This window comes from Dendronephthya gigantea, unplaced genomic scaffold, assembly GCF_004324835.1.
Source record: "Dendronephthya gigantea isolate DGI-Jeju-01 unplaced genomic scaffold, DenGig_1.0 000123F, whole genome shotgun sequence".
Classification (NCBI taxonomy): domain Eukaryota; kingdom Metazoa; phylum Cnidaria; class Anthozoa; order Malacalcyonacea; family Nephtheidae; genus Dendronephthya; species Dendronephthya gigantea.
The window spans coordinates 535,267-607,355 of NW_021163133.1; the positions used below are offsets into that span (position 1 = coordinate 535,267).

At 36.5% G+C, this 72,089-nt stretch overlaps 3 protein-coding genes and 1 pseudogene across 5 annotated transcripts; 3 read left to right on the forward strand and 1 right to left on the reverse strand.

Annotated features, from left to right (window-relative positions):
- The first annotated feature begins 1,031 nt into the window (after positions 1-1,031).
- Positions 1,032-31,730, forward strand: LOC114535724 (myoferlin-like). Of its 2 annotated transcripts, none has more exons than XM_028557028.1 (58): positions 1,032-1,192; positions 9,396-9,451; positions 10,597-10,688; positions 11,141-11,246; positions 11,684-11,814; positions 12,232-12,295; positions 12,484-12,615; positions 12,796-12,858; positions 12,942-12,992; positions 13,610-13,640; positions 13,865-13,929; positions 14,019-14,069; positions 14,339-14,388; positions 14,641-14,723; positions 14,954-15,003; positions 15,231-15,284; positions 15,459-15,527; positions 15,916-15,959; positions 16,189-16,265; positions 16,347-16,447; positions 16,738-16,851; positions 17,121-17,220; positions 17,680-17,882; positions 18,147-18,253; positions 18,471-18,555; positions 18,988-19,098; positions 19,269-19,421; positions 19,918-20,067; positions 20,318-20,398; positions 20,841-20,920; positions 21,180-21,294; positions 21,520-21,622; positions 21,705-21,832; positions 21,973-22,143; positions 22,260-22,314; positions 22,446-22,523; positions 22,833-23,014; positions 23,374-23,523; positions 23,675-23,773; positions 23,849-24,010; positions 24,466-24,625; positions 24,991-25,055; positions 25,194-25,301; positions 25,768-25,899; positions 26,402-26,521; positions 26,740-26,775; positions 26,882-26,973; positions 27,428-27,598; positions 27,884-28,029; positions 28,238-28,380; positions 28,673-28,857; positions 29,438-29,485; positions 29,596-29,686; positions 29,788-29,887; positions 30,189-30,385; positions 30,793-30,902; positions 31,094-31,241; positions 31,451-31,730. In XM_028557028.1, the coding sequence occupies exons 1-58, from the start codon at positions 1,042-1,044 to the stop codon at positions 31,481-31,483; spliced, it is 6,033 nt and encodes a 2,010-aa protein (XP_028412829.1). In that variant the 5' UTR covers positions 1,032-1,041; the 3' UTR covers positions 31,484-31,730. The 2 variants fall into 2 exon arrangements, with proteins under 2 accessions (XP_028412829.1, XP_028412830.1); XM_028557029.1 differs by lacking the exon at positions 1,032-1,192 and adding an exon at positions 6,987-7,298.
- A 1,076-nt stretch (positions 31,731-32,806) lies between these two features.
- On the forward strand, positions 32,807-38,339 carry LOC114535725 (annotated as a pseudogene).
- Positions 38,340-40,409: 2,070 nt separating this feature from the next.
- Positions 40,410-41,790, reverse strand: LOC114535774. The gene is made up of 3 exons (XM_028557093.1): positions 41,730-41,790; positions 41,174-41,480; positions 40,410-40,672 (listed from the first exon to the last, which is right to left on the reverse strand). The coding sequence occupies exons 2-3, from the start codon at positions 41,474-41,476 to the stop codon at positions 40,469-40,471; spliced, it is 507 nt and encodes a 168-aa protein (XP_028412894.1). The 5' UTR covers positions 41,477-41,480; positions 41,730-41,790; the 3' UTR covers positions 40,410-40,468.
- A 10,786-nt stretch (positions 41,791-52,576) lies between these two features.
- Positions 52,577-69,712, forward strand: LOC114535728 (interferon-induced very large GTPase 1-like). 2 transcript variants are annotated; one of them, XM_028557037.1, is made up of 4 exons: positions 52,577-52,605; positions 52,700-52,774; positions 62,206-62,403; positions 62,665-69,712. In XM_028557037.1, the coding sequence occupies exons 3-4, from the start codon at positions 62,211-62,213 to the stop codon at positions 67,563-67,565; spliced, it is 5,094 nt and encodes a 1,697-aa protein (XP_028412838.1). In that variant the 5' UTR covers positions 52,577-52,605; positions 52,700-52,774; positions 62,206-62,210; the 3' UTR covers positions 67,566-69,712. The 2 variants fall into 2 exon arrangements, with proteins under 2 accessions (XP_028412838.1, XP_028412837.1); XM_028557036.1 differs by lacking the exons at positions 52,577-52,605; positions 52,700-52,774 and adding an exon at positions 55,092-55,200.
- The last annotated feature ends 2,377 nt before the right edge of the window (positions 69,713-72,089 follow it).

The following is a 72,089-nucleotide window of genomic DNA, read 5'->3' on the forward strand; positions in this document are numbered from 1 at the left end:
ACTGGACTAATTTGGAACCGTGTTCGAAATCCACACTGGCCCAGACAGGACGCGATTAGCAACGCGGCGCGATTTTTCAAGGTTTTACACTTTCTAAAAGCAAATAAATCAGATAAATGCCGATACGAGAGCCATCTTGGTTGACTGGCTAGTTGAAGTTCAGGAAAATTTCGAACTTTACTATGAAACATTATACCTTACTGTGAAAATAGATTACTTAATGATAGTATATTCTGAATATTTTGTGTTCATAGTTTCCAAATTTTGCTTCCAGAATTCAATGCCGATGCGATTATATTGCATATTTATTCCTATCACAATTCACTTTGGTCTTTCCGCATAATTAGGGCCCTCATAATCAATTTCATTGTCTTATCAGTGGGGAATTATAGTCAGTCTTTTACTTTGTATCTTACTCAGTGGCGTAGCCAGCCTGACGATTTTGTCCCGCTATGTAAGTTTCGAGTTATTATAATTATTCATGCCTTTAGAAATTTATTGTTTTCACAGTCAGTGAACACCAAAATATTAGCATTGCGGAAAAAATCGACAGGCTGGCTACGCTACTGATCTTATTTGACGTATAATCGCGCTATAATACAAATTGCGTCTTATAAACGCGATTAGCCATCAAGTTTTTCGACCACGATTAGTTGTTTATTTAGCGTTGCTGAGGCCAACCTCAAGGTAGCTTTTCCCGTTTGAGTTTTGCCTGTTTCACTTTTTGAGTTTTTTTTTGCCCTCAGTAGTTGTCTGCTAGAACGTTCTTTCTAAATTTACCCCAAAGAGTTTACCACAGGACTTCTCTTAAAATTCGACAAACATTTGTTTTATATTTTTCCCACATAGTACTTATTTACTCAACGTATAAGTTCACACAACTTTCTCACTGATGTCAAAGGCAGCATTACTTCCTTTTGGGTATCCTAGTGTTAAAGTCTACGGGAAAATATGATACGACCAATATCAAATTGCACCACTAGGCAGCGTTAATGAGTGAAATGTACAGTTAATGCAAGGAATACATCCAACTCTGTAATAATGGCGCGGCTTATAGCTAGCACAATAACAATCAAAGACTTGTTAACCAGCGAGGCAAAAACAGATGGAGAGCCTAGCGAAGAGAAAGAGAAGGAGAGGAGGGAAAGCCTCGGCGGTAGCATTGATCCTTATGTCTCGATGAAATTTAAAGGTGAGGTATTGGGAGACATAGGTTGAAACACCGCATGTCCTTGTCTGCTATGCGCAAAGTATAATCCTGTCTAGCAGCATTAGTCGACGCACCTATGGTGTTTAGGCACGGGAAATGTCCTCACTAATTTTGTAGGCTGTATACATTGAGAGGTACAAATCGTTCGTAAGGAATAGAGGGGTTATGCCACTCATGAATGTAAAATATCCTAGTATAATAATGAAAATGTTTGCGCACATTTAATAACAGCGCGGTCTGGAGATCGCATGCCGGAATAGCGCTAATCTTATCCACGTTTTGCCAAGCGTCTAGTACTGCAGTCAACGCAAATTTTTATATTTCAGGGGGTTATAAAGACTAATTCTTAGTTGCGGCGTTGTCTTAGACAAATGCGGGAAAAAATATTGCAAGCCAGGGTTTTCGTAAACTAAGGCAAGTTTCATTCATGCAGTGAATCGAATGCAAATGGTTTTAGCTCATTAAATACAGTATGGGACAATATTATATACACGCACATTGCAAATGCGTTTTGATTAGTATATATATAAAAGATGTTTATTTTGCACATAATATGATATACACACATCATGAGTGTGTGATAGTATTTAGTATTTTACACAGGATATGTACCAGCCATCGTCTATTAAACGCGTGTTGAAATTAAACCAGGAATTTCTAGCCGGTATTTTAGACACCAAATGTCTGCTTATGTAAGAGTGCCAACGGCGTTAACTGTCTAACGAATAATGCTATTTCGGGCAATTTTAAACGTAATAAATAAGTAAAACTGACGAGTGTTTTAAAAATATGCTATTTTTAGCTTATATGGGCAAAGTCACCATAAACATAATTGATAAAGACCATAATAGGTCCATAATAATGGAATAGCTGAGGTCGGTAACGGCAAACGGGTAGCAAAGGTAGAAATTGATGCAAATGCTTAATAACTTACTGGACTGGAAATCTTATCGACACCATTAGCACCCTCATGTAAATTATGGTTTAAATGGTTATTACTAACACACAGTAATGACAGTATAAATGGTAGGGGAAATGCACTATTCGACAACGTGACATACGAAGAAACGTGTAGAAGGCCCCTGGAGATGCCCTCATCAAATTGGATTCATATATCCAGTTCTGCCCTACGGATTTCTTTTGTAAGGGGCTGTTTACATGAGCTCGGTTACCCGAGATTCAGCGAAGCGTGAGATGATTTTGAGGTATTGAAATGAGCAGATAACATGATCCTGGCAGTCGTATAATCACCACAACAATAGCATGTGCTTGTTTGGTGTCATAAAGACTTATTTCAATACCTCAAAGTCCTCTCCCGCTTCGTTGAATCTGGGGTAACCGGGTTCATGTAAACAGCCCTAAGTGGAATAACTAATTAGGCCTTTGTTAGACGTCGCATTTTAGTCGCGTCGAATGCAATTCAAACAATAGAAAATGAGATGGTAAACCTCATTACACTTCATTATCATCTCATTATCTATTGTTTGAATGGCATTCGACGCGACCAAAATGCAACGTTTAAGTTTTCACCAGGCCTTATAAATATTTGTCAAGCGCACACTTAGCACATTAGTCACGTCGCTTGATAGAGAATATCATCTTTGATAGAAATATCATGTTTAATAATCGGCTCTTAGGAAAAAAATGACAGAATATCTCAATTTGGTCCAATCAGACTAGGAATATGTGTAGGTCATAAATATCACTAGAGACATGCGCGCGTGCTAATTTCACCCGTGTGTATCAGTTTACCGTTGAGTACCAGTCTTGAGACTTGAGGTATCTTTGTCTTCGTGACCAGTTCGATCATCCTCGAGAGAGCGGGCCATCGGCTGCAATGCCGAAGCTTAGAGTGAGAAAATTTTGTGCGTTTGCATTGCCAAATCTGACTAAAAGTTTTCGTAAGGAGAAAGGAACAAGTACAGATCCATTTGCGACCCTTCAGTTCGAAGGTAATCAATCTATATTTGTATTATTCATCTTTATTGAGCGGTTTTTCGAAGCAGGTGGTCAACAAGCGCCAGGTACATGATTTCAACTAATGAAAATGTAAGACATACTTCAATTCTCGTTTATGGTGAATGCTATTTGGATGTTGATAGTTTAGACAAGGAGGAATATGTCATTCGTTTATGATATAGAGGGATTTATTTCATTCGACATCAGAGAGAATAAATAAGTCGGGGTTAATATATAATGAAATGCGGAATGGATTACTGTGCATGTTCAAACGTAATACAGTACTCTGAGGAACATGGTTTGGTAAATAAGATGTATGACTTGTATGTGCAGACACTGTATGGCCTATGGATGATAATATGGCGATGTACAGTACGTCTGAAAATTGTAAAGCATCCCTAATTTGCACACATGCAACTTTTCTTTAGCAAATTTTCAGCTTTAAGCTAAAGCCTAGCGCACACTGGTGCACTTAACACGCACACACGTCACTTGTGACAATTGTCACCTGCACATATTCCTCGTCTGCGGGGACCAAATTGAGATATTCTGTCATTCGTGTCGTAATATCCAATTATCAAACATGTTTGATATTTTCTATCACGCGTGACAAATGCGCCAAGTGTGCGCTGAACAAATGCGATTAAAACATGCAGCAAGGAATATGTAAATGTGAAATACAATAAATAACCTTAAAAGTATGGAGGAACAACGCAGTAAACTGGTTGCAGAAGCCATTTTAGAAGACAAACTGGTAGACATATATCCCAAATATCCGTGTATTTACAATGTACGCTCGCGAGATCTCAAAAACAGAGATCTACGAGAAAAAGCATTTCGTCCATCCGTCGTTTCGTCCATATTTTACGATTGGCCACCCTTAAGCGTCTCCGGCGCCGACGCATAACCAAAAGGAAAAGGAAAAGCAAAATTTCTTCGTCTTCAGACAAATAATTGTCACTTTCATACTCCATGTTTAGTTTGTTTATTGTATATTTCACATTTACATATTCCTTGCTGCATGTTTTAATCGCATTTGTTCAGCGCACACTTGGCGCATTTGTCACGCGTGATAGAAAATATCAAACATGTTTGATCATTGGATATTACGACACGAATGACAGAATATCTCCATTTGGTCCCCGCAGACGAGGAATATGTGCAGGTGACAATCGTCACGAGTGACGTGTGTGCGTGCTAAGTGCACCAGTGTGCGCTAGGCTTAAGGCTCTTCACATAAGCCCGGTTACCGAGATTTAACGAGGTATTGAAATGAGTAAATAACACGATTCTGGCAGTCGTGAAATCATCCTAACAATAACATGTGATTGTTCTGTTTCAAAAAGACTTTTTTTAATACCTCAAAGCCTATTTTACACTTCGTTAAATCTCGGTAACCAGGTTCATATGAACAGCAGTGGCGTAGCCAGCCCGACAATTTAGACATGCTATGCTAATATTTTGGTGTTTATTGACTGTTAAAACAATGAATTTCTAAAGAAATGAATAATGATATAATAACATAAAATTTGCATAGCATGACTAAATTGCCAGGCTGGCTACGCCACTGCTTAAAGTGAAACTAGCATTTATTTGAATCATTTGTCAAAGTGCAACTGCCGTAACAAATTTCTTATCCACATATGAAATTTGTCAAAAATATGCCATTACTATACAGGGTGTCTCAAAAAAAACGCAACCACTTAAATATGCAAGAACATTAATACAGCTCTAAAGCGTGTGGAGAAGTTATGGATGTTCAAATAAAGGCATTTGTACGCGGAAAATTTATAACTATTCTATTTACCCGTTTGCATCTGTAAAAGATAGGACATCGCATTGCCCCCTGATATTTTTTACTTGCATATCATGCCCCCCCCCCATGCTAGATCAATAGAAAACGTTTTAACTTGTGCAACAAGAGATTATATTTTGCATAGTAAGGCGTAAGGGTCAGGCTAAATAGACCTTGCTTATAATGACGTTTAACGCGGAAAGTCTGATGTTACACGAAATTTGATTGGCTCCGCCAAACTATCGAGCCAATCAAACTTCGTGTAACATTGGACTTTCCGCGTTTGACGTCATTATGAAAAAAGTATATTCTGTTGGCCGGGTAAAAGATGATATCATATGCAAGCTTTGACCACGCCCTTTCCTCCAAATGGGCATGGTCCCAGATTGCAACTTCCCAATCCCAGTTTTCGTTCCGATGGGCCTTCCTTCATATGCAAGACATTGTATATTAACTTACGGTTAATTTGGTTTTATATCAATCGGCGTCTAGAAGACAAAATCGTCTCGGGAACAAAAACTATTCAGTAATAAAGCAGTTACCAACTCTTACTAGTCTACAGCAAAGAATCTTTTGACTGCTAATACGACTTGTATGAAATCCAAGACTGATTTATTTCTTGCATTGTGCTAAACCACATACGCCAGGAGTTGCATGTCCTTCTTAGCTGAGAATTAAAAAAGCGTAATGTATGACATAGGTATTCGTCGTCCTGACATAAGCGTGTCTTCGTTTGGTTTTTAAAGCCTGTTTACATGGAGCGAGTTATCCCGGCTAGGTGAGATGAAAACTGTATCTAATGAAAGAATATAATCAGGGTAAGCCTTTGATGTGAAGCGCTTTTCACCTCGCCTACCCGGGATACCCCGCTCCATGTAAACAGGCCCTTAAAAACTCGATTTAATACCTTAAAAAATCATTCGAGGCTTCGTTTAATCTGGGGTATTCAGGATCATGTCTACAGCCAATAATATTATCCAGTTTAGAACATGTGATTAAAATTAACATATTTCCAATCATTCATCTGATCATCTCTTAAGAGCCATAAAAGGACCTGTTTACATGGAGCGAGTTGTCCCGGCTAGGCGATGTGAAAACTGTATATAATGAAAGACTAATCTGGTTAAGTCTTTGATGTGACGCGCTTTTTACCTCACCTAGCTGAGATAACTCGCTCCATGTAAACAGTCCAAAGACGCCAGTCACATTGAATTAATCCAATATCGGCATACTTGTTAGCTCTTCCCAAATCCAATTTGATCTTCTGACCTTCTTTGGATCTCCTACATGTTTCTATGGTTACTGGCCAGCCAAATTAGCTGCAAATTTTCTTGAAATGCCTTTCTCCATTGGAAAACGTATCATAGGACTGACAAATATGGCTGCCGTTTCGTTATTATGCCTTTAAAACTTTCTAATTATCTAGATCATGCATGCTATAATTCACAATTTTCACAAAAAAGCTACTTGAACAGGACGAGGATGGACTAGCTAAGAATTTGAAAGATTTATAAATTTCGGCTTATTAAAAACTATTCTGCAACAAAATCGGAGGAACTAATTAAATATTCTGCTCTTCGGCCTGGAATGAGGCTATATACTAGTCAACAATTTAAGCGATCGATAAATTTTCCCGCATTGATAAAACTTTGCTTTAAACAGGAGCGGCTCGTCAAAATTTCATCCAGTCACTTCCATTTAGATCAGCGAGGAACATATTTATGTCGCCGAATTAAAGTTTTGCCACCTGCAGCTTCAGTTTTGAATTTATGAGGGTTTAGAATGTAGATTAGAAGGTGAAATATATATACATTGTACATTTACATGCACGATCAACGTCAGCATTACGTGACCATGACAACGGCCTTTACAAATCATAATTCACAACTTATTTCACCTTGGGGCAGTTATGAATTTTATTTGTTTTCTTCCCTGCTTGCAAAAGAAAATACAATTTACATAAATTATAAAGATGATTTAAACGGTGTTCTCAAGACCGTCACTCAAATGGCATAAGATAAACATTAATTTATATTTAGAATGGAATTAAACGCCCCGCTATCAGAGCTGGCGTTTAAGTTTCCCCGAAGTTGAAAAATATGTCAGATTTAGTGGTTTTGTTGCTGTTCATTTCAAGTGTCTGACAGCCCCCACGGTGCGAGGCTTACAAATTTCGTTTATATTACTGTACAAATACTCTCGCCAGCTGTGGACAACGTAGGGGGAAAGCACAATTAAAGATGGCGTTGCGAATTGTGACTGCTTGTGCGAGTAACCTACCGAACGTCGATAAAATAAGCAAAAGTGACCCGTATTGCATCTTATCTTTCCTTGGTAATGTACCCAATTGCTTTATCTTTCTATTTCAATAGTTCTTATAACCTTCGCATAACGGCAGTTCTGTATAGCTTTGTGCCCTGCTTCGCGTGACTGGGTAAACTATATTTTTTGCACGGCCATGCAGCAGTGTTCTGTTCATACGCGTAATAATTTTGCCTCTACATGCACTAAGAACCAGGAAAATTAGACTAGTTTATGCGATTCAAAAATTGTCACGGATTATATTAATACTTCGGTTATAATACCGACGAAGTATAAAGTGATAACGATCGTATGCAAGGCCATAGTCATAGAAATTTCTTTCTATATCAAAAGCCAGAGGCGATATGATAGACAACACAGAGGAGTTTTAGTATTTCATAGTTCTAGTTTAATTGATTTCATCTATTCTGGGAAAAACTATATATTTAGGCGCCTCGGTATATTTTATACAACAATATTTTTGTAATTTTGCAAGACGAAACAATATAATTAATTAGTTTGTAGTATATACACCAGGTAGTATATTTACTTCAAAGCTTTCGGCCCTTAAACCCGGGCTTTCGTATTGAAGAATGAATGTTATATTGCGCTGGCGAAGACCCAGATTATAGCAAAAAGAGATCTTCGTCCTAGGGAAAGACGTGATGTTCCTACAAACTAAATTTGAAAACTTTGTTTGGCTTTACGTTTTCGTAATATATGATGGAGGATCTTTAAAAATTGTTTGTTTTGTCTGTATTTTGAAATTTTCTTGCATGTCGGATGATTTTATTTGCCTAAAAAGTTTTTATTTACCAAAACATTGTAGTTGATGCCGAAGGCTATTTGGTTTAGCAAAGCGCTTATATATACCAGAGTATATAGTCATGGACTATAGTGTCATATATTAACATAGCGCACGCTGCAATTTTGTTTGTAGTTTTGAAGACCTTAATGTACTTTCTTTGCGATATCGCTAAGGCATATTATAGGAGAGAATGCATGAGCTATAAAGAATTGGACGTTTTTCAAAACGAATAGCAAATATATAGGTCATAAATATTATCAAACCTTCTAATTCCTTTTCTGGGATATCTGCGTGGCAAAATCTTGGATTAGTTTTGAGGCTATATTCACATGGGGCCGGTCGAATTCGAGACCTTTCTTGAGTTCGGACGGCCAGTTTGAGTTGATTATACCGGCGGTAAAATTGGATAAAGTTTGACCCGGTTCTACGCGTGTGTTCACATGCATCAGCTACACGATTTTGAGCGGTCTTAAATTTGCCTGTCTTCAATTTGCTTGCATGAGCGAGGCTCTAGGTCTGTGTAGGTCCAAAAAAGCTTTCTTAGAAGACATTAGAATATATTCAATTAAAGAAAACGGTCTATTCCTATATCTCCTGTGAATCTAGAAGCCATAGTGTAATAGCGAAAGAGGCAAATCGACAGGCTCATATATAAATTGGCATTCCCTAGTTTTTGCAATTGAAAGTTAATTTTCCTATTGAAGAGGTCGGAACGTTAACTGGTCAAATATCAAACGTATATATCTTTTGATTGATATTTTGACTATATGTTGGACATGTTGACGTTCTTTTATAGTTACCGCTGTATTGAAATTATAATGTGCGAGTTTAAATCGTTCATAATTTAAGCTAATTTGTTCCAAGTATACTAATTCTGAGTCAGATTGGAAAAACAGGGTTTATCTGCCTCAACTTTGACTTATAGCATGCTTCAAACGTTGCGCCCTCTTGTTTTGAATGACAACAATAGTTACAACGAGTCATCTCAACTGCTCAAGTGTGCTCCTTTTGTTTTTTAATTTAATACGCACGACTTTAGAAAGAGCCTGCATGGAAGGAAAAGGCAAGGAAGCTTAGGGATGAACAGTTGAGCCTTTCTTAGGCTACATAGAGGAAGCCATTCAAACGGAGCTGTCTTCTATGTCTATATGCAATGTTCTATATTCATCGCAATTCGATGCAGCTGTCGTAATAAATGTTGTTTGTGTGTTGATGTCGAACCGCTTAACGCATTAGTTTTAACTTTGAACGACTTTAACAGATCGAATTTTAATTGTAAAAACCTCGTAAATAATAGACGACCGTTCTTGTTTACGTTTAAGGAATAACGAAAAAAACTGAAGTGATTCACGACGAATTGAATCCAGTATGGAACGAGGTACGTCATCGATCATTTGAACCACGGGTTGTAATTTGGATGAAAGTTGTATGTATATGCATATTCAATTGTTTGCAAATATGATTAATTTCTAGTGTGGGCGAGAAAATTATTATAATTTCACAAAAATGAGCAATTCTAATGGCTTTAAAATGATAACCTTTAGAAGTATATTTTGCCAAAGTGAGTGCAGTCGTTAAATCATATTTCTAATCGAAAGAATAGGAAAATTTTGTGTGGACATACTTCAATACTGCATGCGTGACATAGACACATACTTGCATGCATCTTTTATGAAACCAGATGGCTGGTTCATGATCGCATCGGCTCTTTTAGGGGTTGTTTACATGAGCCCGGTTACCTGAGATTCAACGAAGCGTGAGAGGACTTTGAGGTATTGAAATAAGTCTTTATGACACCAAACAAGCACATGCTATTGTTGTGGTGATTATACGACTATCAGGATCATGTTATCTGCTCATTTCAATACCTGAAAATCATCCCACGCTTCGTCGAATCTCGGGTAACCGGCTCATGCAAACAGCCGCTAAGCCCGGCGGTAATATATCTGTGATTAATTCACCCACTGACATCCCTAGCACGCGTTTCTGTATTTGCAATTTGCTTAAAAAAAGAGACGTTCATATGAAATAGACCTTTTAGAACCACCTTAAATGAAATTGATTTATTCTCATGAGCCACGTGCAAAGATGCAAAACATCCTTTTTCAACACATGTATGAGAAATATTTTTTATTTCGACCAATAACTGTGGAAATAAGCCATAACGCGAGAACGAGGCTCAGGGGCCAAGAATAAGGTTTCTATACTTATTTGTCAAAATTAAACATTATTTTTCATGCATGTGTTGAAGAAGGATGTTTTGCATCTTTGCTCATAGCTTGTGAGAGTAAAACTTGAAATGCATCCCATTGAAAACGACAATGTTGTGACGTAAATACCGAAAAGGTCTATAAAAACCTCAATTGTTCACAATTGGATGCAGTTCTGTCTAATACTAATCCCTAATCCTAAATCAAATCTCAAGGATTAAATTTGTGGTATTAGGATTTACTAAACCGAAATTTATCAGTCCCTCGGTAAACCTGTCTTTAAACTTGCTTTTATTTCATTATTTTCATGAAGGCATTCGAATGGGATTTGCAAGGCAGAGCATTGGTTCCAGAGGACAACCTGGTCGTGCAAGTAAAAGACTGGGAACGAGTAGGAAGGAACAGGTCAATGAATGTGATAAACACCAACCAACTGTTTGCAGAGCTAGTTAATGTTCAAGTATTTCCTTCTTTGTTACCCTGTACTTTGTTACTCCAGCATTGCTCGACCAAACCATAGTCGTGTACCCATTTTTACTCGAGTTTTCTTGTTTTATTATTGAATTCTACACCGGCGCGCAGATTTTCCACTAATCGCAAAATCAACACGCAAACACGCCGAGAATGTTTGCTTCTAATTAAAATAAACTGTCAAGCATTGTGATTGGACGAAATTACTTGAAGTAGCGAGTTTGCGAGTTGCGACGAGTGAATGAGAGCCTTGCTCTGCGGTTTGCTCTGAGAGGTTTGCTCTGTCCTTCACTGTGTATTGATATGCTAAAGTTAGCTTAATTTTGCCTTAGAACGAAAGACAGTTGAATTGAAACTTATGTTGGACGTTCTTTTGATATTCTCAGACTTCTTGGAACGGCAACGATATCATTACGAGATTTGGTACGTGACGATTGCAATAGCATGCAGGCTGATGTCAACCTGCTGGATGGCAATCAAAGAACGACACAGGTACTGGAATAAGGACTACAATCAGGGTAAACTTGGGATCGTGCGGGGACCGTTTTCATAAATAATCTGTGTGCATCTGTTTTCATTGATCGAGTGATTGTTTTCACTGATTGAGTTATTGTATTCGTAAGACGTTTTCTCAAAGGAATGTTTTCATGACTCGTCAATCAACATTAACATATTTAATTGCTATTTCTGTTCTGTATCCTTTAAAGTGGACAATAAATTTCTTTCAACCCATTAGTTCAGTTCGTAACAATGCATGACCCTTAAAAATTGCCCAAATGACCCTTAAAATTTTTTCAAATTTCGCTGGTTTGGATATTTTTTTAACCAACTCCAGTTCATATTTGGAAGCGTGACGAAGGTGTATGTATCGAGGCAGCAAGTTTAAAATGTAAAAAGTCGTTTGTTTATTTATATACGGTCCTTTGTAGGCAAAACTTTCAATGCAATTGGAGTACATTCCTCCAGAGGCCCAGAAAGATGCGAAGGGTGAAAATGCCGAGGACAAGGACGCAGAAGGAGAGGAAGAGGAACAGGAGACTGGGATCGAGGGAGCGTCTGGGTAAGTTTTAGTTTGCTTAGAAAATAACTAAATATCACAAACATTATTCTGACGAAAGATAAAGCTATATGAAAGAATTAGTATACCTCTGAAGGTAGATCCTATATCAAAGGTAATTCCTCTCATCCTATAACAAAGCTAGTTAACTGAGCTAGGCAGACTAAGGGCGCTTTCCTTTATACAATAAAAACGGCCAGACCGGTCCTGTTGAATTTCCCTACAGACAGATTACCGATATCTTAGAGTGTTTCAAGAACTCGACACTCAAGTATATCGTTCTTGACTTCCTACACGGATATTCTCAACGAATTACTCAATTCAAAATATGACATTCAATTCTTATTGTTCTGAAACGTGGCCCAGTGTAGGATACACCTATGAATGGTCGTCTCAATTGAACTTCAATAAATTCTCTAGGAAGGGAAGAAGAAAGATAAGGACCGCAAGATATCAACTTTCCGATAAACCACAAGATTTTCAGGTAAGTGAAAAACGAAGTGAAAGTTATTTAAAAAGACATCACAATTTTAAGACAGGAATTTTTTAACAAGAGTAACTCGATGTATGATAAAGTAAACTGATAAAATAAACTTTCCACCGTAGAAGCTGTATTTCCGGTTGCAGGTAAAACCAAGCTCTCCAATAATGATGATACCTTTTGTTTTGTAGATTCGTATCAAAGTAATTGAAGGTCGACAGCTCACAGGTCTAAATATCCACCCTGTCGTTCGCGTGAGCGTTTCCAACCAAGCCAGGCAGACGAGAGTAAAGAGATCGACAAATAAACCATACTATAACGAAGTAAGTATTCTTTTTAACAGATTTTTTTAACATACCTAGGCCTATAAGAGTCGTAACATCATAAGATTTATTAAATCAATGTAAGAATCGTAACTAAGTCCTAATTAAGAGTCGCAACATCAATTACTAGATATAATATTGGAGAACTGTTTGAAATTGTCTGTGATTTTCATTGAACAGATATTCTTTTTCAACTTTCAAATGGTCCCGTCTGAACTATTTGACGAAATAATCACGTTCGAGGTAGAGTAGCTTCAAACTATATTTCAATCCATCAGTCTTCACATCATTGTTAATCGCTAAATATTTCTGTGTTTCTGGTGTAGGTGTTCAATTCGAGAAAGTTAAGAGCAAACGCAATGATTGGTTTCTTTAAGGTGGGTAATTCCAGAGAAATAGAGCCTTCTTTTAAATAAGAAACCGCCTAAAGAATACATGTGATAAAGTCGAAACTTTCCAAAATAAAGTTAATATTAAAACGACTTGATGGATTTTTACCCAATATTTATCACAAGAACTCGTTTCCCACTTACCAAATCTCTTGCTACAATATATGTAGACAGAGGCGCCGGAAGCAGTTTAGGGCGGCGGGGGCAGAATTTTAGTTTTTATACGAAAAGTGAGCATCATGATTAAATGTTTAGTTTATGATACTTTTATATGGTAGCAAAGGGCACAGGGCTGCCCCCGCTCGCCCTCGTAAACAAAGGGCAGGGGGAGGGGCAGCTGCCCCCACTGCCCACGTGGTCCCGACGCTCCTGAATATAGAATTGTTCTTAGGTCATTTTGATGTAGATTATTTCCAAAAAAAGGACACAAAACGTCACTACAATACTTTATTAAGTCTAAGCTACATAAGAAGATCATTTCCATGTCGATAATTTTATATTTTATATTTACTTTATACACGAAATATGTTTCAATTCCTACTGGATCTGGTTGGTACAACTATACTTGATAACAACATAATCTTTTATCTTTTTTTTTTTTGTAGTTGGATGTTGGAATGGTTTACGACGAACCAGGCAAGTCTTGTTTAACTTTATATCCATGCTAAAGGCAATGAATTAGAGCCCAAAATCTGAATCATCATTGTTAATATGTTATTTATACAACTAAAAGAGTTGGTTATCATTTACTATATACAATGTGATTCCTGAATGATACAAGATATTTTTCGTCAAAATATAGATATAAGATGAAAAACTAAACTGCGTGAAATCCTGAACTAAACTTATATGATTTTCAGAGCACGCTGTTAGCAGAAAATGGATATTACTTACTGATCCAGAAGATAAAATGTCTGGTGTGAAGGTATTTTATGCTTTACGAACTGTTTTGATAAGTCATGGGAGGAAACGCTAAGAAACTCTTGACAAATTTGATTGATGCTTTACCTTTAGGGCTATTTGAAAACATCCATATGTGTTTTGGGACCTGGTGACAGAGCTCCGGTGAGTAAAACACGCCGTTTTTTCTCTTTCCTGAAAGATTTCATTTACATTGAAAATATTAAAATATGTTAGAAATTTCCATTGAATCAGATATGTTGAATATTGGCCAATTGTTGCTACTCACGCTAATGTAGGCTACTCACGTAATTCATTAGAATATAATTTGTTATTGTTCTGTAATATAACCACAATGTGATTCATAGGTAATAATTCTCGACTTTAATAAGTTATTCCTTGCATGTTTTCTGAATGTTGATGTGTATTTTTAGTCCATGGAAGACGTTGATGCAGCCGATGAAAGCACCGAGGATGTTGAAAGGTATTCTTTTTAATATACAGAGGTGTCTCTAAAAATAGATACATTTTCGTAGTCAGTGGTGGAAAGGAAAGTTTACACAGGAAAAGTTTGAATTGAATGAATGATAAATAACATCGGCACGAACTGAAAAAACCTATTGCTCTATCATCCAATGTACACATTGAGTAGTCACTTTTCAACTCTCATCTTTGTTTTATTGAAAGTTAGGAATTATTGGTTTACGAACGGTTGTGACGATATTTTCTCTTGTAGTAACCTCCTATGTCCTGCTGGAGTAATGCTTCGTCCAGGAATGTTTTCACTGAAAGTTTACAGAGCCGAAGATATTCCACAAAGTATGAACAATTCAAGCTCTTCATATAGTTGCATTTGTTCATTTTGCACAATTCCGTTAAATTATGCTCGCCTTGATGTGGGCAGTGTTAGCTAAGATTCTTATCTTTAATGCCCCAAATGCAGGAAATCACGTACATCAGGAGGAAAATCTGCATGATCATGTGAACGTGTGCTTTTTTTCCTATAGCTAACACAATATACCGGTAGTAACTTGTCCCTTTTTGTGTAGTGGACTCTGGTTTCGCACAAGGAATAAAGAGAATCCTAAATGTTGGTGAGGTAAGAGAGATTTTCCATTTGGGTGTTTTTCTTTAAAATGATCCCTTTAATCATCTCCAACCAGGATGAACCAAACTTGCATATATACCTTTGCATCAGGCAATCATCTGGGACTCTGTTTTACACTGTCAACTTTTCCAGCCACATTTCTGAATTCATTAATAATTAATCGATATATATTCGTTTCCCCCAAAAGTTTTTTTTTCTTCCACAATCTTTCAACACAGGAGCAAAAAGAATTGGTTGATCCTTATCTTGTGTTTTCCTTTGCTGGAAAAAAGGTTAGTTTAATATACTGCGGAAGAATTAGGAGTATACTTTGTTACTTATTCATAGAATTGGTGAGTTCAGTTTGTTTTATTTCGTTCTACTTTACATGTTATCCAGCATATATGTTGTTAGCAATAATAACAGGAATCTTGTGTTTATTCTTTTCTAATCCTCCACCATTCCAGAGAAAAACGCGGACACATTACAATTCTGATCACCCAGAATTTAATCAGGAGCTCCATTTGCCTTTCAAGGTACGAATTCGTGTTATTACAATAGTTTTTTGCTTGAAAGAAATCATATTTAAATGCACGTATAAAATAGATTTCTTCACGTCTGTACTTGTAATCTTGCTCGAATTCCTATATATGATCTTTCTATCATAGATTTTTAACACGTTTGTGTGGAAAGCTTGAATTCGTCAAGAATACAAAAAATAATTTTCCGAGCGAAATTTCCTCTTCTGAAAAGAAGCACTCAGTCAATAGGTTACTAATGTCCTGAGAAAGCTAGGTTTATAATGTCGTAGTTAAATCTACCACGACATACGGTGGGAGCGAAATTGCAAGAGGAAGTGTATTACTACAACATCATAAACATTATAACCAATACTTCATATGATATTACTTTACTCTGGTTTAGTTTCCGTCGATGTGTGAAAGACTGAGGTTGCGAATGATGGATTGGTACGTTTGAAATGTTTTTTGCTCACTGTTTTTCATTTGCATTCATAATTGCGGGAAAGATATTTCTCTTGTTTCATCCGTCTAATCTTTTGACTTTTCAGCTCTGCGTTCACAGGCTGCAGACAAACTTGTCAGTAGCTGGTTTTACCATTATACTTTATGAGATATCTGTCTTACTAATACCTGTCTTACTTATTTGTCAATCCGCTATTTCTTTGTATCTGCGCAGGGATCGTTTAACAAAAGATGATTGTATTGGCACCGTTCATCTTCCGCTGTCACAAATCTCTGGACAAGGAGGAGATGGTAAATACAAAATTAAGAATATTGAGAATCTAGTATAATTACTAGTTGTTTCTTCAACTTTTAAATGCTTTTCTATTTTAGGCTTCTTACCGACATTCGGTCCATGCTTCATCAATTTTTACGGCTCCACAAGGGAATATAGTGACCTGCCAGACGAACACGACGAATTGAATATGGGCCAGGTTTGTACCTTTCTTTTAAATTTTGCTTTTTGAGGATCCGGTTTTTTTTCGGCTTGCACCCAAAGCGAAAAAGCTTCAACTTTGCTCTATATTCTACTTTGAAGAAACACGGTAGATTTAGGACTTCTATAGACCGAGGCATGTTTCTGTTTAACTTCTTTGAGGGGTTAAAACGAACGAAAAGATATAAATACTACAATGCATGACTGTCCTTATTTGTACATCCGTAATTCGTCAAAACTCGCAAATAAAATCGCAACAAGCTTATTTTCATTTTGTCTTCTGTTTAGGGTGAGGGTGTTGCATACAGAGGTCGTCTGTTAGTTGAACTTGAATCTGCCCTGGACTGCAAAATTGATGAACCAGTTGAAGATATACAGAGCACTGACATTGTCAGAATACAGGTAAGTCGTTTTTGGAAGTCTTGCGATGACCTATATTAAATTTATTATTATAACCGTACAGACAGACAGCAGTGGGAAGAGTGGGTTGAGTATGTATGCATAGCGAAGAAGTTCTTTTCGTAGATTTTCTAGAATAAGTTATAAGAAATCGCCTTTTTTATCATTGAAACAAATTTTATGTATTTCCAAATTTATGGTTTGCATGGTCAGATGGCGTATGCAGTTGTTTGCACTGTAGAATTCTGAGAGACACAAATCTCGTTCTTTAGTCATTCTTACGAAGACGAAAGTTCAAATTGTTTGCATGTTTCTTGGAAGCATTGATGATCAGCATTCAAGATTCCCCAGTTGAATTTGAAGTCAGCATCGGTAAGATAAACTACAACCCAGAAACAGTTATTTGTGGGGGGTTATTTATACTACTTTACGGGCGTTGCTATCGGCCTAAGGCGTAAACATTGAAAAACATTGAAAAACATTGTTACTCAGGGACCGGTTGTATCAAGCCCGTTTAGCTTAAACGGCGGATAAGTCAAATTTAAATAACACTCTTACATCCCTCTTGAATGGGTCAACTTGAGTATTGTGCACTGAATTTGTAGTTGTAAACAGGATCTTTGTATTAAGGTTAAAAACATTTAGTTTGCTTCTTGAATAAAACGATAGACTTGCTTTCTATTTTGAACTTAACCACCGTTTAAGCTAAACGGGCTTGATACAACCGGCCCCAGGAGACTTACCCATGTCGACAGCCTATAACTTAGTGGATGTTTTACATAAAGCCTTTCCGTTAAATTTCTGTGGGTTTATAGTGTTGTTTATTTGTAGGAAACTATGGCAACAAGCTGGACAAGTCTGTAGCACCGTCTTCATCAACGACTCCACCAACGAACGCAATATTTGATGGTTGTTACTATTATTACCTACCCTGGGGTAACACGAAGCCTTGTATATCTGTAGACAGTCACTGGGAGGATATCTCGTTTCGTCTGGATCCTTTGAATGTTTTGTTGAAGTTGAGTGAAAAATTGGTAGGTTTGATGTGAATAATCCTGCAGCATATTTTGATGCCTATAAAGATTACTTGAGCCATTTCCGTAATGCCAGAATACACCGACAAAAAGTCTGTCTGTATTAATTGGTTGATTGATTTTTTATAAAAGAGATTTGTAATCATTGAAAAGATTTAATTGGGGTAAAACATTGAAAATCGAGCTCTTGATTTGGTTAATTAGTTGCAAGTTACTATAGCTTTATATTACTGGTGGTGTCATCTGCGTTGTTATGATATATAGGAAATGAATATGGAGAAAGTGACATTGAGTTTGGAATCAAACGACTCAACAGCGGAAACAGCAATTTTACTCATTGCTCTTTTGGATGAGCTGATCGCGGAGTGCAAGTTCGTATTTATTTTTTCTTTTATAATTCTCGCTATACTGCGTAATATACCCGGGGATTGGGGAAGGTGGTGGGTTGTTCATAGTTTATAAGCACCCATCTATTATCACCTAATATATCTTCCAGATATCTGTTCATTTCTATGGTCAGAACTGTCGTGAACAAGTTTTTTATGTCATTGAAACATTTGTAGATTACCTAATTCATCTGTTAATTAGGAAACCATTGCCTTCCATAAATGCAAAAACACCAGGTGTCAATGAACTGGATCTTCATCTTCACGAAGCTAGAGTGTTGGAAATGGTGAGCATTCAAGTTCTATAATAATAACTAAGAAAATCTTTTTAGACCGTGCAGGTTTCTATGTTAGGTAAATTTTTATTTCACGAAGCGTATCAAATGATGCTTTTTCATCAGATTGTGTTCGTCCAGTGTTATCCTCAGTGACAAAAAATATATAATTTTAAAGTTAAGATTGAGTGTGGAAATAAGTGTCCTTGAACTAGATATTCAAATAGAATAACATGCCAGATTTGATTTTCTTTTTGTACGCATGCGCATGCACTGTAAAATAAGCACTATTTAGTCTTGGTACAACGTGCTTAGAAAACAAATGTTAAACACATGCATGTATCATGTGATCAATAGCAGTTATAAAGACTGATCGAGACAAGTGAAATGACTGTACAAAATGTAGCAAAATATTTTCAATACTAATAAAAACATTTTCCATAGATTTCAATCAGTGAAGAGGCAGCGAAGTTACGTGAATGTGCTACAGATATATCGGAAGCTTTGAGCGAAATAAATGGATTCCTTATTCGGCTGAAGGACATAGCGATTGAGGTATGGAATACTCTTCGTATCAATTTGTACCGTTAAATCGATATACTTGGAGACATTTTTTTTTACAATAAGCACTATAATCCAAGACCAGTTGTATAAAACCTCTCAATATGTTCCCTTTGCTGTTAATCATTCAATTTATGTCAGTTTCTTTATTCTGTTTTATCTAGCCTCAGAATTCGTTACCAGACGTGATAATCTGGATGTTGAGCGGCAGTAAAAGAGTTGCTTACTACAGAATCCCGGCGTATAAATTGCTTTTCTCGAAAAATAGTGCGGCGAAAGGGAAATATTGTGGAGAGGAGTTGGATGTCATCCTTAAGGTCAGTATCTTGTTTTTAGATGAGTACAAACGCAAGAATTCTTCATGTAGCAACATTTTAATCGCAAACGGATGAAAAAAAAGCTAATTCAAAAGGCACGAGATTTCAATACAGCAAAGAAAATATACACCCTCTTTAATGTTTGTCTTTCCAGTCTCCAGTAGCAAAACCGGGCTGAGTTTTTCCGACTCTAACCATGCAAATTGCAAATTTTAATCAAAATTCTGGCTGGCTAGTCTCAATTAGTTTAAGCACTTTTCATTGAAATCTATATAGTCAATGAAATCTTCTTTGAAAATTCCTGGAATCATCGTAATCTTCTCGGATATCATGATATATTAGCCTAACTAGGAAAACTCTGGGATTCTGTACCCGTTCAACCCTGCTGTTTTTTGTCTTGCTGTATTTAAAGGAACTCGAGCGTGAACGATTAAAAAATTGACGATGCTGTTTTCTCGTACACTATGCTGAATGTTTGCTTTATTTTACTTCCCAGTATCCGGGCAAAAAAGGTAAGAATATTGAGGATTTCCCCGAAGTCCCTGCTTACCTGCGAGTTATGATATGGTTTGGCTTGGAAGAAGATCAAATGGATTGGACAAAACGTGATGACGTCGAAGGAGATTTCTCAGTTTTTGCAGAAACTGTAAGTTTTTGGGAGCAATCAATCAATCAACGTCTCACAATTTTGGATACTCCAAAATGACTGGATACTCCAAAATGACGGATATTCGTCATCGTGAAGTAGGCAGTGCACGACGTACAACAAACTGATACAAAGTTTTGAGAATAGTAAAGGAAACTAAGAAAACTGTAGGAAACTAAAATTGTGAAGATCTTTTAGGAAGTGAAATTGTTGTTTTTGTTATCCTTAATTAATGCGCTTATTTTTTCAGTACGAGAACCAGATTTGTGTGTTGGGTTCGTGGACGTCAAAGGGTTGTCCCAGACCTAGTTTTTCCAACGCAAGAGGAGATGTGAGTGGATTATCTGAACTGATAATACACTAGATATAGCAACTATATACTAGTCAAATACTGATCCAGAATTAATGAACTTCCTAGAACGGAGAAGAATACTACCTCACGAGTGTCTCTTTCAACGCACGTTTTTAAGATTGATCTAGAACCTGTTTCCTGACCTTTGACGTAGATCTTGTTCGATAATTCCTTTCGTGTTGTATTGGGGCTCTCGAGGTTCATTCTTTTTAAGTATTCTGTCAGATCAGTTGTTTTAACCCTGTTCTCATTTTATTCATCACAGAACATTGATTTGCTGCAATCTTCAAAATATAGCAAACATTATTTCCTTTTAACTGTGTACTAAACTTTGAGGAAAAATCCCTCTTCGAAAAATGAAATGTTAATCACGATTTTATGCGTGTGTAACGAGGAAAGATGTCTTATTATTTCCTTTCAGGTGGCTTTACCGAAGACATGTTTCAATCCTCCAGAAGGATGGCAATGGGAGGATGATTGGTTTATCGATCCAGAACTTAGGTAAGGAGTGATAGAAGCTTACATATGGAGGGTCTAGGAAAGAAAAAAAACATGTTCTTCGAGCAGACTTTCGGGATATATTAAATTTAATGATTTAATTAGACAACAAGAAAAATGGACTACTTTTAAGATAAAAATTTCTGATTTCAAATGAAATTTGTCTAAATTGAACGCAACGAAAAACGCAATGGTAATTCAGACAGCACTAAATACTCGCATTAGTGAGACGTTTCTTGTTTTGTTTCTTCTTTACCAACAGCCTGTGTTATGATCGTGATACTGGTCATAAAAGCTTTCTCGAAGATGCGTTCGAGAATGAGTCCCGTGTGCCTGGAACAGCCTGGCAACCCGCCGTTCCCGCGTGGACTGATGTGGTATGTCCAGACTATATGATATCGTTTTTCAATACCTTTACCAGTAATGCCTTTCAATACTCGTTGTTAAGATACACTACATTTCGTTATTATCGGATTCAGTTAAAAACAGCCTTTACGGTTTCGTAAGCCTGTTTAATCGTCTTATGCTGAGAGTTTCTTTTTGAAACTTCCAGGAATTAATTCCCGAAGGTCTAAAAATATTGTTCTTTTTTATTTTTGTAGAAAAGTGACGCGATTACTCCACGCCAGGAAATTCAATGTCCCAAAGGATGGGTATGGACAAGCGAATGGAAAATCGATTTGAACAGAGCTGTCGATGAAGAAGGTGAATTTAGCAGTCGCGTGTAATGCATGTGTTGAAATCGTAAAGATTCAAGTTATTTCATCTTGATGTTTTTGTTCAACAGGATGGGAATATACCGTCGAGGCGACGTTGGCCACCTATGGTCCTGTGGAAAAAGTGTATCATTTGTGTCGGAGACGAAGATGGATCAGAGAGAGGAAGTTTGTAAAGGATTCTAAAAAAGAGTCGGATGTACGTATGTCATTTAATGAACCAATGACTTATTTTATCCTAAATATCTTTTTGCCAGCAAAAAATATTTCTCTTGACTGTATAAAGCACAACTCTTCCTCCATTAAGTGATTGATAGTAGTTTTACCGCTATTCTCCAGACGAAGAGTAAAGAGGTTTCCAAGGAAGGCTGGGAATACTCCACAGTATTCACCACTCGTTTCCATGCCACAAATCGTAAGATGGACTTGGTTCGACGTCGTCGTTGGCATCGTAAGATGACGCAGATGATACCGAGTGCGCCAGCAGTGTTTCTTATCACCAGCCAAGAAGTTAGTTCACATTAATAATAGTTATATAGCTTAACTGGAATACTTTGAAGTATCATACTTTAAGATTTCAGCTCATGCACTCTGTATTTGACAACTATATATGATAAATTATACAGGGCAAAGACCATGCTCCAATGCTCAACGCTCCAAGAATGTTCATCACCTTTGAAAGTAAGTATTCATTTTCATTTGTAATTAGTTTTAAGTTGAAAAGTACGAATGAGTAAATACACTACGACTGAAGTCTTCCATACGAAGGACAATACATTATATCAATGTGTGGATTTAATCTGCTTCTTTAGAACCCCACAAATATCAACTGCGTGCGTACGTCTATCAAGCGCGAGATATGATTCCTTCTGACTCTTCAGGCTTGTCAGGTACGTTTCAAAATTTCAAAATTTCTTAGTGTGGAATGCAATTCTTCTATCATGCCATAATCATGGCGTGACCATAAATGCTCTTTGATGATGTATTGTTAATACAATGAAGATATGAAAAAGTTGTTGGATTTTATACTGATGGAATACGTGAATGCATAAATGGTCTCGTTGCATGCAGCATTTGGTGCATGAATTGAATTCGATTCAATCGCAAATAACAGCAATACTCTACAACTGACCAACCAACTTGCATTGCCATGTTTTGCTGAGAGTTCAGTATTACTACTCAAGCGTGATTCTTTTTAGATCCGTACGTTCGCGTGTCTTTTGGTAACTCCAGCCAGGCCACTGAGATCCTCATGCAGACGCTGTGCCCGACCTGGGACCAGACGTTGATATTCGAGAACGTCCCGATCTATGGAAATATTGAAGGAGTGCAAGGCGACCCGCCACATGTTGTGCTGGAGTTCTTTGACAGAGATGCTGTTGTAAGTTTTGGTGAAAACTGTTTTCAAGTTAACCATTTTGATTGCCATTGTGTGTGCGCTTGGACCTTCGCTTGGACCTTCGCAAACAATTGATGTCAGTTTGCTTTAGTTGTCTAGATCAGAAGATTTTTGTTTGTCCTGTTTGGACGAATGATCCGAATGACAGATCATTCGTCTGAGTATAAATAAACTTAGTATAATCTAGATGAACTATGTAGATAAATATATCAAACGAAACTGGCTGATCATTGACCACTAATACGAGCAATCAAAATACTTAATGTGCTACTATAGCAGAAAATTTTTTCTGTGGTAAAATATTATTTCAAAACACTTTGTTTTATCGCTTTTGTTCGCAGGGAAAAGACGAGTACATTGGCCGTACTATTGTGAAACCAACCGTAAAGCTTAATGGAAGCCAACCTCCATCGCCCCAACTCCTGTGGTACGACATTACCAAAGGAGATGAAGACGCTGGAGAAATGCTGGCAGCGTTCGAATTGTTTCTGGTGAGATCTCGTTGCATATATTTTCTTTCTGTTTTTGAATTATTCCAGTCATTTACACCTCGATAATTCTGCTTAAGTATACTATTTTGCCATTTTCATCTCAGGTATTTCATTTCTGTTCTGCATTTCAATTTTCCTCGTGTCTTTACAGGATGAAGGTGCTGATCTGCCATTCGCCCCTCCGCTAAGAAACGAACTGTATTTGGTACCAAGTGGTGTACGACCTGTTCTACAGAGAACAGCAATCGAGGTGAGATAAAAAAAAGGCCACTTAGCTATACGGTAATCACGATATAATTCTTCATCGAAAATGTTCTGTTTTCAGGTTTTGTGTTGGGGAGTGCGAAATATGAAGAAATACCAGCTAGCTACCGTATCGTCTCCCAGTATTGAGTTTGAAGTTGGCGGCCACATAATTGAATCAACTGTTATCATGAATACTGCTAAGAATCCAAATTTTGATGATCCTCTCTTCTTCTTTGACATCGTAAGTCTTTTACTCAAGAGGCTTCTTCAAAATATTTCAAATAGCTGTGACACGAAAATCGGTTTCATTGTAGAGATCACTTTAATTGACATTCCGTTTCATTGATTACGTAAGAAAACTCTCCTTACTCAAGATATTGAATTTGTTTCGTATCAAATTCACCAGCGGGAGATTACATCACATAAGGAGATATCATAAATGCACATTCTTGTCGCGAATACCATCATATACTATACGATGTGATATCATACCGGTGAATTTGCATTTGAAACAACGAGTTTATAACAAAATCAACCTCGTTTGTCTAGGAAACTTAGTTTCTACTAGGAGACGGTAGTTTGATGTATTTACTAGATGACATTTTCGGACCCCGCTTTACCAAGACAAAAAATACCACCCAAAATACCAAGACATAAAACAAGCTATATCTCAGTATATTACTTACGTTTCTATAGTATCTTCCAAGAGAAGAACTTTACATGCCCCCAATGAACATCAAGGTTCGTGACAACCGCTCATTTGGAAGAAAACCTGTCGTTGGCTTATGCAGTTTGAAATCCTTACATCACCACAGACGAGAACCACGTGATCAGATCGACGCTCCTGATTCTCAAGGTACGGTTTAGTAAAAATTTTTTTATTTTTCGCTGAAAATGGCCGAATTGCACACGGAGTGATTTGTAACAACAATTCGTGATTCAGATGAATGATTAAGATAGCCCCGGTACGGTGTTGGTCAACAGACATGGGTGGCAGTTTAGAATTCACCAACACTTTGTAGTGTCCAATAAGATACACCCTTTGAGGCCAAAAATGTCTCATTAAACTTGGAAACAACGAAAAATGTTTTTAACGAATAATAGAATGCTACCTGTAACCTTGACTGGAATTTAATTTTATATGAAAATTAAAGTCATGATATATCAAATTTAAATTCTAAAATTCCTTTTATAAAACAGTTTGTATTGTTTTGAATTTAGAGGGTCATATTCCTCCTAAGTCAGGAGCTCACGCGCTTGAGATTAAAGAAGAAAAGAAACGAAAGGTAGCCTACTTTGGCACATGATAACTTTTCCAACTGTTTTTTTATACCTTACAAGATAAGTATTAAGTGAAATTGAATCTATTTAAATAAAGGCATTTATAAATGTTAATTGACTACATATTGTATTACGTATTTTAGAAACACGACTCGGAAGAAGATTTAGATTGGTGGTCTAAATATTATGCCTCAACCGGGGAATTAGCGAAGTCTGGTAACTACCTGGAGAAAGGATACGACAAGATCAAGGTATAAGCAAGGACTATCGTCTGTATTATAAAAGCTCACTCGCACTCAAACTCATGGAGTGGGAGATCTTAATCTTCTCATAACGTTTTAATGGCGGTATTTCCAGCCGAATTGGGCTTGATTTACCTTTCAGTGATTTACCTTACATCTTTCCATCTGTATATTCAGAGAAAACTTTCTCATTGATCAGCATTTGCAAAATTAATATGTCACACTCAATGAGTGTGAGTAAGCTCTTTGAATACAAGCGTACGTAACCAATGCACACTCATTACAGAGTACCGTTAATCTTTAACATTGAACATGTGCCAATGATACAATGAGTTGCATATTTTGCAACACTTTCGGTTTGGTGTTAATAGTTTCCACCTTTTTTCTGTCAAACCACCATCATCAATGACCGTTCCTCACAGCACACCTTTCTTTAATGATACAAAGAAAAAAAGGCGTAAGTTGTTTTTTCCAGATATATCCAAGCGAGCTTGAAGAATGCGATGGATTTGAAAGGTTTGAAGATTTTGTTCAAACGTTCACCATCCGTCGAGGAAAGAATAGAACGAGAGAAGAGAGTGACGAACATACTGTCGGAGAATTTAAGGTGCGTTCGATTAAAACAAGGAGGAATTTCGTTTTAGACCAATCATCATGTTTGTTTACATTTTCAGTTGCCCAATCAGAATGCGTAAATACTGACTACTTCCGGTAAAAAGCTACATTATTTACCGCTTTACATGAAGTATAAAAATTTTGGGCATTCTGATTGGCTTAGCCTGAAAATGTAAACAAATATGCCGATTAGTTTGAAACGAAATTCCTCCTTCTTGCGTTCTAATGAATCAGAAATTTGCAAGCTAAATATATTTTCTAACGTGTCTAAGTTTAATCTGGGAAGACGATGAAGAGGGGAACCTCCTATGGTTCCTAGGACCTTTCATTGAATAGAATTCTAATTGCTAAATTGCTAGTCCAAGTTTTTCCTTTGGTATAGATGTAATATAGAAGTAATCAAATGCATAGAAACCAGGACATCAAATTCGTCAATAATAGAGACATTGGTAATAGAGACGTTATGGATTTAAACTGTTATTTTCAAATTTTAGGGTACATTCAGAGTTTACCCTCTACCGAATAATCCGAAAGATCCACTACCTCCGAAATATTTACATCATCTACCCCCAAGTTGCCCAGTGGAATGTATTGTTCGTGTTTATGTCATAAAGGTAAAGACATGCATTTCCAGTTACCATTTAAATGAAACATCACAGTTGGCTTTTGCATTGAATTAGCTGTCTATAATATATTCTATAAAATTTCTATTGGTTAGCTAAAATGGGATCAAGCTGATAGTCTTTTTATCATCATATCCCGAAAATCGTGTCAGCTGATATCGCTAAGGTGTTTTCTATACCTAATCCATATATTTTTTTCAATTTTTCAGGGCATCGATCTTCAACCAATGGACGCCAACGGTTTGGTAAGGAATCTACGCAGAATCTCTTTTCAGAGTCCTTAGTTTGGAATAATATCTTAAATTTATCGAGCACGTAATTTAACGAATTTGTGTGTATTTTTCATTCAAGGCCGATCCATATTTGGTAGTGAAGTTGGGCAAACAAAAGATAAATGATCGCGAAAAATATGTCCCAAATTCCCTCAATCCTCTCTTTGGAAGGTATGTATTTTGTAATGGCTGAAAAATCGTAACTGAGAAGTGATCACATCACTCAGATTAGTTCAAAGAATTGTTGGTCAATGATAAATACTTAGTCGTGGGAGAAGAGAGACAAATTCTTTGTTTAGCAAACCTTTCAGACTAAGGTTATCTTTTAACCTTCTTCCCATTTATTTCTTTGTCATGACTCAATCTGTTTAGCCAGACAAATTATTGAGAATACAAAAGTAATTTAGTAAATCTCGAAACCCAAATTAAAGAAAATCCTTCTTCAGAACAAAGTTATGATGAGAAAACTTCATTCAAACATCAATACAATTCAAATTTTGACATAGTTTCCCCCCGTCCCTCTTCCCCGTGTCTATTTCAAATGCACTTCTGCTAAAAACCGCATGCGCACGCCATTATTTAGTAACATTTATTTATTGAGTTGCGTCGAAATATAATTTTTTAGGATGTTTGAGTTAACAGCCACTCTTCCAATCCACAAAGATCTTTGTGTCAGAGTTATGGACTACGACCTCATTTCCCATGATGACGTCATTGGTGAAACAGTGATTGATTTAGAGAACAGATTCCTGTCAAGTCATAGGGGTACCTGTGGTTTACCTGAAACATATTGCTTGTAAGTGCATATATAGGAACCGCATTAAGTCGAAACGCTTTCTTAACAAACCTCGCTCTACCGAAATGAATTTGTCAGCAGGTGTCCCTCAAAATTCGGAAAATCAGGTCATAGTGACTATCAAAAATGCAGAAGAATGTCGAAAGAGGGTCTGCTGACTTACCTTCAACTCCCGCAACCCTCCGCCCCGATAACGAATCCTTAGAAATGGCCTTGTACTCAAAAAAACCACTTCTAATATGTTGTAAACGTATCTCGGACGTTTAAAGTTTTTGTCAACTTCAGATCTGGTCCAAACCAATGGCGTGACTGTCGTACTCCTAAGGAGTTGCTTGCTGAATGGTGCGAAAATCAGAGCCTCTGCAAGCCGCATTACATTGGCAATACTCAAGTCATTATTGACCAACAGACTCACACCCTCAGCGCTTTTGGTGAGTGTTGTTGAAGATGTTAATTATCAATTTTAGTACTGATTGGCTCCGAAAACACTATAACGAGCAAATCAAACGTCATGTGACATTAGGCTTTTCTCGTTTGGCGTCATTATGTTCGAAATCGAAGTCGAAGTCGAACCACTGTTAGTCTTGTGCTCTTGCATCTTTCGTCTGCAATGTTTTTTGACAGAATATCTTCTCTTAGAACGAGGTCTTGTCATCCATTCCCACATGGGAGCGCCTGATCAGAGATTGGCACTTCACGTCCTGAATTCGTTGAATGTTTTTGTGCCGGAACATGTCGAGACACGACGATTGTACAATCGTATTCAACCCAATATTGAACAGGTAGCGTATGTGCTCCAAACCAGTCGACTCATCAATACTGGGCAAAATTTGGAAAAATTATTTTTGTGTTTAGCAGTCTTTGGGCATGCATTTTGATTTGCAAGTACATTTTTTTAAACGTTTCCACGCACCTCGAGACTGAGATATTGTACTCAACAATACACATTGCTGACTTTAAATTCAATTACATGCATGCCTAATTTACATACGGAATCCAGCACAGAATGCTCTAATATTGCAGATCAGATTGCAGGCAATTTTAAGAGATTTAATCCTTTTTAAATTGTTATAGGGTAAACTGCAACTGTTTGTGGACATCTTTCCCAAACATCTCGGAACTCCAGGACCGCCATTTAATATTTCACCGCGAAATCCAAGTAGCTACGAACTTCGCATTATTGTTTGGAACACAAGTGATGTTATTCTGGACGAAACCTCGATCACTGGGGAGCAAATGAGTGACATCTATGTGAAATGGTTAGTGTTAGACTATTATATTCAGATCAAGAAACAAACTCGAAGTTATAGGTTAAAATTTGGACGTTGCTGTGCTTAATTGTCGAATCACAATTTTTCTAATTCTGTCCACTCTAGTTTCTTTTAATATAAAGTGTTAAAAAGAAACTTCTTTCCCCTTGTTTTGCTAAAAATTTTTTAATAATAGCATGCCTATGACATAATTAGGAAATAAATTGCTTTCCGAGGGAAATTCGGTGAAGGTTCCTCCCCATATTTTCTTAAAATACAAAAAAAAAAAAAAAAACTTTGGATGTGAACATCACGTAAACCCGAGGTCTTAGTTTAAAGCGAGACAAAACTCAAGGTGGAGTTAAAATACCTTATTTTGTGTTTAACAAGTCATATCTTGGTTTATGTACAAAATGTTGACATTCCGGAGACGTCAGGTCAATTTAGTTGTTAAGCTCCGGAGACAACTTCTATATCAGTCTGTAAATATCACAATAATTGAGAAAACTCAGTAAGTCGTTCTAATCAAGCGTTCAAGATCGTGTATGTATTTCAAATATCGGATCATCGTATAATATTTGTCTTTTAGCTGGGTAGCAGGTATCAATGAGAAGCAGCGAACTGACGTTCACTACAGGTAATGCAAGCTAAAAGATCTAGACAAAACAACCGTCAATATCGGCGAAATGATTTTATTCTTTGTTACAGAAGACTTTTTGCGTTACTAAATATTCTCTGTTTCTTTAGATCTCTGGATGGCGAAGGAAATTTCAACTGGAGAATGGTGTTTCCATTTGATTACCTTGCTGCGGAGAAAATCATGGTTGTCAAGAAGAAGGTATATCGCTTTTGAACATTATCCACGTTTGACCGTGATTCGGGCATGGTTTGGTTGGCTTTTTTTGAAAGGATCTTTTGAATTTTTTCGTTTTCTTGCAGAGTCATTTCTGGAGCCTGGATTCAACTGAAGAACGATTACCACCGACGCTGGTGGTTCAAGTTTGGGACAATGATTCATTCTCGCCCGATGACTTCTTAGGTAAACTATATTTGGTTAAACTTCTTAAATAAACTAAAGTTGCTTCTATAGCCATTTAAAAAGGGATGTATACTGCATGTAATGCTTGGCCTCTTCATTCACGGTCTAAGCAGCATTGCTTCCCCAATTGACCAGTGAGTGTGTTGGCAGGTTGGGGTTTTATTGCCCCTAATTGGAAAATAAGTCCGGTTTAGTCCGCTAAAACCATGGCCAGGTGAACATTCCGTGGTGTTGAGAGACACTGTTGTATATAGAATTACCAAGGAACATTTGAATGATCTAACTACTCACTCATCATCAGGTGCGGCTGAGCTTAATCTTGACCATCTTACAAAACCTGCTAAGAAAGCGAGTAAATGTGGTCTTCATCAACTTCCTGATTTGGAAGATGCGAAGTTCCTGAGCAGTCAAAAGGAGGAGGTGTCGCTTTTTGAACAGAAAAGAATGTACGGCTGGTGGCCAGTGGTTGGTGAAGAGGGTGACGAAAGAATTTTGGCGGTAAGCGTTTGTAGAGCGTTTTTTTTTATGAGCCAGTTACTTGATGTAAGTTAACATTGAAGACGATTTAAGAAGTTGTAAGTGTTATTCCGCATTGCTATTCAGTAACTAGAACTACTTAATATTATACTACCTATTAGATGGGAAAGGAAATATTTTACAGTTCATCATATGGAGAATTTCTGGTAGATGAGAATTCTTTACAATTTAATCATATAATTTTAATTAACGCAGATATTTGTACGCTTGCGTACCTATTTTTTATTCTGCAAAAAGATCTAGCCTAATTTGATAAAGCCAGACGGACAGAGAGTTTATAACACGCCATTGTTATGAATAAACGTTATGTTATCGCTTTCTGTATGTCTGATATTGTGATTGAAATCTATGTTCTTTTACCATCTTAGGGTAAAGTTGAAATGTCCCTGGAATTATTAACAGCAGAGGAAAGTGCATTGAAGCCTGCTGGTCTAGGAAGAAACGACCCAAATGCAAATCCTGCCTTAGAGGAGCCACAGTAATACCTTGTTATAGTTTGTCCATTCTAATGAACCTTTCTTATAATGACGTCAAACGCAGAAAGCCTGATTTCACATTAAGTGTGACTGGTTTGTTAAGGCTGGTTCACACGATGAAATAAGCTCCCTAATAGGCTCGCTCGAGAAACAGTTGCGATGCTTAATTTTGTGGTAATCTTCCATTTTTCAGTCGTCCTGCAACGTCATTCCGGTGGTTCACGTCTCCTTGGAAATCAATGCGTTACATCATCTGGAGAAACTACAAATGGTATATCATTGGTTTCATTCTGCTTGTCTTGATACTTCTCGTAATTGGAATATTTTTCTACTCGATGCCGGTAAGTCATAATTTATCTTTATGGTAAACTCGAGAAAAGCTGAATAACTCCTCTTTTCTGCTATGTAAAAATCAAATCGCTGAAACCATTATTTAAATCATTACGGCATGTTAAAGTGGCGATAAGGTTTTTTTGAGACACCCTGTAGTGGAAGAGTTCAGTATAGTCATTGGTAAATAACTCGTATATTGCATGTTTTGTTTTCACAGGGGTACAGCGTAAAGAAGATTTTCAAAGTGTAAAATTCGATAATGAACAAACGCAAATTTCATCTCGTGGACAACTTATTCACAATACTAAGTCCAGTAGAAAAAGATATCGTCCTTGTCTGACAATAGTGATATTCACTAAATATTATTTTGCTAGTATTTTTGCACACAATGACCGGGATTCCATGGGGTTCTCAATAAACCAATTCATTGCATATGTATATTATATATTATTGGTTGTAATTTAAATTATTATATAGAATCAAATTGAATTAAAATTCCTAGAAAATACTAATTGCTCTATAATCTTGTATGTAGTCAGGGCGACCACTACGCACTATGAACAGCATTTTGATCTAGAAAAATCTCGTCACAAAATAAGTTAAATTCGTTAAATTTTGTAGCGAGTGTTTTGTAAAGAGTGTTCGAAATGCTAAGAAAACGTTAGCAGATCGTAAGAAATGTTCGCATTTGGCAACTGTAGATGCATCAGGAGTAGAATTGCATTGCAAGTTTGCAAGGAAAGTTGCATAGTGTAACACCGCCTTAACATTTGATGAAAAAGATGTCTATTTCCGGCATTTTACAACATTTTGCAACGAAACGTGAGGATCTTTCCCATTTTTTTTGCTCCTTCCAGCCATGACAGAATTAATTTCTCCGGGTCTATTTACAGACCGCATTTCGCAAGCGGAATTAATTCATGCATCTTTAGCACTTACTGTAATCAATCTTCAACAATCTTCCTCTAGGCTCTAATGCCTGGTTTCCATTTAGTTTCGACTCGCAAGCGTCGTGAATATATATGTCAAGGTGGCTGATGACATCGAATATTTCTATGTGTGTGCAAGGAATAAAAACAAAATTACATCCGGACTATTTCTTATCTGTGAAAATGACCTGTGCACGACAATTATACGACTAAATGGAAACCTGCATGCATGACTTAATATACATTAAATCTAAAAATCTGGGCCTTAAGGGTTGATAGTTGTCAAATACGGCCGTATTACGCAAAGTACTGTCTCCTACAACTGATATTCCTTACAGGTATTGCCATTTGAAAATGTTTGCCGAAAATTTAAACGGCGAAGATGGTCGATGGTCAGTCCACCTGTATATTATCGTTTTTTTAAAAAAATTGTCGACCTCTGGGAATGTTTTAAAAGAAAACTATCGCTAAATAACAATATTTTTTTAGCAATTATCCCTTTACTGTAGTGAAATATCCTCCTGCCCTAGTTTTATATAGTAATATAATTACATCGCTGCATGATCATAATTTTAGCTAGCGTTGTAGCCACCTGTCAATTTTGCAACGGTCTTTGATTTCACGTTATGGCGGTGTTGTTGAAAAATGAAATACATACAAGTAAGTGTTTTTATATGTTTTAAACTATTTTATGGATTTCTAATGGTAAAATATCGAAGAATTTATGTTTAAAACTATGGTTTGGTTCTTAGGCCATTTAGACGTGTTTCAGAAGTCAACAGCAACATACATTGTATGAGTTAAATGCTGTTTGTTTGTGAAGCTGTCTTTTAGTTTTAGTTGTATTAATGTTTATTTCAACCTCGCGTATTTCAAATGCTTGTTTAAAACGCTTTGTCGTTGGATCGCTAAATAAATTAGGCTACGGAGGCACCGATTTGTCGTTTGATTTAAGCGAACCTCGTTAACAGACTGATTATAATTGCTTCTGAAGACAATTGCAAAATGACAGATTTTGATCGAGAACAGCTATGGTTGACTCCTGCCGCGCGATCAAATCTTAAACGTTTTTAATTTGTATGTATATACTAAATTAAGATCTTATTCCATCCTTTCAAACCCAGCAACGCTAAATCTCGTACAAGGGACTCGAGCAGCATAGGAACTTTCTTTACAAAGTTGCTTCGAACGATTTGTACTCGTGCAACGCTGCCGATGCAAAACTGACTGGTCCCATTCTCATTTCACAGTTCTCACCCTAAACTGCATTTTTTTATGAGCATCTTTTCTGACACAGTTGTGCTTATGTTCCTTTACTGTCATAAATATCATTGTCGTAAATCGACATTTAAAAACTAGCTTTTGCTTTGTATTCTAGTAACCACGTGTAAGATGCTTCTTGAAGATATATAAAATTTCCCGCCATATATTGTTTTCATCCAAATGGATTCAAATTTGGAAGACACCAAGAGTGGTACAAAAAAGAGGGATATTTCTGAAGAAGACAACGAGATTGCAACAAAAAATGAAGGTGAAGAATTAAACAGACAAGAAAATATCGAAAAACAAGTTGGTGAAGGAAGCTCTGAATTGCTCGCGAAACAGGATGAGGAAGCGAGGAAGGACTCGAGAATAGCAGAATCTTCAAAATTTTCTCTTTCCTACGGAATTCCAAAACGTTACGTGCTGTTGCTCTTAGTGTTTCTCGGTTTTGTGAACATTTACGGTTTGAGGATCAATCTGAATGTTGCACTTGTTGCCATGGTGAATAATCGCACGTATACACGTGGTGGAGTGACTGTCAGCGAACCAGCCGAATTCCACTGGAACTCGAAAACACAAGGTAAACTTATGGCTAGGCTGTTTTCCACTATATCTGCTTTGCCCGCACAGAAAAGCTGCCCGAATACTCGAAGGTGTTTTATTGTAATTGTAAACGAACCTGCCCTAGGCCTGTTTCAGTCGTCGAACTTTTCATTTGCCGAACCTAATGTTAATGAGCTTAAGCCTTAAGACAATTTGCATTCTATTCGGCACATAAAAATTTCTACGTCTGAAACGGGCCTTAAAATTTTAAAGTTAACAAATATAGCCAAAAGAACATGATGACTATATGCATACCAATAAAAATGTAACGCTATTGTGACGGTTTCTTTTTTCATTAGGTATTGTATTAGGTTCATTTTTCTATGGTTACTGGGCTTTGCAAGTTCCAGGCGCGTGGATCGCGATGAAATTAGGAGGAACACGAGTGTTTGGATACGGCGTTCTGCTCTCTGCTCTGCTCACTCTATTGACGCCAGTGGCAGCGAGATATAGTGTCGGAGCTTTGATAGGACTTCGAGTATTTGAAGGTCTATTTTTGGTACGTATAAAATGCAATAAAAATCAATCGTGCTTTGTTGCCAGGGTGTTTATTTCACTTTTCGATGACAGTGTTAAATCCTCGTTCTTCCACTAGTTACAAGCACAAATGTATGATGAGTTACCCTCCCTGTTGGCATGCCAATCATATGACAGAATATTTACATTCATAGGGAGTTAGTTATCCTTGCAATCACGCGATTATGGAGCAAGTGGGCTCCTGTTTCTGAACGTAGTACCCTCGTTACGGCTGCTATTGCTGGTAAGAAGCAGTATAATATTGCTTTGATGAAATCTAGACTTGTTTCCAGTAGGCAGATGTGGCAGGCAGTTGATTTTCTAAAATATCTTAAAATGGTGAAATTAGTGGCTCACAATGATAACCTCTGATATACTATTGGTAGTGATTAATAATGTTTTCTAATTCTCAGGTGCAGCAGTTGGAAACATTGTTGCTCTTCCACTGACTGGGTTATTGTGTAAATACGGATTTGATGGTGGCTGGCCCACTGTCTTCTATTTTTTTGGTATGAACAAGTTTTCCAGAGGATTTCAAGAATATGTCTTAGGCAAAATGGTTTTCATTTCACCTGAAGTCAGATCTTTGCAGCAGTTGTTTTGGTTTTCAAATAACGTTTAACTTCTTGATCTAGGCTCAATGAGCATTCTGTGGTATCTTATTTGGGAATTTTTTGCCTACGAATCACCCGCCGTGCATCCGACGATATCAGAAAGTGAAAAAGATTATATCGAAGGGAGTATAGCGGATGAAAAGATCGAAGTAAGTTTTCCTATATGCAGCTGATACAAGTATATGGCTGTTCTTTTACGATTAATATTAAATCATAGTGCGCGAGCGATGATTACTTTTCACCTAATGTTCTTGAAGACACAAAATTCTCCTTAGCTGAATCAAATTCCTAACGTTACAAGTCTACACAAGCTGTAATCATTGTCACCAGCGCGCTGACAGCCTAAATTTTCATGTTTATTTTCGAAAGATCGTCCTCCTTGAAATATAGCTGTGTACCTGTAGTATTCATTGTACCAGTAGAATTGTTTATATATCTCCAGCGGCCTAATTTATAAGTGTCGTTTTTTGGTAAAATACGGCACCTAATTTTTGCAAAGGAGGGAAGTTAGTTTTACCAGAGTTTCAACCTTCCTCCGGGAGGAATCGAAGTTCTGAAGACCTTCTTCAAAATTATGTGACACCATTGCTCTTGATTTCACTATCGAATAGGGTCTATGGTTCCACTATTGAATAGAATCTGCCATTTTACATTAAACGTTCCTCAAATATAGTGATGCCCGCAGCTTCTTGCAGCTCTGGGCTTTATGTTTTTGTATTGTGTTCCAGAGCGACTGTCCGCCGTGGGGAAAGATTTTGACATCGCCACCGGTTTGGGGAATAAACATTGGACACTTCGGAGCGTGCTGGGGATATTATACACTCTTCACAGAAATGCCAACTTTCCTGAAGGATATTCTCCATTTTGACATCAAACACGTAAGTTAACCTGAGGAAAATTGTATTTGAGTACAATAATTCAGTTCCTTTTTGAAATTCTTCGGAGTCTCCATGTCGACATATCAAAGTCCATTTATTTACAGAGATAGTTATCCTTTTTATCCTGGAAAATTTTGGGCGAATGAAAATCCACGTCAGTTAGTCTAATGTCTGCGAGTTCCTTATGTAATATTAGGATATCTGGATGAAAAGCAGAGCTGTAAAGTGGAAGACGGCCCTGCGATAAGAATTTTGTCAAATTTTTTCATGTTCCGATTTTTTTCCATCAAAACCCTACTTCATATTCATTTAAAAGCAGCGCAAACCTAAACGTTGTTAGATATTTAGACAACACAACGTATTTCAAAAATTATAGAAGTTCAAAATGTAAACCGTTTGTTTACATACGGACTTGACTTCCACTTTAAGTTTTTTTGTCTGTGCGGACTGTGAGCTGTTAAGCTGTGAGCTGTGAGCTGTTAACAAGGGCAACCAGCAGTACTTGGGAAAAACTCTCCTGACTCCACTGACGAGCATTATACTCGAAATGAATTTCATTTTCTTAGCGTATCTGCTCAGTTTTACGATCTTCAATTTCATTTAGATGGGATTTCTGGCAGCTTGTCCATATATGCTCAAGTCAGTACTAGGACCTTTAGGAGGACTTTCAGCAGACTTTCTTATCAAGTACAAAATCATGTCAATACGAAATGTTCGTGCTCTGTGTTACGCTATAGGTAAGTATTTAAATTTTATTCTTATGGGCTGTTTTCCATTGTCCCGTTTTTCATACGTACGCACATGCAGTAAAACACTAAATCCTTTTATTATATACACAAGCGCCAGATATGAGGTATGCTGCAATTTCATTGGCTGGCTGATATCTGTTTAGTAGAGAAAGTAAAAAAAAATGATTTGGGGAGTTGAGTGAAATTGAAATCCAAGCTTTAGTTGATAATAGCACACCAAAATGTACCGAAAGGGCGGCAAAGTTTGTGTATATAATAAAACAGTTATCGTCATCCCTAAGTAATAACGAACGGTGACCCCCTCATTACTGTACACCTTAAACAGATTCAATTCGTTTCCTTATTTCTTTACCAGGTTGCATATTTGCTGGTATTTTTATTGTCGCCACAAGCTACGCGACGCAGCGATATTTGTGTGTTATATTTCTTGTTCTTGGCGTTGGTTTTTCTGGCATAAATGCGGCTGGTTATGCCGTCAATCACTTGGACATAGCTCCACGCTATGCTGGGTTGTTGATGGGTCTGTCGAACACGTTTGGTTCCATGCCAGGATTTCTCAGTCCTATGCTAACTGGATACATCGCACATTCTAAGGTAATGGAACTGAATAAGGAAAATATTGCCGGAATTTTTAGGCATCGAGCCTGCAGTCTGCTGCGGTTTCGCAAAAACAAAACGTAGGCAAATTAAATATTGGGTTGCGATAAAAGGCTTTAAATTACTAAATTCGTATTAGCAGTACCCATTTCTCTAAAAACGCCATGAAAATTGCACAAATGTTGTGTTAAACGCAGTATTTGACAGCAGATTATACCAATATTGTGTAGCCGGGGAAATTTAATTCGCCAATCAATCTTTTATTGAAAAAGTCATAATAAGCTTTTCCACAAGGCTTTTCAAAGCCAGCAAATTTTGAAGATATGGCAGGCGAAGGCTTAGGCAGTTTACCGCTGACTTCATTGGGGGCTCAAATGTCTGAGACTCTGCAGATGATAATGTAACAGAATGCATGCTGAAAATTCATGGCAAGAAAATCGAAGACTTACAAATTTCGCATTTTGTGCGCTTTAAAACTTTTAATAGCTCAAATATAAGTTTACAAACCAGTTAAGCGTGTTTATTTGCTGGGGCTTAATTGTATGAAATGTAGTGCCAATCATGCAGTTATGCGACCATACGGAAAGAGCAACCTCAGCTCAATTTGTAAGCATTCTCCCTCTGAAAAAAAGCAAAAACGAGTTGGACGGACATGCTCATTATTGTTGCTTTTATTTGCCCATTTTAGGATCCTGAAGAATGGAAAATTGTTTTTTGGATAACACTTATAATATATGTGGTAACTTCAATTATTTACGCCATACTTGTATCGGGGACGAAACAGCCCTGGGCAGACAAAAAATCCTAACTTTGTATAACCCGAGAATTTTATGGTATGGCCCAAGTGTTGTGTTATAGAAATGAAATACCCTTAAGAACAACATGTTGTACACCAACGATTTTATCTTTAAAACAAGTTAAACAAAGAAAAACAATTTAAAATCAAGAGGCTGTTCTTCCGAGTATATTTCATCCTATCAGTATTTTATTGATATTGTATTCTTGTAACGGTTTTCAATTTTTAGTGCGATATTACTTTATTACAAGATTTTTGGATATAATTAAATGTACGAGTAGCCGATTGCCAGCCGTTTTCTATACATCTACATGCGTGATTGTGATATGTAATGACAGGATTTTCCTGTCCTGTCCGATCCAAAGGAGAATTTTCCTGATTGGAAACTAGCCTTTAAAAACATTCTGTATTTCCTCTATTGAATTGGAGGCGTAACTTATGCTTGTATCCAATGTATCGTCCGCAAAAATGCTGGGTTTAGCCATATTTGAGCAACTTTCCTTGCAACTTGCAATGCAATTCTACTCCTGCAGAGGCATCTAAAGTTGACAATAACGTACATTTCGTACGCCCGGGAACACTCCTTGCAAATTAACATTCCTCAAAATTATAATTGCATTGCAAGTTGCAAGGAAAATTGAATGGTGTAATTTTGACTGCAATACTCAAAAACATTTGTCGTTCCCATTGGCGATTTGTTCTAAATGTTCATGTAATGGATTATTGCGGTTCTTATTACTGGCCTCAGGCCTGCTTAGCGTGATGGGGAACTGGTGACGAAAACTGGCAGGGTTGGTAGATTTTTTGAATAAATAAGCCAAATTTATTAACATAACATTCGTTTCCTTTGTTCAAAACAAAGGAATCAAAGTACCGCCAATAACAATGTTTGGCTTATTTATTCAGAAACGTACCAACCCTGAAAACTGGTCAAACCGGTTAATTATACAGTAAAATCACACCTGGTCGCCTGTTATCGTGTTGCTGCATTCGCTTCGTCAATTCACAGACATATACAACCAAAATAAGTATCATATGCATAAAGGTAAGTTGTGTGCTATTTTACTTTTAACGTGTTGTGTTTAGTCGCTGTGTTAAACGTTTTATGGCCTGCACAGTTTCCCAGTACACGCCGGCTTTATTATTTTGACTTTGGTGAACTATTATTATTCATCGTGGGAGTTCAGTAATTTATACAGCATCCGTTTTGTGTTGTATATTTCATTGCTTACAAGTGTTTGGTCTCCCTAGGACTGACATTTGATTTTGATCTGTGAGGAATGTAAGTTTGCAAACGTTTAATCATCTAACCCCTGCTGTATTCCTAAATCTCGTTTGATACGGCGTATTTTACATGTGCTGAATACAGGGTGTCCCAAAAAAAAGTCCTCGCTATTGAAATGAAGCTTTTGTTGGAATTTGAATGCATGATCAACGCAGTAGTGTGTAAATAGCATATTTATTAGGTTGAGGCATTCAAATAAAGCGTCTTGCTTTCAATTGGGTTTATAATAATATTAAGGCAATCAGATTCAAACAAAGGCTTGATTTCAATAGAGGGGACATTTTTTTGGGACACCCTGTATATTAAAAACAATAGTTATTAATGAGACATTCCAGCTTATTATCCATATTGTCTTTATACTGTATATAAAAAGTTTAAGTAATTAATGTTTTGGCAGGTGTTAAATACGTATACATGCAGCGTATAGCCTGGTTTTAACATAACACAATTCGTCATAATTCGTCGTAATAAAGAGCATGTACAATTCAACGAGAATGAACGACTATACAGGGTGTCTAAAAAACTGTGCGACAGAAAAAACTGTGCTAGCCCCTTTTAACACCCTGCCTGCGTGCGCAAGCAAACTAATTATAACCAAGAAGGAATAAAAGGCGCTTCTAGATGCTAGCTTGTACGCTATCGCAGGTCGCGTAAGAAGAAAACGGGATTCAGCTGAGTTTTGAAGCTTCTATAATCTTTATAAAATGTTTTACTTTTGAATTTTCCAGCCTTTTGCCGATTTTTAAAACCCACTAATATATTGCGTATCTACCATCCGTAGTGCTTTGCATTCAGCAGTTAAATGAAGGCGTGCAAAGTTAGTTTTGAGAAATTTTAGGATTCAAATTTTCGAAAATTTATTAAGTCTATATGGTAAGAGATTGACGAGAATATATAAAATGCAATTCTAACATTTTTTAATTTTATTGAAAAAGAACGTGGAATTAAAGTGATATTAAAATGTAGTATTTAATACACAAATCACGAGGGGCTTTCACAGCCCATTTAAAGTTTTTCCACTTTGTAAATTGTGTCGTGATTGAGACCAATTGTCGACACATCTGGGCACTCGCTCTTAGAAATTGTCTTGCTCTTTCCATCTGTTGTGTACAATTTCCAGCTGCCCCCAAATACAATGATCCCAGACACACCGTTCGCCCCTTCCCCAGTGGGAAATTCGGATTCAGTAGATGTGGTGTCTGTATAGGTCTATAGTAAGTAAAATATTACATGTGAACTATTTATATAACTGTCTATCATTTACAACATAACACTGGTATTAAAAATCTAGGCGAGTTGAGAACGTATATTAATGTGCACAGAAACTGATTTGTTCAGATAAAGCAACAAAATAAAGTGCATATATATATATATATATATCTTCGGGCAGCGATATGTGCATGCCGCAAAGATTTACAAAGAAGGAAACACAAAGGCATGCATTCATATATATAGCAATGCCATTTCGGTAATTACATTACAACTAAGTAGAAAAGAGGTTGAGCAACCAATTGGCAACATAGCCTTTAAATTATTGCTTGGCCCTTAGCCTCGCCTCCATGTTGTTGTGACTAAATTAACACCGTGAAAAGCCTATCATTTATACATGTTTTGAACATTTAAACCGATTAGATTGATTGAAATAAAAATATGAATTTAAGACAATTCTTAACAAATTTATCTGGGAGAAATGATATAAGACGAACTTACGAAATTTTTCCCCCAAAAGCTGTGGTGTTCAAACAAACAAATGCCATTCTCAACAAAATTGATGGTTTTTACAGCAGTGATTGGCGTCGCTCCGTTGTCGATCTGTCCAAAGCCATTACCTCCATATAGTGGAACGAATTTATACTCCCATTGGGGACCTTGAGTATTGTAGATAATCCAGTTGCCATAGTCTACCACAGCTTTCACAAAATTGTTTTCTGCTGGGATAGATTCATTATCTTTCTCATACGTTTGCTCATTGCCATTCTTTTTTGTCAAGGTTATCTTATTTTCTTTGGGCATCGTTCTTAAAGGAAGTAAAATGGTCCTTAATTAACTATAGTCTTTAATTAAGATTATATGTATATTATGTATCATATATACATTATATATATATATATAATAACGGAATAACAGAATAACTCAAAGGCGTTCAAAACTTAGCCGGCGTTTGAAAGCAATGGATGATCTATAGGAAGTCAACAAACATTGTCATTCGACTCTTTCTGCATAAAACTGATAAAACGGTCTTCATTATTCAATTATTTCAACCTACCTTTCAATTTACTGTGATTTTCGAGATCAGGACAAATCAATTCAGCTCAGCTTCAGCTCTGGCGATTCTTCTCTGATTCAATTCAACTCCGCTCTATATTTATAGTCAACGGCAGACGTGCAGGAATTTCAGCATGAATCAATTGATGTGACTAGAATGTTCAAATCAATTGTTTTGCTGCTGTTCAAACGGTTCCTATTTTTAACCAATTCACAGTGGGTGCTTATGTCCACATCACGAAATATGAATGAAATAAAGGCACACTCATTGGGCGGTTTGTGGCCAGATGTCTTTGGATAAATTCAAAGTGTCCGCTTAAGAAAAAGCTGTGAAAATGGCATACCACTCGATTGCATACCTTGGATTACGAAAATTATAGCTAGTTTAATCAGAGTTTATGACAAAACAATATCAAAAGCTCTCCTCCACTTAGACCTATAATATCCTCTTTCAATTCATATAATTACTAGAAATACATGCATGCAGCAACCCCTCGCCATTTCAAACGAAGCAAAATATTTCCTGAGCTAGCCAGACCTAACCTTCAATATTATGAAATGTCCTAAATGTAAAGCCGATAGCTGATGTTTCAAATTTTTTGGAAACAAATACATTCGTAAAGGTGAAGTGAAATCACCCGTTTTCCTGCTGCTTTCCGTTGCATTAAGTTATAGACTTTCACAGTTTAAGTGAGAGTTAATACTTTATATTAATAGAGAGTTAATACATTATAGCTAAACCTTCAAAACATCAAAACAGCACAAATAATATAAATCACCAAGCAGTGAACTTCGAATGTTGTTTTTTGATTATTAAATTCATGCAGTGATTACAGTCGACTCTATAAACCTTTAAAGTGATATTTGTTGTATTAAAACTCCAAAATACACTTTTAAGAACTCTTTTTGAAGTTAATACGATGATGTAAAGCCTTAAATAGTCGGTCACGTCTTCGCAAAACCGAGCAAAACGACACACTGTACAAGCTCATAAAATGTATTCGTACAGCAAACACGAAAGAAACCTCGAAATAAACAAAATAGACTCCTACCATTTCAAGGATTATAAACCAGTTGTTCCTTTTCGCCGCTAATTCTTCCAGTTCTGATAATATTTTAAACTCTTCCCAGTGTTTTATCTGTTATTTGATTCCACATTTCATATTGTGTTTTCGAAACATTTTTTAAAAAAAATATTTTGCAAAATGACAGTTAAATTGCTGACGTTTTTCACTGAAACACGAACGTTTCGTCCTAGCCAATTAGCAAGTTGCTAATTGCCAGTCGTCACTCGTTCAAATTTTGCGCGTGCGCACAAGTACCATGACCATTGAACGTCCATGACATTTGGGCGACTTTGGATTCCGCTATGTTCTCCCGGGTTCCGGGTGTAATTCCTAATCTTCGGGCGGAATTAGTACCCTCGCACGGTGCTCCGCACCGGCTCGGGGACAATTAGCTAAATACTTCATGCGCTCTACTCAACCCTAAGGAGACTACATCACTAAGGATTCATTTTTGCTCGTTAATTACTATCACGAGCTACCATTACCATACGCATACGAAATAATTTCATGATAAGAGGAAGCTTTTTTAAGAGGAACTTTTTTTTTGAAATTTGGAAATCTGCCAGGTCTGTGTTCATTTGCGAATTCTTTTGTCAATTTCATCTTCGTTTTTGAACTAAAATCACTAACCTGTAGATGGAAATTTATTGTGAAAATGATTGATTCATTTGTTAAACCCTTTCAAAACGACCATTTTCTCTGATTTTTTCTCAAAATCAAATTTTCAGAAATTCAGCAGCTGTTCTCGTTTATCGCTAAGGATTAATAAAATTGCACCCATACCAAGCTGTATTGATTACGTACGTATACTACAAAGAATATCAAACGAAATCGCCGCATGTTGACACTGCTGGCTGACCTTTCCTGTATTGTTGGCGTGCACTTCATTACCCGTCGGTCTTTTAGATGAGACACAAAGCCCATCGTGTGGGAGTTTTTTACCGTCAGCAGGGCGTATCTACTTGGGGTTACATCTTGCCTTGGTAGTCTATTTATAAATCATACTACATAAATTTCTTATTTTGTTCGCACATATTTTGTCTTCTACCGGCGTTATGGTAATGACATATTTTGCATGTTTAAAACACATGATTTCTACTATTTACTTCCTACAAAATCAAAAACATTTTCAGTTTTATGGATGCTATATCTATAGTGATTTAAAATGTATTGTGGTGTATAAATTTACTTGTCAGGATATATTTCCTGTTACATTGGTAAACAACCCGCGCCATCTTGCCACAAGATCAAATAACACACCACCTCTGAGAAAAGCTCACACATTTACAAACACCTACAGAACCCTAACTGCTGAAAACGAATTAGCCACACCCGCTCTTGCTTTTTCAGTCTAGACACTGCAAACACCTCCACTCTTAAACTCAAGGAAGCTCTGCAAATTCGCAAGCACAAACCAGACCTATAACAAACAGGTTCAGCATTTTAATACAATTTTCCAGTTATAATTTTGTGTTGTCTTGTCTTTGTCCTGTGACTTGTATCATGTTATGTTGTCAATCATGTTTGTAAATATTCTAGAGAGTATCAAAGAGTATCACAGAGTATAACCTCGCTTGTATCATATTTCTACCTTATATTTCAAAATGTAAATAATTATCTCATTCGCACTGAAGATGGTTTCTGGTAAAGTCGAAATATGTTTCCAATAAAATTGTCCTTTATTTCAAATGCTTGACATCCATCTTAATTTAACAATATATCTTTAACAATACACCAATAATGAATGCATATCTCGATCATTCTATACGCAAAATATCACTGATTAATCCGTACGCGTATCACTATATCATTTTATTCGCTGGTTTTCTTTATTGGCAAATAATTGCAGAGTATTGTGTTCAGTAAATTGTCAGTCATTCTGAAATTATGTTCAACTGAGGGCTACATTAGCACAAATTATGTAGCTGCATAACGTATATCTTAGAATTCCAAATTAAAGACTAGTCAGTGTTGAAAAGTTCCTCTTATTAATTAATTAGCACCATGTGCTTAACAATACATCAATAATTAAACGCGTATGTCGAACAGTCGTCATTTCATGCGATCATTCTAGACGCAAAATAGCATTAATCCGTTTATGTCTTCCGAACGTTTTCAGAATGTTGTGTTCTGCTTGACGTCTTATATAGTGACGTTTCAGTGATCATTGAATTAGTGTTTTCATCTAAATTTTCAGTCGTCATTCCCAAATTAATCATGTTCAATTGAAAGCTATATTAGTTCCACTTCCAATATAACCAAGGAGCAGCGTGGCAGCGTCTTCAAACAACTTCGCATCAAATGTGGCATAAGTTATAACAACTGCCAAAATAGACAAAACACTTCCCGACGTTTCGACCTGAAGGCCTTCGTCAGGAGAGTTAGTATGAAAGCTGTATTAGCTTAAATGATATAATACATAATACCTATACTGATCGAATTTGCATTGTTACCACTCATTCCATTTTATGATTGTCAGTTAGGGTACATTTTAGTACAAATGTAACAGACACGGATCGGAAATGAATAATGTCGTCTCGCTTATACCATCTGTGTATGTTGTGAAAATCATCTGTGCTTGTTGTGAATGCACGTATAAAGATGATGATCATGAAAAGTATAATTTAATTAGAGTTTAGGAGATAACGATCTAAACAGCTTTCCTCCAATTAGACCTATATATATTCTCGTTTGTTGACGAACTTCCTGAATTTGACCGCAGTGGACGCTTTCTTATATCTTTCGACGTTGAAAGGCTTTGTATAAATTATACTAAAATCCCTTTGAACGAAACCATTGAAATTGCAGTCAATCGGTCAATCTCATTCTCGCCAAATCTCCTAATTTTTCTATTACAATAACGGCCTCACAATGGCTTATTTTACGACCAAATTGATGGTGTGGCACAGGGCCCACTTTTAGCTTCGGTTCTGGCTGATCTTTTCATGGGCTACCATCAGAGAAATTAGATTAATAAGTAAAGCGGAAAAAAGCCTATTTTCTACCAGCGTTATGTTAATGACATCTTTTGCATGTCTAAAATTGAAAATGTGCCAAACTATTTTGCGATTATTTAGACTCACGCCATGATAATATCAAGTTTACTTTTGGAACGGAAGGACATTTCTTTCCCTGATATAATTAAGAAGAAATATACTACTACGTCTTCGACCGCCGTGTATCACAAAAAATCTTACATCGACCTTTTGATGTACTATTTTAGTTTTACATCATTTCAGTATAAATCGGGTTTCATGAAAACTCTTATAGATCGCATCTACAAAGTTAACAATGCCGAGGACGGCCTTAATGATCTGAAAGAGCTCACACACTTAACGCAACTCGTTCCCGCAACATCTGTTTGAATGCATCATGAATCCTTACAACAACAGGCAAAACGCACAAACAAGAAACAATCTTAACACCGATTCGCCTAAAGCAACAACAACTCAACGTTCAATATTTCAAACTACAGGGTGCATGTCTCAAAAAAAAACGCAACCCACTTAAATATGCAATACATTAATACAGCTCTAAAGTGCAATAGATAAGCACCTCTGGGAATTGAAAATGGCTCTTAATCCTTCATTTAAAATGCTAAAAGTATTTTTAGCTGAACTATGGTGCAAACCCGAACAATATTAATATTCTTGCATATTTAAGTGGTTGCGTTTTTTTTGAGACACCTTGTATATACAAAGTGCATTACTCTCAAATTACTGAACACATATATGCGAATGGGAAACATTTCTGCATTGATATCAACTTAAATCTAGTATATTTACTCCTTACAAAATCAAAAACATTTTCAGTTTTATGGATGCAATACCTATAGTCATTTATAATCCCTGGTGGTGTGTAAATTTACTTGGTAAGATATATTTCCTGTTACATTGATGAAACGACCCACCAAGCGCAAGCACAAACCCGACCTTAACAAACAGGTTCAGCATTTTAATACAATTTTGTGTTGACTTGTCTTTGTCCTGTTCCACGTAATATGCGTATCTCGTGACCTGTATCATGTTACGTTGTTGATCATGTTCAGTGACGTAGCCAGCCTGACGATTTAGTCATGCTATGCGAATTTTGTATTATTATCATTATTCATTTCTTTACAAATTTATTGTTTTCACAGTCAACGAACACCAAAATATTAGCATAGCATGACTAAATTGTCGGGCTGGCTACGCCACTGATCATGTTATTGTTTGTAAATATTCTAACTATCACAGAGTATGACTTCGTTGTATCATATTTCTACCTTATATATTTCACAAAGTAAATAATTATCTCATTCGCACTTCAGACGGCTTATAGTTAAGTTGAAACATGCTCCAATTAAAAATTTTGCCCCTAATTTCACATGCTTGATATCCATCTTAGTTTAACAATATATCCCTAAACAATACATCCATAATTAAATGCGTATCTCTAAATATCGTCATTTTATGCGATCATTTGCCATTTTATACGCAAAATATCATTAAGTCCGTATATTTCATTTGCAATTTTGCTCAATTTGCAAAATAATTCCAAACATATAGCTTCAAAGAAATCAAATTATATAACCGCACAATGCATATTTTGGAATTCCAAATTAAAGACTAGTCATGCAGTGTTGCTTTTATTTGAAATACGGTGTTAACTGAGATTTAGTTTGATAAGGAATCTCCGTAGTATAGGTACGTAATCAATACAGCTTGTATGGGTGCAAGCTTTCCCGCATGTATATAGCCTACAGGCCTCACAGAATTTCAAAATCTCGTGAAAAGTTTATGCGATCATTTTATACGCAAAACATAATAAATCCTTAGAAATTGTTTCATTTGCTTGTTTGCTCAATTAGCAAATTATTGATAACCACGCTTGTTCAGTCTATTGTATTCAGGGGCGGATTAGCGTTATGACTGTCACCGGGCGATAGGGTAAAAGGGCCCCCTGATGACGTCATCGAAGAAAGACAATACTTAGTAAGTTTGACCATATTAAAATCAATACTTGTATTATCGATACATTATACTGGTAATATCTTTATTAAGCTCGTACTCTTCACAGCTTCACCGCAATAACAATCTACGAAATTCTGATGAATGTTTCGCGACATTGTCGATAATGTTCTCCATACTAAAAGAGTCTAAAAGTTTGTTTTCCACCATGATTAACAACAACGAATCCAGATGATCCGACGATAAGGTGCTTCGCAGTCGTGTTTTTAAAAGTTTAAGTTTTGAAAATGTTCTTTCGCAAAAGACTTGTGTGACTGGTAACGTCAAAGCCAGCTTGTAGACCTGGTACAAGTTTTTGTACGCAGCTGAATGCATATTATACTGCGTCAGAAATATATACACACACGTCGGGCAATTGTTGCATCTTTTGCCTTTCTTGCAACCTTTACGACTATTTAATAGCTCCTGACTTTCACTTTCATCAATCCCTTCACAGTCATCATCACTAGCATTACTTTTATCAATGTCAAGTTCACTTTCTGGGTTGTCTGAAATCTCACCGGAATCATCTTGGTCGCAAAAAACATCGCAATCTTTGAACGTTGGCCAGTTACATGCGAAAGTAACAAGTTCTTGCTTTACTAATTCCGGTTCCAATAAATGGTTACCAAATATACCCATAAGCCCTTCAAAAGAAATGCTTGTACTCGCTTTTTCAATTTCTGCAAATCTCGATGGACACAATAACGATAAGTCTTTATACAACTTTTTGTGGCCTGTGAATCTTTTTTCCAAACTCTGCAATGCTGTATCGTATACGGAATTATAAACAGTGGTCTCGAATTTCTTCAGCTCGTCCAAATTGCCAATTTCATCAACAGCATTTTCCCCGTACATTCTCTTCTTTGCTCTTACTCTTTGTCTTGGTAGACAATCTTCAACAACAACGCCTTCAAGACTGTCATCTTCAGAAAGCTGGGAATTAACAACTTCCACAAAATTATCCGCTGCTATTTTAACATCACCAAAGTTTCTGCAATGTTTGCGAAGCTTTAACGAAGTATTTTCAATCTGAACCCATGCTTGTGCATAGTCCATTCCAGCAGTCTGAAGGTAATCGCTGATTGGAGTCAAGAACTGATAAATACTAAGGAAAACTATTGCAGTAAGGATAACTTTGTATTCCAAGAGTTTATCTCGCAGATCTGCAGCTTGACCTCTTGTGGATTGGTTTTGCTGATCAGACTTTAGTAAATAAGTCAAGCAGCGGATAATAGCTGGGTAAATTGATGAGTTTGGATCTTGGAATGAACCAAAGATTCGCGTTAGAGCGCGAGACTTGCTTGACCACCTGGTGTTGCTCATCATTTGCAGACGCTTCTGTCCAGCAGCTCCGATTTGGCATTTCGCGATCATATCTCTCCAAACGTCCATACGCTTGTAGGAATCCCTGAAGAAAACCGCGAGTTTTTCCAAAAGACCAAACAAAGTCAAGGCTGGAATTGATGTGCACGAATCACACACAACTAAGTTCAGCGCATGAGCATCGCAGTGAATATGTACGTGATTTGGAATATTTTCTTTTAGCTTAGCCTGCAGTCCGTTGTAAATACCGCTCACATTCGCAGCACCATCTGTGCTATCGGCTATGCAGTCACCTAAAGCAATGTTACTTGTTTCCAGTGTGTTCTTTAAAAGTTGGAATAATCCCTCGCCTGTTCCATTGTGGGAAGGCGTGACGCATAACAAACGTTCCTTCGGTTCGTCCAGAACATAACGGATTCCTATGCATACCTGGTCAATAACGCTGATATCTTGAGTAGAATCCAATAATATTGCATATTTACCTCCGGCTTCTTTTACTTCATTTAGTATGGCTTGTTTGAGCATTGTTGCTAGAACACTATAGACTGTCTCAATAGTCGTTTTGCTCAGAAACGTATTCCGACTCCCCCTTGCACGCTTCTTTTGTTCGGGTCGTTGTCTTGCGGTTTTTGCCTTCTTGCTGATAGCTTTCTTAGTTATATTATCAAGATGACCTGCGAGGTCTTTATCAAACGATGCTATCAGCTTTATAACATCTAAAAAGTTCCCATGATTCCCAATATCTGCTAAGTTGTACGCTGCCTCACTGTTACCAGATCCCCGATAAGGAAGACCTTTCTTATCCAGGAAAATAACAGCCTTAATAACACAAAACAATATGTGTCGATTTCTTACAACAACATCATCGTGCAGCTTCGCCATACTAATTTCGAGATGAGATGGCAAATTAAGACTTTTTTTTGTCATTATGTATGCGCGTACACTATTATCATGAGCCTTTGAATTCTCATGTTCTGTAATCCTGGAGTACAAATGTTTTGTGTCTGTAGTGTTTGTGCCATTACAGACAAAAGGGGAATTTCGGTCAGAGGAATACGCTAAACAAACGTAGCAGTGTAATTTTTTTGTATCCGAGTTATATGATATCCATTCTCGTTGGATTTGCTCAGCCCCAAGCGTTTGCTTGAAGACTTTTTGTACGTTAAATTCAGTACTGTGTTTCGGTTGAATAGGATGTTTTGACAACCATTCCTTTTCATTTGTGGCATTTGGCTTTTCCCATAAAAGAAGGGCGTCTTTAACAGCAGAATTACCAGACGACTGAACAGTACTCAATTCAGATGGCACTAATTGAAGTTGATCGTCATCTTTATGCTTTTCTTTTGACAGTTTCGGGGCTTTATAATAATCACTCAGCAGAACCATACCACTATTTTCATCACTTTCAACTATTACGTTTAAAATAGAGAAATTTCAGTGAAACAGCGGTAGTAAAACGAACACCAAAAGGTGTAAATCTTAGGTGTTGGGAGCACCTTAAAACAGCAACTACTGAGTACTGAGCTTTTCCTTGTTCGTGGAAATGCAAATATTGTTGGCAAATACTATTCTAAAGTTAATTTAGTTTTAGAATAAATCGCCAAAATATGTTGTAACTTATTTGTTTTATTCGTTTAGACGAATAAAGAAACGGAAATACTACAGCTTAGTACATAATATAGTGATGAAAACCCAGCACACAGAAGCTCAGCAGAGAAAAGTATTTTTTTCTTTTAATTCTTACCGTTAGACTGCCCAGGTTCTTTATCAATATTTTCCTGCTGTTCTGCCTGTTCATGTACATTATCGCGCATCCAATTGGTTATCTTCGGGATTTTTTGACTTACGGCAAGCGCTTCTCGCTGGTTTTTCAATTTTCGTTTCGCACAACCACTTAGCTGCTCTTTCCTTGGCATTCTTTAGTCTTTTTTTTACTATCAATTTTGTTTCGAAATTCGATAAACTATATTATACCAATTGCGAAACTTAGTGGCCGCGCCTTCGTATTGCACAAAAACGAGGCCAAAGTTTAGGGCAGAGGCAGAGGAGGTTGCACGGGATGTAGTAATAAAAAAAATTCGAGCATATTTATTAAAGTTTCGTAGTTAAAACAAGGCTGCCTTGAGAGAAGAGAAGTAAAGCTATCGATATTTGCAAAATTTATTGAGATAAACGTTAAATTTCAACCTGATTATGGCAACTAAGTTGGTCGTGTCGTTCCGATGTTATGATTCTTATGCGCGTTTGTTTACATTTTTTAAAGTTGAAAATATCGAATTCCTGTAGCTCGATTTTTGAAATTATTTGCAGGAGTAAAGATGAATAACAGAATAAGTAAGATAAAGATTGGCTGGATGCCTGGATCGACCCCTTGCGACCCCACACTATTTTCAAGATATCCTGTTTTGAATGAACCGTATACCTGTTTTGACACTTACCAATATAGTGATTTATATAATAATATGTTTGCCATTGTTTGATATGCACTGAGCTTGCGTAACACGCGTAAAAGTGCAAATTACGACACGATAACTAGTTTGTCCCGTATTTTTAAGACATAATTTCGGTTTTCCTGTATTCCGATCGAATTTTTGACTTTATTTTGTTGCAAATATTTTTAATGGGCTCGACCGCAAAAAGGTTTTGAGACATTGCAAGTTTATAACAAGCATTCATAGCCAGGGCCCCCTTAGTGTACAAAAGTGGGGGCCCACCGGGGCATCGCCCGGTAGCCCGGTGGGCTAATCTGCCCCTGATTGTATTGTTATCTATAATTTATGAATATATGCAAAACTTGTTCGTCGCTTTTCCCAGCAAACTAAAATTCTCATTCCCCTTACTTTCGTGCACGATAACTCAAAAAGTAATACTTATACAGCTAACCTGATGAAATTTTCATGGTTGACTTTAAAGACCATTGGCACGGAGGTGAACTAAAAGTTTTGTATTCCGTTCAGTCAAAGTAAAATAGCGATTGGTTATTTCAGATAGATAATATGTAGAAGTTTTAAATTTATAGCCTGTAAAACGTTTAATACTAGACAAGTTTTTTTATTCTAGTTCAGCCCCGAGGCTGAGGGTTCAAGAGTTAAAACCTAGTTTGTTATCGTGTTTACAAAAACCGTCTATTCTCCACCATTGGGTGTGTCTGGTCTGGGTGACTATAGTGACTGAAGTTTCCTACAATCTTTTTCACTGAGAGCAACTTGGCTTGGCAGGAGGCTTGCAATATGGCCTGAACAGATTTTTATATGCGCCAGAGCCAACGCTGGCCGGGGACAAGGTCCTGGGGGAGTAAAGGCGAGCATGTTTAAAAACATGGCGGGAATGTTGAGCGGGAAAATCTGATTTTGGTTTTCTTTAATAATTTGAGATTGCAAATTCAACTTTCATTTGCTTGTTGCATTGAATCGTAAATGAAATTATGTGGACCCTAAACATTTCCTTATGCACCAGCAAGGCAGCAACGAAAACTGTTAAAATATCGATGCCAAAGGTGGGTATTTTATAATTGTAATTTACATTTGCAATGCAATGCTAGACTTTCAAGTTTCAATTTGACTCTAGTCCTTTGACTTCTTTCAATTCAGTACTAGTTGATCCAAATGTTCAACTTCGGAATTTGAAATGGTCCATTACATCTACAATTCAATTAAGGACTTAAGGTACGTTCCACTTTATACTTAATTTACTAAGATAATTTAACAACCTTTTCACCCAATATTAATTCACCCTCTGCTTAAAGCTCAGGTAATGCTATTAGTATAATTATTAATTAGGTACATAATTCTATCCTATGCTATGGCTATAGATATAATATAATATACCATATAAGTTATTGAATCTTGAGAACATTTTCTCTAAGCTACATTGCAAAATATGTGTCTAAACATTCTCTGTTTTTTATTTTTTTCGAAACATGGCCCAAAACAATAGATTTTGTTATGACTTGGATTTGAAATAATAAATAAATAAGTATGCATAGTGTACATGTAGGTATAGCCTTTGTTTGAATTTAAAAGAGAGACCCAATCTATTCACAAACTTGAGAATATCAGTTAACAATAAATAACTTTTATTTGAACCTTGGCTGAAAATACCACACAAACTGTTTCTTATTAAAATTGTGTTTGGAATTGACCGATTCCAAATATTGACTGATTGTAAACAACTGTATACATGCAATGACATAGCTACGCGTACACTTCTTCACCAGCAAAATTAGCATGCACTGTGCAGGCTGAATCAACTATATTATTTAGCACGTACTGTACAGGCTGAATCAACTATATTATTTATAGTCCTGGGACTTGGATTTCCCTCCATGTCATGAATTTGACAGTTTTAGTAACAATAATACATCCACATTATGACAGTATATCATTTAAACATACCACAATACAATTCACTGTTCTTTTGATTTTTATTTATGATTAATTGACTTCTCAATACATTGAAGTAAAACATTAATATATAGTATTTAATTCCTACGCTTGCCATATTAAGACTGCACAGCCTGTTGTGAAGGCCATGTTGATGCAAGATTGTGACCAGCCCAATGATTTCGGCCAAGATATTTCAGAACCTAAGCAAGATTTGAAAAATTGGTTAAAAAAAGCCTTCAGTGATTGATATTTTTGAGATATATTTGCTCAAGCCACAGACTAAATGCATGTTTAATTTATTTAGGAGGTTAAATAGTGCTGTAATTAATACCAAAAAATGTGTAAATTAAGCCTTTTTTGCAAAAATATCAACTATTGGTCTCATCAGTTGACATTTGTAATTGTTAGAGGGTATTGCCGTATTGGCAACGAAAAAAACTACTCTTCTAGATATGTTTTAGATGGTTTAGGTGTTCTTTCAAATGAAGTAAACTTAATTTTCTTTGCCAATATCCTTTAAAAACAAAGAAAATGAAGTTTCATTTAGTTTTAAATTATGAGCCGATTCCCCCTTTTTAGCACCGCGCATGCGCAGCGGCAACTTCTCGTGTTTGGACATCCCGGCGGGACACGAGCTCAAGTTGTTTAGGTATTTTCTGAAATTAATTATTCGTGAGTTGAGAAATTATTACGACTGTAGATACGATTTAAATATCGTTGCTAACTTGCTAAACCTAACTGGATTGGAATTGAGTCAACAGGCGTAGGAACAATAATGCGGCGCGCATAAATTATTTTATTGCATTTTTAGTTGTGTTATATAGCAAGGGCTGTAAAACACCTTATTGTATAGAAATTACTATATATTAATATTTTGTTCCATTAATCCGCATATTGTTTCCGTATCCGTCCAGGGGCCGGTTGTTCGAAAGGCATTTAACTTAAACGGTGGATAAGAAAAAAATTAAAAATACTCTCATACATCTTGTGGATGACTGAACTTGTATCTTATGTATTAAATATGTACTTACATTAAAAATTAAGCTATTGACATTGAAATATTTCATCTCATTTGTCCAATAAAGAGATAATTTTGTTTTTCATTTTAAACTTATCCGCCGTTCAAGCTATAAAACGTCTTTCGAGCAACCGGCCCCAGCATTTTAAGCTAATTCATCCCTGGGGCCGGTTGTATCAAGACCGTTTAGCTTAAACGGTGGTTCAGTTCAAAATAGAAAGCAAGTCTATCGTTTTATTCAACAAGCAAACTAAATGTTTTTAACCTTAATACAAAGATACTGTTTACAACTACATATTCAGTGCATAATATTCATGTTCACTCATGCATTCATGAGAGATCTAAGAGTGTTATTTAATTTTGACTTATCCACCGTTTAAGGGGCTTGTTACAACCGGCCCCTGATCTTTAATTACAGCTCATTCTAGTAATCATCATATATATCACGCGAGGCTATTTTTGCTTACAGCTGGTCACATATAAGGTATGACAGTCCATATATGGGAGAATGCCACATAACATATGTTGACCTGCCTACAACATTACAACATGTTTCTATTTTGATTGTTAACTCGTTGATTGTCGTTTTACAGAAATCAGTTAAAAGTTTAGGGGGTGTTTAACCGTCATCGTGAAATGGGCGAGTAGTATTTTCTGAATAGTATTTGACATACAGATTAAAGTCGAGGTTTGTATTTTGATACAGCAGTATTCATTATTTTGCATATTCACATAACTAAATACACAATGTAATCTGCAAGAATTCGTGCAGTTAAAACCTTTCACTGGTGTTCGTGTGACATAAATTTGATAAAAAATTATTTATCTATTTATCGTCTTTGCACATTTTAAGAGCTATTTGCTGCGATCTGCTTTATGTTTTATAACTTTTATTGACGTTTGTTTACGGCAGAACCGATATATTCTCAAACACAATATTATAATCTCGTACCAACGGCAAAAGCCACCTAGGAAGCCGTGTTTTTTTGTTATATTTTGCCAAAAATTCATATTTGAAAATCTAATCTTGAGTAAAATTTTACCGGGAACGACTGAAAAAACGCATGACTAAAATATAGGTAAAAATATAGGTTATTTTGTTATTGATATTAGTAATATATTCTCCCGGCCAAGCTGACAAAATCCGCGTTTGTGGGAAGAACAATTCCCTGTAGCCAGACAATGTATGTCGATCGCGCAGTTACGAGAACAATGTCTATGGTCGAGATTGCCGAAAATTTTCATTTCGAAAGTACGAAAATGCCTCGCTTCTTTCATCCGGAAGGTGTGGGAATTCGTAAACCGAATTCTACGTACAATCGGCTGATGAAATTTAAATCACAATGCGACTATTTCAGTACAGAGGAAACTTATATGATATTGACACTTAAGTTACAGTTCATTGTGTCTCCAAGGACTTTCCTAAGTCGTATTGAAATATATTCCTAGGCGAGTCAGTGCTTGGCGGCGTTATGTTTAGGATAAAAGGGCATTGTAGATGTACTTATTACTCGGGCTAATGTATGTAGGTAGAGCGAGTTGAAAAATGGGCTCGGTTTTTCCTTTTCGTCGCGAGTTTATGAAAATCACGCGTGGGCGGCACGAAGTCTTCGAACGAATCGAAGTCGTCCTAGGATCGTTTCTCGCGCGGGTGTCACGAACATGTCATAACACCAAAAATTAGGCGTTACAAGCTGAAGCGAGATAACTGTAGCCCGAGCGAACGCCTGAGCAGGCGTCTTGTTTGGGCTAATTTGTAATCAGATACAATTTTCGTTTTCGTTGACTATTGTTGTAAAATTCTGAAACAAGGATAAAGCGCTGGGTTACAGGCGTCGAATCTTGACATTTGAACGTCAAGTAATGATATTAGAGCTTATTAGAACGTCGTAGACGGCTATGAAAAGTCTGAAAACAGAAATGATATCCTAAGTTATATAGCTGTTGATAATATTGAATTTGTTTACCTATACATCATATTTTGATTAGCGATTTTGGTGTAGTTGTTTTGCACAGTTTTACATCCATGCAGTTAGGTCTCAGGTCTAGCACCTCTTCCGATGGAAAACTAAATGAAATATATCATGTTGATACTAATAGCATACAATAGATACAATAGGGACACCAAACATATAGCTTAAGCAGCAAGGTCAGACAGTAACTTGCCTAACTTCACTGCTCCAATCCTCCAATTTAAGGCAATATGGCCCCAGTAGCTTCTCTGACACTAAATTTTCTGTCCCTATATATCTTCATTATCTTGTCAATAGGAAGTACTATAACTACATGCAGTAAATCTCGTAGTAATATTCTTTTACAGCAATAACATAGTGCAAGATGGGTTAAGTGCACGGAGGCATGTTATGCAGCGGCATTTAACAAGACAAACATGTAGACATGAACTGGCCAGTCTGCACATTCTTAAATACAAAAGCTGTTAGATAAATATTACAAAAATTGATTGGGCTATGTTTATTTCATTTCAAAACCTTTCCAGCTGGCTACTATACTATACCATGGAAAGAACATGGCCTGCACGTGCACTGTGCAGTCAGGCAATTTAGTGTAGTGCTGACTGCTGGAAGCTTTCAATTTCATAGTTTATCCCTGAAATCCAGAACTATATAGATGAGCTAATAAGCTCATCATTATACTGACATGATATGCAAATAAATAATCCAGAATGGAATCAACCAGGGTTTCCACAATGCAAGAAATTTCCCTGCAATTGACAACCACAAGGGAGGGAGGGATATATGTTAATAGGATATATTATGCATTCTTTTCAAAAGTTCTTTGTTTCTCTTTTTTGTTATTGCTACCCCCCTATGAGGACAGCCACGTGCAAATAAGTTGTGGAAACCCTGGAATCAACTCTTGGTTAAACTACACTGGCGGTCAAAAAGAACTGCTCAAATGTTGCTATTATCGTATGTAACAGGAATCGTGACAATCTATCTTTTATTGTACACTAGCGGTCAAAAAGAACTGTTTAGATACAAATTCATAAAAAAGAAGCGAATATAGGAGAGAGCTTCATAGGCATTTTGTATAATTCTCTTATTAAATTTTGGCTTCCTACCATGGCTTCCTACCATGCATTGGAATCCTAAAAAGTATTTTCAATAATGTAATGCAACCTGCCACACTTCCAAGATATAGTCAAACAATGGTTTCAGGAAGAGGGAGTGACAGAAATGGTTTGCACTGCACAGTCAAAAGACCTTAACCGTACTGAACATCTGTGGGACAATGTGAAAGGGATAGTGCAAGAAAGGAATTAATTCATAAAGCGTCCATGATTTATGCGTTGCTGTAAAGACTGTCCATAGGATGAATTTATTTTGACGATTAAGATTACCACCTTAACAGAAAGTATGCCACGCAGGTGTAAGGCCGTCATCAATTATAAAGCCAAAGGAGGGTTAACAAAATATTAATATTTCATATAGTTTAGCATGTAATCTAGTCCATATTTGCTAGTATATATTGTTAGAGGGACAGTTACGTTCATTTAAGAGCATTTTAACTTGTTTTGAGCAGTTCTTTTTGACCGCCAGTGTATCTTCAGCCTCTCGATGATTGGATTCTGTGTGACTGTATCTTTGGATTTAAAACATAAAGCTCTTCATATCTTGAAACTTTAAGCGTTTCTCACAAGAGGTATAATATGTAAAAAATAACACAAATTGGCTTCCTATGCATTGGAATCCTAAAAAGTATTCAGGATATTAGGTAATTCAAAAAATACATTTCATTTGATATTTGTTATACCGTCGTTTTTTAAATCTTAATTTTTTTAGATATTAAAATATGACATTTATCTAAAGATTGTTTGCGAGGGAAAAGAACAGAAATTATATTTCAAAAAATGAAATTTATAAACAATATATTTATCTGTCATTCAACTGCCTTTTCGTTTCGGCAAAGTTTTATCTGTAATTTCTATCTGTAAGTTTTATCTGAGAAAAGTAATAGGTACGTCTTGAACATCTTCGCAAAAAATGTGGATTATGTCTGATCAAAATTTTTTATCAAAATATTGACAAATATTGACACGGGAATGTCCATAATAAATCGCGAGCAGTAGTTTGCTAGGCCCCCCGCAAAAAAAAGTTAGCTAACATTTGATGACGTCTGATGTTGCGTTTTCTATGCGCTAAATAATATATTTTTCCTTTCGTATCTCTGCCTGTGTGCCTTTGTTAAACTCAACTCATTGCCACAATTGCGGCACCGAATTTGATGGTATTACCTTGACCTTCATCGTTTCTTTTGACGCATCCTATTCAACATTATTCTTCTTGTTTATCATTAGTCTAGGACCTGTTAAGGAGTTTGTATGCATTTAATTTAGGACAGATTATCTCAACTGTTTTAGGGTAAAATGACCATGGCGGTCAACATGGCATATGTGCCAAAATCTGAATCCGGGACGAAAGTCCTGAAAATGACCACACCCAGAAACGGCATAGTCAACATAGCTCTAAATCCTGAATTATCAAAGCTACAGTCTTTCTGAATTGTTTATATGGTTCAGAATGGTTGCTTTTTGGGGTGGTCACTGGAGGGTGAAATTAGCCTAAGTTTCATATGTTTACCATTCCAGGTCAACTGCTAATTATGCATAAAATTACATAATTAATTTTTCCTATTTTCTAAAAATTTTTGCCATATGATGAAAAAAATGCTTATTTTAGTATATTTATTATAAATTTCCTAAGAAATAACAATGTTTTGTTGCGATATGAAATGTTTCATTTCACTTATCCCCCACAGGAACACGATTTTAGCGATATTTTGCAAATTTGATCGCCGTTTTTCGCCGTGCATCGCAAGCACCATCCATATATTGTACTTTAACACGATTCTAGTGGACTAAAGTATTATTCAACCAATTTTCGATGGGTTTTGAAGTAGTGCCATGTAATATTTTTCATTTTTGCGTCCCTTGACATTTCATCAATTATGTCGCCATTGCAATGTTTCGCCGCCTTTCTTCACGATAAATGCCACTTCTTGATCCCCAGCTGTATTTTTTTCACAGCATCGATAAATAATTGACAGTACAATAGCAGATATCCAAAATTTAAAAGCATTTGTCCAACTTGGAAGTAGACAACCTCCCTTCGTTTATCGGGAATGAAATTCAAGTGCGAAAGATTCAAAATAATTTGAAAGTCTCGCGTAAACTCCGCGACGAGTCCTCGTGGACAGCATTACGGGGGGGGGGGACAAAAATTGAAGAATAATTTTTTTCACAACCAAAATCAGTCAACAACTCGAGTAAAATTTGTCCGTTTTGCTGTTAATATTTCTCATGACAAAATTAACAAGTCTTCGCGTTTAAATTGCATGTTCTTGCTTTCACAAAGCTTAAAAAATAAACCAGAAATGTATTTGTGAAAATGTTACCCCCCCTGCAATGTTGCCTACGAGCATTTGTCGTGGAGTGTACGTGCGCTAGACTTTTAAATTATTTTGAATCTTTCGCACTTAAATTTCACTTATTATAGTTTCACTTGCATAGCTGCTATTGTGCAATCAATTATTTATCGATGCTGTGAAAAAAATTCAGCTGGGGATCAAGAAGTGGTATTTATCGTGCAGAAAGGACTGAGTGAGGACTTTCACAGATCCATGTCTATTCTAATATGTTTAATAGTTTTTTGACTGTAAAATTGAAGTCTGTCATAATAATGTTATAAATTATAATAGTGTTTTACTTGTAAATTTATATTGTGACAAAGCTTATAAAATTAAAAAAAAAATTTAAATTAAAAATTAAAAAAGAAAGGCGGCGAAACATTGCAATGGCGACATAATTGATGAAATGTCAAGGGACACAAAAATGAAAAAAATATTAGATGGAACTACTTCAAAACCCATCGAAAAATGGTTGAATAATTCTTTAGTCAACTAGAATCGTGTTAAAGTACTAATTTGGGTGGTGCTTGGGATGCACGGCGAAAAACGGCGATCAGATTTGCAAAATATGGCTGAAATCGTGTTCTGGCGGGGGATATATGAAATGAAATATGTCGTATCGCAACAAAACATTGTTATTTCCTAGGAAATTCATAATAAATATACTAAAATAAGCATGTTTTTTCATCATATGGCAATTTTTTTTTAGAAAATAGGAAAAATTAGACTTTGCCAGGTGAAGCTGTAATTTTATCCATAATTAGCAGATGACCTGGAATGGTAAACATTCATTTTCTTGTAAAATATGAAACTTAGGCTAATTTCGCCATCCAGTTACCACCCCAAAAAGCAACCATTCTGAACCATATAAACAATTCAGAAAAACTGTAGCTTTGATAATTCAGGATTTAGAGCTATGTCGGCTATGCCGTTTCTGGGTGTGGTCATTTTCACGATTCTCGTCCCGGATTCAGATTTTGGGACATATGCCATGTTGACCGCCATGGTCATTTTACCCTAAAACGGTTGAGATAATCTGTCCTAAATGAAATGCATACAAACTCCTTTACAGGTCCTAGACTACAAAAAATCTGACTCGAACATTTTAATACTGAACAAAATTCAATAATAAAACTATCAGAATGTCAACACTCAACAGCTCTTAAACCAACTTATGCTATCGAAAATCTGTTCTCACTTCACACATTCGCTGCTATTTGATTTGAGTATACGCAGTGAAGTATAAAGATGCACGCGAGATTCAAATTTACACTTCAAAATAACTTTGAGTTATATATGTTATTTACCGGCTGCGAGGATGGAAAATATTTTCTCGAGGTATCAAAAACGACCCGAGGCCGCAGGACGTTTTTGAGACCGTGGGGAAATATTTTTCTATTTGGACCGACCAAAACGGTAAATAACGTACTTATTTTTTTTTAAAAAAGCGGTGTTCGGTCGTGGCTATTATCATTTTGTAGTTACACTCGACTGGCGACAAAAACATAAACAATCAAAACGTAATTTGTTTAATTTACTAAAACTCACTTCAATTTATCGGGATATAGCTACATTTGGTCCATATATTTTAAAATAAAAAAGGTCAAAAGTTTGCAAAAAACAAAACAAAACAAATACGCTTTCGCTCGAGCACAAAATATAGCTATTATAGGATTCCGGACCGTGGTCAGATATGGTAAAATTCCGCCCGCTGCTACAGCCAATCAGATTGCAGGAAAGGCTAGGATTCCGTCCTAAAAATTTATTATTATTTGGGTTATTTGCTAAACCACATACAAGCTCCTATACAATAAACTGCATCCCGGCAAAAACAAAATAAAATAAATAGATATCTACCTGTTTAAAATACTTGGTAGCTTGTAGATTATGTATGTTCCTCTCTCATCGCTCATCTGTACCCGTGTTGTTTGTCGATATGTTCGCTCATAAATAACTTTTTTATTTTGTGAATGTTTTTTCAAAATAGTTTGTGAAATACAGTTGAATAGTTTGCTGACGTCCTCAGCAAACCAGGGTGTTGCTCATTATCGGACATTACCCGTTAAAATTTTGCGCATGCGCATAACTAACAAAATTTGCATGCGACGTCGACCGTCCATGACATAGAATTTGGACGACTTGGATTCGGTATGTTATGACAAAATACCTGCGTGTAATAAATTTCCCTGTGGAATTGGTACCCTTGCATAGCTTCCAAGCTAGGTATGGTAGTTTCATTGGATTTTTTGCTGCAAATGTTGTATAGAACTCATGGAAGTACCTGGGAAAAGAAATCAACACAAAATTGAAGATGAACAAAAATCTGGTCAAGTTGGAAGGGAGGATGCAGGAACAATATCCGTCGAAGGAAGGCATTCGAATTTTGTGGAATCAAATAATTCAAAGATGAATTCTGCTGAAAGAGAGCAAAAAAAAATATCTGATGATAATGATCCGGATAATGGTATGAAGTGTAATTTTTCTCCGCTTTGTATCTTTTAGGTCTATCATTTTACATGGTGCCAATTTTTAAATTTGGTTGAATAATTCTTCAAGGAAAATTTATTATAAAAATTTCATCCTCCCTCCTATTATAAACCGAATTAGTATATTCCTCCTTCTTTCTTACCACTGTTCTATTAACTATTGTGATTTTCGTTTGATTTTCGTTGTGAAAGAAACTGTTTGAACGGCGACTAAGTTTGTTTTTTGAACCCAAATGTAGAACAGCCTGTTAACCTTCGTGGTAAAAGATTTCCGGATTCAATTAGGGAAAGTAATAAACCGGAACTAAGAGGACAATCGTCAGATGCACTATTATCACCCTCTGCAATATCACCCTATACAAACGCACAAGACGAAATCTCACAAAATAGAAATACACAGTTAAAACCCTTTCATAATTTTGACTTAAAACCTAAATATACTCTAAAGACAACACGAAAAGTTGATAACCGTACATTAATGGATGATGAGTTAACAAACCATGATCAAATTCCTGACTATATTTTAAGAACATTAATGATTGCTAATTACCATGCACGAGAGTTTACCGTGACCTCAAGTAAAGACAAAACTAAATATAGTTATGAATCTGATGAAAGTGACAGTGAAGATGAAGATGATGAGCACGAAGATATGGATGTAGGGGAGGTCAATCCCATGGATGCTTTGATTGGTGTCTTTCATTGCTCTGACGAATTTTTACGTCAAGATCTTGCTAAAAAATTGTCCGCATGTCAACTTAGTGTTCCTTTTCTCCTGCCAAACCCTGAAGCGCCTTCCGAAGACGTCACAGTTTTGTTCTCAGCACTAGAGAACGTCACAAAGGCTTGGAAAGGGACATTTGATGATAATGATGGTGCACAACAGGTCTTTGCTATCGAACATCCATTTCCGATAGTTTCTTTTATCCGCATCGGCGAACCTAACAAGTCAAAATCATCCTTGATTAACAAAATTATGAGTGACGGAAGCAAAGATCATGATATTTTTTTCCACAAAAATATGAAAGGTGGAAACGTTAAAAGAAAAATCGTAGATGGATTGGTTGAATTGGGCTGGTTTCTTCCAGGAGGGAATGAGAAACAGACCCTACAAAAAGAAATTTGTTTTGCCAATCTTCGAGGAGATGCCATGGAATTCAGAAAGCAGAGAGATTTTCTTTCAACGATCTCATCCGTGTTATGCATTTTACTGCCGTCCAATTACCCGGACGACGCTACGAAAATATTGTTGGGAAAAGCAGCACTTAATGAAGCAAAAGTTATTTTTATTTTCAATGAAAAACCCTCAACCGATGCAGATAATTATTTCAAAGAACTAAGGAGAGCACACCGTGGAAAATTGTCTTTGATAACAGAAACAAAAAAATCCAATGAATACGATTTTCTTAAAAGTATACGAGTAAATATCCAGAAGACCATAGAAGAAGTGACGCCGATACCAATCGTCGAACGTGCAACCTGTGCATTGGAGTGTGGAATTCGCTCTGATGAAGACCAACCGTATATCAGATTTGAGACGTGCGTAGACTCGTGGTTGGAAATGGAGGTACAGGAAGCTAAAAAACTTCTGACACTACAAACGCATGTCCCAATTTTGGCAGATTTGGAACGAGAAAAATTTTGTCCCAAACACAAAAGTAGCAAATCAAAAAGTCAATGTACCAAACGAGATGTTGACGAAATTTATAGAGACATCACAGAAGAAAGGGAGGCACAAAAAGAATCTTTCCAACGCCTGGACGAACGAGTGCTTCATTATCTCAATTGTGTTGCAGTGATGGGTGAAAGTCAACGAAATAAATCCTTAAATAAATTAAAACATCAATTAGATAAAATGTCTCTAAAGGTAATGACTCAGTTGCATCAAAAATATTGTGAGGCTTCGCTTGAACTTCAAAAGAAGAGGAAGAAAACACCTCTCACAGCGGACACACAACTGCCTGAGTATGAGCATTTGAAACACTTGGAAAAATCAATTGCGAATAGCTCGTTTGGCTTAGAACACATCATAAGAGAACTTGCCCAACTATACCAACTTCCTGACATCCCTACTAATGATTATGCTGGTGCCGCTGCAGATATTTTGCTGTCTGGTCAGCCTCTTGAGCTGCTAGATGGCGATTCCTCATATATTCCACTAAAATGGTTCAATGCTGTATATAGTAAACTAGAACAGAAAACAAATAACGCTAAGCTATACGTAATTTCTGTTTTAGGAATTCAAAGTTCAGGTAAGTCGACAATGTTAAATACGATGTTTGGTTTAGAATTTGCAGTCAGTGCTGGCAGGTGTACGCGCGGAGCTTTTGCTAGTCTTATTCCTGTTGGTGATTCCCTCAAAACTGTGTCGAAGTTTGATTATGTCTTAATCATTGATACTGAAGGTCTTAGAGGATCTGGTAATCCGAAGCTGCGGGAACATGACAATGAGCTGGCAACATTTGCAATTGGTGTTGCTGATGTGACTATTGTGAATATCTTTGGGGAAAATCACAATGAAATGAAAGAGTTCTTGGAAATTGCTGTGCATGCTTTTTTGAAGATGAAGCTTGTAAAAGAGAGAAAGAAATGCAAAATTGTTCACCAAAATGTTGCTGCAACTGATGCAAAAGAAAAATTGACCATCGACCGTTCAAACCTAAAGGAAGATCTTGACAAAATGACCAGAGTAGCAGCAATGCAAGAAAATTGTGAAGAGGAATTTCAAAAATTGGACGACATCATGTCATTTGACGAGAATGAAGATGTATTTTACATACCAAGCCTACTGCAAGGTAATCCACCAATGGCCCCAGTAAACCCCAACTATGGAAGAGGGGTCGAAAAGATCAAACAAAATATTATTACCTTGATGTCGTCGAAAGATTGTTTTCAACTTTCTGTATCCCAGTTTCGAGAAAGAGTCTGTAACCTTTGGAACGCTATTCTAAAAGAAAACTTTATATTCAATTTCCGTAATGTAATCGAAGTTAGAGCGTACGCATCTTTAGACCGAAAGTTTTTCGAAGAATCTGTGAATTTGATGGCAACGGGAATGACAGACCTGGAAAGAAAAATCGAGGTAGCTCTTAGGAGATGCACAACAAAAGATGAACGTAAGGAAGTATGGAATGGGTACAGAACACATATAGGAAAAGAGGCAGCTGCTCTTGGACAGAAAATGGAAACGGCAATGGATGTTTTCTTTGAAACAAGCGAAGATAAGGTAACCCTTGAGCAATGGAGAGGAAACATTATGAAGAAAATCATACAAATGCAAGACAATCAATCCATGGAGGTCACTAACAACTGCTTAGCAGCTTATAATTATTGGCAGAATCGACAAGATGTTGATGAAAAAAAACAAAGCTATCAAAATGAACTCCTCCAAAAGGCAAAAAAGTTAATAACTTCAGCTCAAAATACTGGCGATACAGAGAAATTTTTAGCAGCGTTTGAACACGAATGGAACCAATGGATGGTAGATGTTCCACTTTGTCAGGAAAAAAAAACAAATGTCGATGGCAATATGTTGGAAGTTCTTCGCGAAACAAACCGCGCTCTAAATGCGGAAATGACTGGAAAATTAGAGAAACATGGATACTCCATATTAAACTTTAAGGTTGTTTCTCCACAAATTGACCTCAAACAACTTAGCATAAAGTGGTATAATAAATTGTATAATTTTGTAGTTCAGCAAAAACAGGAAGTTCTCTCAGAAGCAAAAAAAATCAGTGATGAAGCGACTGGTAAGGCGCTTGATTTTGCAAGAAAAACTTCGCAATCTGGAGTTAGGTGCAACAACAATGACCTCGCCCAAATGTATCATATGGCCATTACTACCCTGGACAAGGAATCAGAAAGGTACAGCTTTAAATTTTGCGACTCCTTAAAATGTGATATATTGCTTTATACATTTGCCCAAGCTTTCGATATTTTCGATGAAATGGAAACCCGGTATTTAAACGAACGGAACATTCGGGAAGACCTGGAAAAAAACCTGCGACCAATGTTGAAAACATATTTCAAAAATCTTTGCGAAAAGATGGGGAGAGAAGTTTTGGCTGCTACGTCATTCGCTGATGTTCTTCAAAAGCCAATTGAGTCGGAGCTGAACCGCATCATGGGCCCTGCAGTGGCGAAAGAAGTAATGGCGAACCAGACTGAGTTCCAGAGTAAAGGTCAATTTCATGCCAGTGTCCTTATTCAACTTGGAAAGGAAGGTAAATTTGAAGCATATATACCTTACCTGGAAGATCCTTTTAGCTTCCTTAAAACAAAAATGCAAGAATCGGTAGAAAACTACTGTTTAAACAAGACGCCTAACCCCACGATAAAAATTTTGATAAAAACGGTCAAATTTATAAAAAAAAAAATTTTCGCTGCGATTTCCATCGCGAGCAATGAGACAAAAACTGCGGACGAAAAATTGACTTTTTGGGTTGGACAATTTGTGAAAGAATGTTCTACGCTCGCGATTACGAAAGAAATGTTCGCAGTGGCTGCAATTGATGATGATTTGAAAGACATTGATGTGTTTGAGGCCAAGGTATGCAAAAGTGTAAAACAATTCCTTGAATCATTGATCAAGTGTGGGGTGAATCGTTCAACGATGAGTAAATGGAATCCAACACCATGCGATCATTTGTTGAATGCATCAATGTTCGGTTGTCAAAGTTTTTGTCCATTCTGCAAAGGTCTTTGTGATAATACCGTTCCCAATCATCCAGGTAGTCATTCTACAAAAATCCATCGTCCGATTGGATTAACCGGATACAGCGACATTGACACGGAAATATTAGAAATTAGTATTTGTACAAACAATGTCGCCAATGAGACTATGTTTCGAAACCGGGACACTTGTGGAGAATGGCATTACTACAAAGATTATCAATCCGTCAATGATTATTACAAATCATGGTCAATTCCCCCCGACCCTTCATTTGAGGCATCCGAGTATTGGCAGTGGTTTGTTGCAAAATTTTGGAAAGATTTGGCAGCGTATTACAACGTGAAGGAACCAGAAGTCCCTTCATCTTGGAAAAACCGTTCGTTCAAAGAGGTAGAGCGCAAACTTCGACAGGAATACAATATGGTGAAAAAAGTGTCCTTTGAGAATCCATTACAATGTGACAAATGAAATAAAAAAATCATGCGATTCTCTTGCATTACTCCGTAGTATGTGTTTTTGCAGAATAATAGTATAGCAACCTTACATGTAAACTATTTAGTTTTATATGCAACTTAGAAAAGACAAGCAATATTGTTACTGATTATTGCACGTGTATCCATTAATCTAAGAAAGTAATGACTTTAAAAAAAATTTATTAAGTTTGATAAACATAATATTCTCAGTTAGTTTAAATGTTATGACGGTAATATGCAATACTAATATTCCGAAAATGGTTAAATATTTTTAATGACGGCAATGAAACTTTCAAATTTTAATCACGGAATAATGATACTTAAACACGTATACCTAAAACCTATCAATATGATTGATATACATAGGAACAACCCGCTATACACTAAGCAACACATGAAGCAACTTTTAACCTGCATTCATGCCTAATGCACAAATATTATACAAGCACTAAGGATATAGAGTATATACATCATGCACAGTTACACTGCACAAGTCATGTCCTTCCTCCATTACGACTTTCGTAACTGGTACAACGTCAAGTTTGGATTCCTCAGCGAAATGTCAAACCAACCGACGAACCACAAAATATTCAGTTTTTTTTACAAAGAACGATTGGATTATCCGAACTGTAAGTTCAAATGGACTATTAGCTAGAATAATATATTAAGTATACTGTACAGTATTGTTTTTCTTTAAATGCAAAACTGTCATATTCTCCTTAAATTTGATTGACAACTTGTTTCGATTACAAAATATATCAAGTGAACATATACAGTGTCAGAAAAATCTAGTACAGATGCTATCAGGAAGATTTCGGTGTTGCGATGATATGTTGATGTCGCACTACATTTGCATTAGGTTCGGAAGTGATGATTATGGGGTTTGCGATTTTTACCGATTATATCTCAAGTCACACATTGAATTTGCTGTTCATATTCCTCATTGATCCAATAATACTTTCCTAAACTGAAAGTAACCGCCAAATGTTTCTAAGCAAAATTGATAAGCTATGAATTATCTCATTTCGTCCATAGTAATTTTTTTCGTCCATTCATTATACTGAACACTTGATATTCCGAAACCAAGGCAACAATAATGCCCTCATTGGAAGACGACAATACGAGTAGAATGGGAAAGTCTAAATGAAATTGTCAATAAAGCAACGGCTTTGGACAAGAAATACGCGGGAAGAAAATGTTGTGTGTCAATGGCTTGCAATAAAGCATTGATTTAACGGTGAAGTGATGCAGAGGCTTAGGCATGGAGCTATAAAGAGCGAGTGTTATTAAAAACTTGAACCATGCAATAATACAACGTTTAATGGAAAACGTTTTTAAGGAACAGCAACGCGGAGTATGAAAGATTACTATATAACAATGATGATTTGGTTTGCCACTTCAAATCTACAGTATGAACAGTCGTATTACCATAGCTGTCTAAAAATAAAGGAAATAAACAGGGAGCATATCATTTACATCACATTTCGTAGTAAAAGTGACAATTTATCTGGATAAACGAAGCAGATTCGACGATGACCAAATCAAACATGAACGATCGTGTTGGATGTGTAAAAATATCGGCAGTTCAACTTAAGAAAATGAACTACACAATTTCAACAACTATAAAATTGATGAAGCTTAGATCGATGAAGAACATTGTTGCAAAGTTTGGAATCAGTTCCTTTTTTCACGTGTTCTTCTGTAAAAAAGCACCATTCTAGGATATGAAAAAGTGACAGAGAACTAATGGACATATACAATTGTGATTATTTGTCTTTCGTATCATGTCGAGAAGGAAAACAGATAATTTAAAGGGAAATTAATCAGGAATCGTCAACGAAACATTGATGCCAAACTTGAATTCAAGTGTTGTTTGTATAATGATTTGGAGTAATAGCTTAAGTACTAAATTGGGGTTGTCTGACTGCACCATTCCAATAAAAAACAGTCGTTTAAATTTTTGTCTCGCGGGTTAAAGTTGGAAAGTTTTATTGCATTAAATTGTCGGAAATTATACCGTAATATGATGGCAAATATCAGTGATAATGGCAAAACATGAAAATTTTCTCCCAAACTGTTACGTAAGTATTTCCATTCCTAAAAGTAGAGCTTACCAATGCGCACTGAAAAAATTGTTTTTAGAAAACCCTTTCAGTTTTTAGAAAATCTACTTTTCTTCAAAAAATGTAGCGCAAAAAAAATTCTCTTTTGCGATTTTCAACATATCAACGACATCGTTGCTTAATTTGGTTGATCATAGCATCATTGACATTGTATTAATCACAACCACTGGTCAGACCAATACTGATGCAATAATTACGTTGAGAAAATATTATGGTTATCTTGTTGATTTAAACTAATTCAAACTTAAGTTCACATTTTTAGGCCTAGTTCAGTAATATTAGATATTATCTGTAGCCATTGTATTACTTATGACGTATATAATAAGTATAAAAAATTCTCATTGTGAATATATACTGCATGCTCTTAAAAATATTCGGTTAAATTTTTATTTGAAAAAATATAAAAAAAACCCCAAATTGTGTGAAAATTCAAAAATGTTGTGTGACTAACAGTGTGTGACTACGACGATGAAAAGACGGTTACCTAAAGAGTACAGCGCAGTTTACATGTGTTAACTTATCTTAACTTCGTCCCATGAAATAACTTGAAACGGTAAAATCGCAATAGCGGTGACAAATGTAACTGATTTTTTAAAAATTGTTTTTACCATTTGAATCATCCCTGTTCCAAAATTAACAAATATAAATAACAATAAAAACCAAAGAGGAAATTGGTGTTGCAGAGAATACTTTTTAGTACCAACTCTCCTCAGAGTTGAGAATGATATCGAAACCAGAAAGACGCTTTTTTGCGATGTGAAAGACGCTATAGTCTACTCGACAGCAGCACTGCAGCACCCTAACTCTCAATATTGTTCTTTTTAATTCTCTTCGTTGTGTTCCTCACGCGTTTCAGTGTTAATTAGACCTAACTAAAGAGAAAACAAGAGTGATACTTGGTGGCAGTCGGCCGAACCCATCGCAGGTGCATCCATACCAGGAAGATCATTTATACGTTTATACACACACGGACTATGTGAATCAGAGTTTTAGTTACCGCAGGGCATTATCATTACATATTTGTGGAATAATCTACCTGAATGAATCCACGTGCTATTAAATCTCTCAAAACAAGCCATCAATAATTAGCATAGAATGAGTTAGCTTTTCCTCACGCGGCAGTGTGATCTCCTAAAGCAGTATCTTTTCCATCTACTTAAAAGTATTAGGTATTATCCACGAACGGGCGCGAAGCGCCCTATGAGGGTGCTAATTCCGCTGGGAGATTAATTACACCCGGGTATTGTGGCAGAACATAGCGGAATCCAAAGTTGTCCAAATTCCATGTCATGGACCATGGACATTCAATGGTCATGGTACTTGTGCGCACGCGCAAAATTTGAACGAGTGAAGACTGGTAATTAGCAACTTTGCATGAATTCAATAATCGAAAACAACATTCGACGTTTACTGCTTGGTTATTTATATTATTTATATTATTTGTGCTATTTTGATGTTTTGAAAGTTTAGCTATAGTGAAGTATTAACTCTCACTTAAACTGTGAAAGTCTATAACTTCATGCAACGAAATGCAGCAGGAAAACGGCCAAACATATGTACTGAACATAACTAATTTCAATCCATTTGTAAACATGGCGGATTTATTACGACATAGTATCGTTGGAAATTAGAATACTCATTTATTTGAATTGGTTTTTAAAATATACGTTGAAGAAGTGAACGTTACGATATTATTCAAGATAAGATACACTGCATATACTTGTAAGCAAAAAATACAAATTGCTAAAAATATTGCTTATAATCATCTTGGATGAAATGACCATCTGGGACGGAAGCTTTGGTTGGTGCTCAGAGGTAACTCAGGGGAGGGGTATGAACTTTCTAATTCGACGACAAAATTTAATTAATGCGTGAGTAATTTGAAATCAAACGTCTGTCTGCCTTCTACAGGCGGTCACTGCAGTGTTACAGAATTTTGAAAGAGGAAGATAGCGATGATTACAAGTTACAGCGAGCCGAGTTGAAATAGGCATTTTCCAAGCATCGTGTAATTATCTCTTTTAGCCTTGTGCGATCGATGTTTTCATATTTTTACGTTTTTAATCCTTCTACGTAACATAACTGGAAAAAACGGGACACATTAAATGTGTCGTAGGGGCCTATGATCATTATTCCGGTTCAGCGGTTTTATCCATGATGTAGTTACGCTTTTGGTTCTTTTGGTTTTAAGGTGGCCCACTACAAAAAAAATCATGATTTATTCTGTTTTAAAAGGGATGCAAACCTAAATCTATCGCTAAGCGATCCTGACTATTTTTGTTCCAAAAAATATACAAAGAACGCGAGAATTGAACAAAAAATTTTATTAATTAGGGTTTTACCCCGAGCAAACAAATTAAAAGGGTCGATTGGCTTATTCTATTGTTTCATTGTTC

Bases quoted from the DNA above. Each gene is read 5' to 3' on its own strand.
- LOC114535724 (XM_028557028.1), top strand. From the start codon at position 1,042: ATGGCGCGGCTTATAGCTAGCACAATAACAATCAAAGACTTGTTAACC. The intron at 16,266-16,346 runs GTAAATACAAAA...TTTCTATTTTAG, and splicing joins CTCTGGACAAGGAGGAGATG to GCTTCTTACCGACATTCGGT. The intron at 25,302-25,767 runs GTATAAGCAAGG...TGTTTTTTCCAG, and splicing joins AAGGATACGACAAGATCAAG to ATATATCCAAGCGAGCTTGA.
- LOC114535774 (XM_028557093.1), bottom strand. From the start codon at position 41,476: ATGCCCAAAGAAAATAAGATAACCTTGACAAAAAAGAATGGCAATGAG. The intron at 40,673-41,173 runs GTAAGTTCGTCT...TACTTACTATAG, and splicing joins GCTTTTGGGGGAAAAATTTC to ACCTATACAGACACCACATC.
- LOC114535728 (XM_028557037.1), top strand. From the start codon at position 62,211: ATGGAAGTACCTGGGAAAAGAAATCAACACAAAATTGAAGATGAACAA. The intron at 62,404-62,664 runs GTATGAAGTGTA...ACCCAAATGTAG, and splicing joins TGATAATGATCCGGATAATG to AACAGCCTGTTAACCTTCGT.